Source organism: Molothrus aeneus, unplaced genomic scaffold, assembly GCF_037042795.1.
Source record: "Molothrus aeneus isolate 106 unplaced genomic scaffold, BPBGC_Maene_1.0 scaffold_271, whole genome shotgun sequence".
In the NCBI taxonomy this organism is placed as follows: Eukaryota; Metazoa; Chordata; class Aves; order Passeriformes; family Icteridae; genus Molothrus; species Molothrus aeneus.
In genome coordinates, this window is record NW_027098935.1 from 76,603 (window position 1) to 134,716 (window position 58,114).

The 58,114-nt window shown below is 49.4% G+C and overlaps 2 protein-coding genes across 7 annotated transcripts; both read right to left on the reverse strand.

Moving 5' to 3' along the window:
• Positions 1-5,105: 5,105 nt before the first annotated feature.
• LOC136569840 (serine/threonine-protein phosphatase 4 catalytic subunit-like) lies at positions 5,106-21,990 on the reverse strand. The gene is made up of 6 exons (XM_066570204.1): positions 21,072-21,990; positions 17,439-17,490; positions 13,702-13,752; positions 12,093-12,194; positions 8,923-9,096; positions 5,106-5,399 (listed from the first exon to the last, which is right to left on the reverse strand). The coding sequence occupies exons 1-6, from the start codon at positions 21,167-21,169 to the stop codon at positions 5,106-5,108; spliced, it is 771 nt and encodes a 256-aa protein (XP_066426301.1). The 5' UTR covers positions 21,170-21,990.
• A 5,969-nt stretch (positions 21,991-27,959) lies between these two features.
• ALDOA (aldolase, fructose-bisphosphate A) lies at positions 27,960-52,358 on the reverse strand. Of its 6 annotated transcripts, none has more exons than XM_066570198.1 (10): positions 52,334-52,358; positions 49,254-49,457; positions 45,972-46,099; positions 43,706-43,917; positions 41,967-42,021; positions 39,742-39,902; positions 36,401-36,484; positions 34,910-35,084; positions 32,167-32,366; positions 27,960-30,280 (listed from the first exon to the last, which is right to left on the reverse strand). In XM_066570198.1, exons 3-10 carry the CDS (start codon positions 46,081-46,083, stop codon positions 30,185-30,187), a joined length of 1,095 nt encoding a protein of 364 aa, XP_066426295.1. In that variant the 5' UTR covers positions 46,084-46,099; positions 49,254-49,457; positions 52,334-52,358; the 3' UTR covers positions 27,960-30,184. The 6 variants fall into 6 exon arrangements, with proteins under 6 accessions (XP_066426295.1, XP_066426297.1, XP_066426296.1 ...); XM_066570200.1 differs by lacking the exon at positions 52,334-52,358 and adding an exon at positions 52,092-52,248; XM_066570199.1 differs by lacking the exon at positions 52,334-52,358 and adding an exon at positions 51,186-52,248.
• Positions 52,359-58,114: the final 5,756 nt, after the last annotated feature.

Here is a 58,114-nt window from a genome sequence, read left to right on the forward strand (position 1 = left end):
GATTTTTTTAGGATTTTTTTGGGATTTTTGTCTCCCTCACTGGGACCAATTCAGTGAATTTTTAGGTGAATTTTGCTGATTTTTGGGGTTCAATTCAGTGAATTTTGGGGTCAAATCTTTGGGAATTTTGGGGTAAAAATCTTCACAATTTTGGGGATTTTTTTTCGATTTTTTTGGGGTTTTTGGTGTCCCTCACTGGGCCCATTCAGTGAATTTTTAAGTTGAATTTTTGGGGTCAATTTAATGAAATTTGGGTAAAATCTTTGGGATTTTGGGGATTTTATTTGGGATTTTTTGGGATTTTTTGTCTCCCTCACTGGGATCCATTTTGTGAATTTTTGAGTGGATTTCAGTGAATTTTGGGGTAAAATCTTCCAAATTTTAGGGATTTTTTAGGATTTTTTTTGGGTTTTTTGTCTCCCTCACTGGGACCAATTCAGTGAATTTTTGGGTGAATTTTGCTGATTTTTGGGGTCAATTCAGTGAATTTTGGGGTCAAATCTTTGGGATTTTGGGGTCAAATCTTCACAATTTTGGGATTTTTTAGGATTTTTTGGGTTTTTGGTGTCTCTCACTGGGACCAATTCAGTGAATTTTTAAGTGAATTTTTGGGGTCAATTTAATGAATTTTGGGTTAAAATCTTTGGGATTTGGGGGATTTTATTTGGGATTTTTTTGGGTTTTTTTTGTCTCCCTCACTGGGATCCATTTTGTGAATTTTTGAGTGGATTTCTGGGATTTTGGGGGTAAAATCTTCCAAATTTTAGGGATTTTTTTAGGATTTTTTTGGGATTTTTGGTGTCCCTCACTGGGACCAATTCAGTGAATTTTAAAGTGAATTTTGCTGATTTTTGGGGTCAATTCAGTGAATTTTGGGGTCAAATCTTTGGGATTTGGGGTTTTTTTTAGGATTTTTTGGGGTTTTTTTGTCTCCCTCACTGGGCCCAATTCAGTGAATTTTTGGGTGAATTTTGCTGATTTTTGGGGTCAATTTAATGAATTTTGGGGTCAAATCTTTGGGATTTTGGGGATTTTTTAGGATTTTTTTGGGATTTTGGTGTCCCTCACTGTGACCAATTCAGTGAATTTTTGGGGTCAATTCTGTGAATTTTGGGTTAAAATCTTTGGGATTTTGGGGATTTTTTTTAGGATTTTTTGGGGTTTTTTGTCTCCCTCACTGGGATCCATTTTGTGAATTTTTGAGTGGATTTCTGGGATTTTTTGGGGTAAAATCTTCCAAATTTTGGGGATTTTTTTAGGATTTTTTTGGGGTTTTTGGTGTCCCTCACTGGGACCAATTCAGGGAATTTTTGGGTGAATTTTGCTGATTTTTGGGTTCAAATCTTTGGGATTTTGGGGATTTTTTTAGGATTTTGTGGGGGTTTTGTGTCCCTCACTCTGAATAATTTAAGGATTTTTGGAGCAGATTCAGGAAACTTTTGGGGCCAATTCAGTGAAATTTGGGGTAAAATCTTTGGGGTTTTTTAGGATTTTTTGGTGTCCCTCACTGGGATCAAATTCAGTGAATTTCGGGGTAAAATCTTTGGGATTTTGGGGTCAAATCTTTGGGATTTTGGGGATTTTTTTTAGGATTTTTTTGGAGGTTTTTGGTGTCCCTCACTTTGACCAATTCAGTGAATTTTTAAGTGAATTTTGCTGATTTTGGGGTCAATTTAGTGAATTTTGGGGTAAAATCTTTGGGATTTTTGGGGTAAAATCTTCCAAATTTTGGGGATTTTTTTAGGATTTTTTTGGGGTTTTTGCGTCCCTCACTGAATAATTTAAGGATTTTTTGAGCAGATTCAGGAAACTTTTGGGGTCAGTTCAGTGAATTTTGGGGTAAAATCTTTGGGATTTTGGGGTAAAATCTTTGGGATTTTGGGGGATTTTTTAGGATTTTTTGGGGTTTTTGGTGTCCCTCACTGTGACCAATTCAGTGAATTTTTAAGTGAATTTTTGGGGTCAATTCTGTGAATTTTGGGTTAAAATCTTTGGGATTTTGGGGATTTTATTTGGGATTTTTTGGGGTTTTTTGTCTCCCTCACTGGGATCCATTTTGTGAATTTTTGAGTGGATTTCGGGGATTTTTGGGGTAAAATCTTCCAAATTTTGGGGATTTTTTTAGGATTTTTTTGGGATTTTTTGTCTCCCTCACTGGGACCAATTCAGTGAATTTTAAAGTGAATTTTGCTGATTTTTGGGGTCAATTCAGTGAATTTTGGGGTCAAATCTTTGGGATTTTGGGGTTTTTTTTAGGATTTTTTGGGGTTTTTTTGTCTCCCTCACTGGGCCCAATTCAGTGAATTTTTGGGTGAATTTTGCTGATTTTTGGGGTCAATTTAATGAATTTTGGGGTCAAATCTTTGGGATTTTGGGGATTTTTTTTAGGATTTTTTTGGGTTTTTGGTGTCCCTCACTGTGACCAATTCAGTGAATTTTTAAGTGAATTTTTGGGGTCAATTCTGTGAATTTTGGGTTAAAATCTTTGGGATTTTGGGGATTTTTTTTAGGATTTTTTGGGGTTTTTTTGTCTCCCTCACTGGGATCCATTTTGTGAATTTTTGAGTGGATTTCTGGGATATTTTGGGGGTAAAATCTTCCAAATTTTGGGGATTTTTTAGGATTTTTTGGGGTTTTTTGTCTCCCTCACTGGGACCAATTCAGTGAATTTTTGGGTGAATTTCGCTGATTTTTGGGGTCAAATCTTTGGGATTTTTTAAGATTTTTTTGTGTCCCTCACTGGGATCAACTCATTGAATTTTGGGGTAAAATCTTTGGGATTTTGGGGATTTTTTTAGGATTTTTTGGTGTCCCTCACTGTGAATAATTTAAGGAGTTTTTGATCAGATTCAGGAAACTTTTGGGGTCAATTTTGGGGTCAAATCTTTGGGGTTTTGGGGTAAAATCTTCACAATTTTGGGGTTTTTTTTAGGATTTTTTGGGGTTTTTTTGTCTCCCTCACTGGGCCCAATTCAGTGAATTTTTGGGTGAATTTTGCTGATTTTTGGGGTCAATTTAATGAATTTTGGGGTAAAATCTTTGGGATTTTGGGGATTTTTTAGGATTTTTTTGGGTTTTTGGTGTCCCTCACTGTGACCAATTCAGTGAATTTTTGGGGTCAATTTAATGAATTTTGGGGTAAAATCTTTGGGATTTTGGGGATTTTATTTGGGATTTTTTTGGGGTTTTTTGTCTCCCTCACTGGGATCCATTTTGTGAATTTTTGAGTGGATTTCGGGGATTTTTTGGGGTAAAATCTTCAGAATTTTGGGGATTTTTTTAGGATTTTTTTGGGATTTTTGGTGTCCCTCACTGGGACCAATTCAGTGAATTTTTGGGTGAATTTTGCTGATTTTTGGGGTCAATTTCATGAATTTTGGGTTAAAATCTTTGGGATTTTGGGGATTTTTTTAGGATTTTTTGCTGTCCCTCACTGTGAATAATTTAAGGATTTTTTGAGCAGATTCAGGAAACTTTTGGGGTCAATTTTGGGGTAAAATCTTTGGGATTTTTTTAGGATTTTTTTGGGGTTTTTGGTGTCCCTCACTGTGACCAATTCAGTGAATTTTTAAATGAATTTTTGGGGTCAATTTAATGAATTTTGGGGTAAAATCTTTGGGATTTGGGGGATTTTATTTGGGATTTTTTGGGTTTTTTTGTCTCCCTCACTGGGATCCATTTTGTGAATTTTTGAGTGGATTTCTGGGATTTTTGGGGTAAAATCTTCCAAATTTTGGGGGTTTTTTTAGGATTTTTTGGGGTTTTTTGTCTCCCTCACTGTGACCAATTCAGTGAATTTTGGGGTAAAATCTTTGGGATTTTGGGGATTTTTTTAGGATTTTTTTGGGGTTTTTGGTGTCCCTCACTGGGATCAATTCAGGGAATTTTTGGGTGAATTTTGCTGATTTTTGGGGTCAAATCTTTGGGATTTTGGGGATTTTTTTAGGATTTTTTGGGGTTTTTGGTGTCCCTCACTGTGAATAATTTAAGGATTTTTTGAGCAGATTCAGGAAACTTTTGGGGTCAATTTTGGGGTCAAATCTTTGGGATTTTGGGGTCAAATCTTCACAATTTTGGGATTTTTTTAGGATTTTTTGGGGGTTTTGGTGTCCCTCACTGTGACCAATTCAGGGAATTTTTAAGAGAATTTTGCTCTTTTTTGGGGCCAATTTAATGAAATTTGGGTTAAAATCTTTGGGATTTTTGGGATTTTTTTAGGATTTTTTGGTGTCCCTCACTGTGAATAATTTAAGGATTTTTTGAGCAGATTCAGGAAACTTTTGGGGCCAATTCAGTGAAATTTGGGGTCAAATCTTTGGGGTTTTTTAGGATTTTTTGGTGTCCCTCACTGGGATCAATTCAGTGAATTTTGGGGTAAAATCTTTGGGATTTTGGGGATTTTTTTTTTAGTATTTTTTGGAGGTTTTTGGTGTCCCTCACTTTGACCAATTCAGTGAATTTTTAAGTGAATTTTGCTGATTTTTGGGGTCAATTTAGTGAATTTTGGGGCAGAATCTTTGGGATTTTGGGATTTTTTGGGGGTTTTGGTGTCCCTCACTGTGAATAATTTAAGGATTTTTTGAGCAGATTCAGGAAACTTTTGGGGTCAGTTCAGTGAATTTTGGGGTCAAATCTTTGAGATTTTTTAAGATTTTTTTGTGTCCCTCACTGGGATCAATTCAGTGAATTTTGGGGTAAAATCTTGGGGATTTTGGGGCAGAATCTTTGGGATTTGGGGGATTTTTTAGGATTTTTTGGTGTCCCTCACTGTGAATAATTTAAGGATTTTTGGAGTAGATTCAGGAAACTTTTGGGGTCAATTTAGTGAATTTTGGGGTAAAATCTTCACAATTTTGGGGATTTTTTGGGGGATTTTTTAGGATTTTTTGGTGTCCGTCACTGTGAATAATTTAAGGATTTTTTTGAGCAGATTCAGGAAACTTTTGGGGTCAATTTTGGGGTCAAATCTTTGGGATTTTGAGGTAAAATCTTTGGGATTTTGGGGTAAAATCTTCCAAATTTTAGGCATTTTTTTTAGCATTTTTTTGGGGGTTTTTGCTGTCCCTCACTGTGAACAATTTCAGAGCTTTTTGACCGAGTTCCGCTCATTTTCGGGGCCAATTTCGTGAATTTTGGCCTAAAACCTTCGGGTTTTTTTCCATTTCCTCGGGGATTTTTGCCCTCCCCGGTGTCCCCCGGTGTCCCCCGGTGTCCCCAGGTGTGCCCAGGTGTCCCCAGGTGTCCCCAGGTGTGCCCAGGTGTCCCCGGGTACCTTCGGGGTCGGACCAGAGCAGGTCACACATGGGGCCGTCGTGCGGCACCTCCTGCTTGCGGTCGATGGTGCGGATCTGGTCCAGGGTCTGGATGGACGGCGAGAGGCCCCCGTGGACGCAGAAAATCTGAAAATTCGGGATATTTTGGGTCATTTTAGGGTGTTTTGGGGCATTTTGGGATATTTGGGATTTTTGGGACATTTGGGATATTTAAAATATTTGGGGTATTTGGGATATTTTGGGGTATTTTGGGGTGTTTGGGGTCATTGTGGATGGACACCGAGTGCCCCCGTGGACACAGAAAATCGGAAAATTTGGGACGTTTTGGGTCATTTTAGGGCATTTTGGGACATTTGGGATTTTTGGGACATTTGGGATATTTAAAATATTTGGGGTGTTTGGGATATTTTGGGGTATTTTGGGTCATTTTGGGGTGTTTGGGGTCATTGTGGATGGACGGCGAGAGGCCCCCGTGGACGCAGAAAATCTGAAAATTTGGGGCATTTTGGGTCACTTTGGGGCGTTTTGGGACATTTGGGGTCATTGGGACATTTGGGGTATTCAGAATATTTGGGATATTTGGGGTATTTGGGGTGCTTGGGGTCATTGTGGATGGACGGCGAGAGGCCCCCGTGGACGCAGAAAATCTGAAAATTTGGGGCGTTTTGGGGCATTTGGGATATTTAAAATATTTGGGGTATTTGGTGATATTTGGGATATTTTGGGATATTTTGGATATTTTGGATATTTTGGGATGTTTTGGGATGTTTGGGGCATTTTGGGATATTTGGGATATTTGGGATATTTTGGGATATTTTGGATATTTGGGATATTTTGGATATTTTGGGTCATTTTGGGGTGTTTGGGGTCATTGTGGATGGACACCGAGTGCCCCCGTGGACGCAGAAAATCTGAAAATTTGGGGCGTTTTGGGTCACTTTGGGGCGTTTTGGGACATTTGGGGCATTTGGGACATTTGGGGTCATTGGGGGATTTGGGGTATTCAGAATATTTGGGACATTTTGGGATATTTTGGGATATTTTGGGGTATTTTGGGATATTTTGGGGTATTTGCATATTTTGGGATATTTGGGGTATTTGGGGATATTTGGGATATTTGGGATATTTGGGATATTTTGGGATATTTTGGGATATTTGGGGTATTTGGGGTATTTGGGATATTTTGCGATATTTTGGATATTTTGGATATTTTGGGATGTTTTGGGATGTTTGGGACATTTGGGATATTTTGGGTTATTTGGGATATTTGGGGATATTTTGGGGTATTTTGGGTCATTTTGGGGTATTTGGGGTCATTGTGGATGGACAGCGAGAGGCCCCCGTGGACGCAGAAAATCGGAAAATTTGGGATATTTTGGGTCAGTTTGGGGCGTTTTGGGACATTTGGGGTCATTGGGACATTTGGGGTATTCAGAATATTTGGGATATTTGGGGTATTTGGGGTGCTTGGGGTCATTGGGGATGGACGGCGAGAGGCCCCCGTGGACGCAGAAAATCGGAAAATTTGGGACGTTTTGGGTCATTTTAGGGCATTTTGGGACATTTGGGATTTTTGGGACATTTGGGATATTTAAAATATTTGGGGTATTTCGGATATTTTGGGATATTTTGGGGTATTTGGGGTATTCAGAATATTTGGGATATTTTGGGATATTTTGGTACATTTTGGGACATTTTGGGATATTTTGGGATATTTTAGGGCATTTTGAGATATTTTGGGATATTTTGGATATTTGGGATATTTTGGATATTTTGGGTCATTTTGGGGTGTTTGGGGTCATTGTGGATGGACGGCGAGAGGCCCCCGTGGACGCAGAAAATCGGAAAATTTGGGGCGTTTTGGGTCAGTTTGGGGCATTTTGGGACATTTGGGGTCATTGGGGGATTTGAGACATTTTAAATATTTGGGATTTTTGGGACATTTGGGATATTTGGGATATTTTGGATATTTGGGATATTTGGGATATTTTGGGTATTTGGGGCATTTTGGGACATTTGGGGTCATTGGGGGATTTGGGGGATTTGGGATATTTGGGGGATTTGGGGTATTCAGAATATTTAGGATAATTTGGGGTATTTTGGATATTTGGGGTATTTTGGATATTTTGGGACATTTTGGGGTGTTTGGGGTCATTGTGGATGGACGGCGAGAGGCCCCCGTGGACGCAGAAAATCTGAAAATTTGGGGCGTTTTGGGTCAGTTTGGGGCATTTTGGGACATTTGGGATTTTTGGGGTGTTTGGTGCACCCCAGCTGTGCCCAGGTGTCCCTAAAAACCCCAATTTTCACCGATTTCCCCCCAATTTTCACCAGTTTTCCCCCCCAGGTGTATCCCCAGGTGTGTCCCCATCCCCAGGTGTCCCCAGGTGTCCCTGAACCCACAATTTTCACCCATTTCCCCCCAATTTTCACCAGTTCTCCCCCCCAGGTGTGTCCCCTGTCCCCAGGTGTGTCCCCTGTCCCCAGGTGTGTCCCCAGGTGTCCCCAGCCGTGTCCCCAGGTGTCCCCAAAACCCCCAATTTTCACGGATTTCCCCCCAATTTTCACCTTTTTTTCCCCCCAGGTGTGTCACCGCCCCCAGGTGTGTCCCCAGGTGTGTCCCCAGGTGTGTCCCCAGTCCCCAGGTGTGTCCCCAAACCCCCAATTTTCACCAATTTCCCCCCAGTTTTCGCCGGTTCTCCCCCCCAGGTGTGTCCCCTGTCCCCAGGTGTATCCCCAGGTGTCCCCAGGTGTGTCCCCAGCTCCCAGGTGTCCCCAGGTGTCCCTGAACCCACAATTTTCACCGATTTCCCCCCAATTTTCACCAGTTTTCCCCCCCAGGTGTATCCCCAGGTGTGTCCCCATCCCCAGGTATCCCCAGGTGTCCCCAAACCCCCAATTTTCACCGATTTCCCCCCAATTTTCACCATTTTTTCCCCCCATGTGTGCCCGTGGGTGTCCCCAGGTGTGTCCCCAGGTGTCCCCAGAACCCCCAATTTTCACCAATTTCCCCCCAATTTTCGCTGGTTCTCCCCCCCAGGTGTGTCCCCAGGTGTGTCACCGCCCCCAGGTGTCCCCAGGTGTATCCCCAGGTGTGTCCCCAGGTGTGTCCCCGCCCCCAGGTGTGTCCCCAAACCCCCAATTTTCACCAATTTCCCCCCAATTTTCGCCGGTTCTCCCCCCCAGGTGTGTCCCCTGTCCCCAGGTGTGTCACCGCCCCCAGGTGTCCCCAGGTGTCCCCGAACCCCCAATTTTCACCGATTTCCCCCCAATTTTCACCATTTTTTCCCCCCAGGTGTGTCCCCAGGTGTGTCCCCTGTCCCCAGGTGTGTCACCGCCCCCAGGTGTGGTGTCCCCAGGTGTGTCCTCAGGTGTCCCTGAAGCCCCAATTTTCACCAATTTCCCCCCAATTTTCACCATTTTTTCCCCCCAGGTGTGTCCCCAGGTGTGTCACTGCCCCCAGGTGTCCCCAGGTGTATCCCCAGGTGTGTCCCCAGGTGTGTCACTGCCCCCAGGTGTCCCCAGAACCCCCAATTTTCACCAATTTCCCCCCAATTTTCACCATTTTCCCCCCCAGGTGTGTCCCCGCCCCCAGGTGTGTCCCCCCCAGGTGTGTCCCCGCCCCCAGGTGTGTCCCCAGGTGTGTCACCTTGCCGTCGATGATGGCCGACAGGCTCAGGTAGTCGAAGATCTCGGTGCAGTAGCGCCACACGGTGACCGAGCCGTACTTGCGCAGGCACTCGTCGTAGAAGCCGTACACCTGCGTGATCTGCCGGGACTCGTGGTTACCTCTGATCAGCGTGATCCGGTCCGGGTACCTCACCTGGACAGGTGAGACACACCTGAGTCAGGTACAGCACACCTGTGTCATGTGTGACACACCTAGGGCATCACCTGTGCCATGTACAGCACACCTGTGCCACACCTGCGTGATCTGACGGGACTCGTGATTACCCCTGATCAGCGTGATCCGGTCCGGGTACCTCACCTGGGCACAGGTGTGACACACCTGAGTTACACACAGCACACCTGTGTCATGTGTGACACACCTATAGCATCACCTGTGCTATGTACAGCACACCTGTGCCACACCTGCGTGATCTGCCGGGACTCGTGATTGCCCCTGATCAGCGTGATCCGGTCCGGGTACCTCACCTGGGCACAGGTGACACACCTGAGACAGGTACAGCACACCTGTGTCATGTGTGACACACCTAGGGCATCACCTGTGCTATGTACAGCACACCTGTGCCACACCTGTGTGATCGGCCGCGACTCGTGGTTACCTCTGATCAGCGTGATCCGGTCTGGGTACCTCACCTGGACAGGTACAGCACACCTGGGTCAGGTACAGCACACCTGAGACATGTATGACACACCTGTGCCATGTAAAGCACACCTATGGCATCACCTGTGCCACACCTGCGTGATCTGCCGGGACTCGTGGTTACCCCTGATCAGCGTGATCCGGTCCGGGTACCTCACCTGGACAGGTGTGACACACCTGAGTCAGGTACAGCACACCTGTGTCATGTATGACACACCTATGGCATCACCTGTGCTATGTACAGCACACCTGTGCCACACCTGCGTGATCTGCCGGGACTCGTGGTTACCTCTGATCAGCGTGATCCGGTCCGGGTACCTCACCTGGACAGGTGTGACACACCTGAGTCAGGTACAGCACACCTGTGTCATGTATGACACACCTATGGCATCACCTGTGCCACACCTGCGTGATCTGCCGGGACTCGTGGTTACCCCTGATCAGCGTGATCCGGTCCGGGTACCTCACCTGGACAGGTGTGACACACCTGAGTCAGGTACAGCACACCTGTGTCATGTATGACACACCTATGGCATCACCTGTGCCACACCTGTGTGATCTGCCGGGACTCGTGGTTACCTCTGATCAGCGTGATCCGGTCTGGGTACCTCACCTGGACAGGTGTGACACACCTGAGTTACATACAGCACACCTGAGACAGGTACAGCACAGCTATGGCATCACCTGTGCCACACCTGCGTGATCTGCCGGGACTCGTGGTTACCCCTGATCAGCGTGATCCGGTCCGGGTACCTCACCTGGGCACAGGTGTGACACACCTGAGTCACACCTGTGCCATTTATAACACACCTGTGCCATGTATGACACACCTGTGCCAGGTACAACCTATCCATGGCACACCTGTGCCACACCTGCGTGATCTGACGGGACTCGTGATTATCTCTGATCAGTGTGATCCAGTCCGGGTACCTCACCTGGGCACAGGTGTGACACACCTGAGTTACACACAGCACACCTGAGACATGTATGACACACCTATGGCATCACCTGTGCTATGTACAGCACACCTGTGCCACACCTGCGTGATCGGCCGCGACTCGTGGTTACCCCTGATCAGCGTGATCCGGTCTGGGTACCTCACCTGGACAGGTACAGCACACCTGGGTCACACCTGGGTCACACCTGGGTCACACCTGGGTCACACCTGGGTCACACCTGTCACACCTGTGTCACACCTGTGTCACACCTCTATCACACCTGTGTCACACCTGTGTCACACCTGTCACACCTGTCACACCTGTCACACCTGTGTCACACCTGTGTCACACCTGTGTCACACCTGTCACACCTGTGTCACACCTGTGTCACACCTGTGTCACACCTGTGTCACACCTGTGTCACACGTGTACCTGTCTCACCTTTAGCGCCAGCAGCAGCAGGAAGGTCTCACACCTGTCACACCTGTCACACCTGTGTCACACCTGTCACACCTGTCACACCTGTGTCACACCTGTGTCACACCTGTCCAGGTGAGCTCACCTTTAGCGCCAGCAGCAGCAGGAAGGTCTCACACCTGTCACACCTGTGTCACACCTGTCACACCTGTCACACCTGTGTCACACCTGTGTCACACCTGTGTCACACCTGTCACACCTGTCACACCTGTGTCACACCTGTCCAGGTGTATCACACCTGTCACACCTGTGTCACACCTGTCTCACCTGTGTCACACCTGTCTCACCTTTAAGGCCAGCAGCAGCAGGAAGGTCTCACACCTGTCACACCTGTGTCACACCTGTCACACCTGTCACACCTGTGTCACACCTGTGTCACACCTGTGTCACACCTGTGTCACACCTGTCACACCTGTGTCACACCTGTGTCACACCTGTGTCACACCTGTGTCTCACCTGTCACACCTGTGTCACACCTGTGTCACACCTGTCCAGGTGTATCACACCTGTCACACCTGTCACACCTGTGTCACACCTGTGTCACACCTGTCACACCTGTGTCACACCTGTCCAGGTGAGCTCACCTTCAGCGCCAGCAGCAGCAGGAAGGTCTCACACCTGTCACACCTGTCACACCTGTGTCACACCTGTGTCACACCTGTCACACCTGTGTCACACCTGTGTCTCACCTGTCACACCTGTGTCACACCTGTGTCACACCTGTCACACCTGTGTCACACCTGTGTCACACCTGTCACACCTGTGTCACACCTGTCACACCTGTGTCACACCTGTCACACCTGTCACACCTGTCACACCTGTCACACCTGTGTCACACCTGTCACACCTGTGTCACACCTGTGTCACACCTGTCTCACCTTCAGCGCCAGCAGCAGCAGGAAGGTCTCACACCTGTCACACCTGTCACACCTGTCACACCTGTGTCACACCTGTCACACCTGTCACACCTGTGTCACACCTGTCACACCTGTGTCACACCTGTCACACCTGTCACACCTGTCTCACACCTGTCACACCTGTGTCACACCTGTCACACCTGTGTCACACCTGTCTCACCTTCAGCGCCAGCAGCAGCAGGAAGGTCTCCACGCTGTAGAAGCCGCGGTCGACGAAGTCGCCCATGAACAGGTAATTGGTCTCTGGGACATCCCCGCCCACCTGCGCAGGTGACACACGGACAGGTGAGGGACAGGGGAGGGTGGCAAAAAAATCCCCAAAAAATCCCCCAAAAAATGCCCCAAAAAATGCCCCCAAAAATCCCCCAAAAATCCCCAAAAAATCCCCCAAAAATCGCAAAAAATTGCAAAAAAATCTCAAAAATCCCCCCAAAAATCCCCCAAAAAATAAAAAAAAAATCCCCCAAAAATCTCAAAAAATCCCCCAAAAATCGCAAAAAAAATCCCCAAAAAATCCCCCCAAAATGTCCCCCAAAAATCCCCCAAAAAATCTCTAAAAAATCCCAAAAAAATCCCAAAAAATCCCCCAAAAATCTCAAACAAAACCGAACCCCCCCCCCAAAAAACCTCAAAAAATAAAAAAAAATCCCAAAAAGTCTCCCAAAAAAATCCCCAAAAAATCCCCAAAAACTCCCCAAAAAATCTCAAAAAATCCCAAAAAATCCCCAAAAAATCCCAAAAAATCCTCAAAAAATCCCCAAAAATCCCAAAAAAATCTCAAAAAAATCCCCCAAAAAATCTCCCAAAAAATCCACAAAAAATCCATAAAACATCCCAAAAAATCCCCAAAAAATCCCCCAAAAATCTCAAAAAATCCCAAAAAATACCCCAAAATCTAAAAAAAATCACCAAAAATCCCCCAAAAATCCCCAAAAAATCCAAAAAAATCCCCCAAAAATCCCCAAAAAATCCCAAAAAAACCCAAAGATTTGACCCCAAAATTCACGGAATTGACCCCAAAAATCAGCGAAATTCACTCAAAAATTCCCTGAATTGGTCACTCAGGGTCACTCATTGGTCACTCTGTGGTCACTCTGTGGTCACTCATTGGTCACTCAATGGTCACTCATTGGTCACTCATTGGTCACTCATTGGTCACTCAATGGTCACTCTGTGGTCACTCATTGGTCACTCATTGGTCACTCATTGGTCACTCTGTGGTCACTCTGTGGTCACTCATTGGTCACTCATTGGTCACTGATTGGTCACTCTGTGGTCACTCATTGGTCACTCATTGGTCACTCATTGGTCACTCATTGGTCACTCATTGGTCACTCTGTGGTCACTCTGTGGTCACTCCAGTGGTCACTCTGTGGTCACTCAAGTGGTCACTCATTGGTCACTCATTGGTCACTCATTGGTCACTCTGTGGTCACTCAGTGGTCACTCTGTGGTCACTCATTGGTCACTCATTGGTCACTCTGTGGTCACTCATTGGTCACTCTGTGGTCACTCATTGGTCACTCATTGGTCACTCATTGGTCACTCTGTGGTCACTCAATGGTCACTCTTTGGTCACTCATTGGTCACTCTGTGGTCACTCAGGGTCACTCAGGGTCACTCGGGGTCACTCTGTGGTCACTCAATGGTCACTCAAGGTCACTCAGGGTCACTCAGGGTCACTCAGGTTCACTCCGGGGTCACTCGGGGTCACTCGGGGTCACTCAGGTTCACTCGGGGTCACTCTGGGGTCACTCGGGGTCACTGACCCGGAACAGCTCCTTGAGGTCGTAGAATTGCCCGTGGATGTCCCCGCACACCTGGGGGGGACAGGGAGACCCAAAATCACCCAAAATTCACCCCAAAATCAGCCAAAATCAGCCAAAATATCCAAAATAATTCACCCAAAAATCACCCAAAATCAGCCAAAATTCACCCAAAATTCACCCAAAATCCACCCAAAAATCACCCAAAATTCACCCAAAATTCACCCAAAATCACCCAAAATAACCCAAAAATCACCCAAAAGATCCAAATTATGGACATCCCAAAATGTCCCAAAATTCACCCAGAATATCCAAATCACCCAAAATTCACCCAAAAATCACCCAAAAATTCACCCAAAAATTCACCCAAAATTCACCCAAAATTCACCCAAAATCACCCAAAATTCACCCAAAAATCACCCAAAAATTCACCCAAAAATTCACCCAAAATTCACCCAAAATTCACCCAAAATCACCCAAAATTCACCCAAAATTCACTGAAAATCACCCAAAAAATCACCCAAAAATTCACCCAAAAATTCACCCAAAATTCACCCAAAAATCACCCAAAAATCACCCAAAATAATTCACCTAAAATTCACCCAAAATCACCCAAAATCCACCCAAAAATCACCCAAAATAATTCACCCAAAATATCCAAAATAATTCACCCAAAAATCACCCAAAATTCACCCAAAAATCACCAAAATCAGCCAAAATTCACCCAAAATCACCCAAAATAATTCACCTAAAATTCACCCAAAATTCACCCAAAATCCACCCAAAATTCACCCAAAATCACCCAAAATTCACCCAAAATATCCAAAATAATTCACCCAAAAATCACCCAAAATTCACCCAAAAATCACTAAAATCAGCCAAAATTCACCCAAAATCACCCAAAAGATCCCAATGATGGACATCCCAAAATGTCCAAAAATCACCCAAAATTCACCCAAAATTCACCCAAAATTCATCCAGAATATCCAAAATAGCCCAAAATTCACCCAAAATATCCAAAATTCACCCAAAATTCACCCAAAATTCATCCAAAAATTCACCCAAAATTCACCCGAAATTCACCCAAAATCACCCAAAATTCACCCAAAATCACCCAAAAGATCGACATTATGGAAATCCCAAAATGTCCCAAAATTCACCCAAAATTGACCCAGAATATCCAAAATAGCCCAAAATTCACCCAAAATTCACCCAAAATATCCAAATCAGCCAAAATTGCCCAAAATTCACCCAAAATTGCCCAAAATTCACCCGAAATTCACCCAAAAATCTCCCAAAATTACTCAAAATTCACCCAAAAATTCACCCAAAAATTCACCCAAAAATTCACCCAAAATCACCCAAAAATTCACCCAAAAATTCACCCAAAAATTCACCCAAAATCATCCCAAAATTCATCCAAAACCACCCAAAATTCACCCAAAATAGACCCAAAATAACCCAAAATTCATCCAAAAATCACCCAAAATTGCCCAAAATTCACCCAAAATTCACCCAAAAATTCACCCAAAAATCACCCAAAAGATCCAAATTATGGAAATCCCAAAATGTCCCAAAATTGACCCAAAATATCCCAAAATTGACCCAAAATATCCTCAAATATCCCCAAAATTCACCCAAAATCACCCAGAATATCCAAATTATGGACATCCCAAAATGTCCCAAAATCACCCAAAATTCACCCCAAAATTCCCGAATTTTCCCAAATTTTTCCCCCCAAAATTTCCCCCAAAATTTCCGCAAATTCTCCCCAAAATATTCAGAAAATTCTGATTTTTTTTGGCAAAAATTCTCGAATTTGCCCCAAAATTTCCTCAAAAAATTCCGGATTTTTGCCCAAATTTTTCCCCAAATTTTCCCCAAAAATTCCAGAATTTGTCCCAAATTTTCCCCAAATTATTCCCAGAAAATTCCGATTTTTTTTGGCAAAAAATTTCCCAAATTTGTCCCAAATTTTTCCCAAAAATTGCCCCAAATTTCCCCCAAATTCTCCCCAAAACATTCAGAAAATTCCGATTTTTTTGGGCAAAAATTCTCGAATTTGCCCCAAATTTCCTCAAAAAATTCCGGATTTTTTCCCAAATTTTTCCCCAAATTTCCCCCAAATTTTTGCCAAAAATTCCAGAATTTGTCCCAAATTTTTCCCACAAAATTCCGATTTTTTTTTGGCAAAAAATTCCCCAAACTTCCCCAAAATTCCCCCAAAATTCCCCCAAATTCTCCCCAAAACATTCAGAAAATTCCGATTTTTTGGGGGCAAAAATTCTCGAATTTGCCCCAATTTTACCCCAAAATTTCCTCCCAAACTCGCGGATTTGGGCTCCAACTTTGCCCCCAATTCCCCGAATCCCCGAATTTTGGGATTTTGCCCAATTTTGCCCAATTTTGCCCAATTTTGCCCAATTTTGCCCAAATTCCCCGAATCCCCGAATTTTGGGATTTTGCCCAAATTCCCCCAAATTTTCCCAAATTCCCCAAATTCCCCGAATTTTGGGATTTTGCCCAATTTTGCCCAAATTCCCCCAAATTTCCCCAATTCCCCGAATCCTGGAATTTTGGGATTTTGCCCAATTTTGCCCAAATTCCCCCAAATTTCCCCAATTCCCCGAATCCCGGAATTTTGGGATTTTGCCCAATTTTGCCCAAATTCCCCCAAATTCCCCCAATCCCCGAATCCCCGAATTTTGGGATTTTGCCCAAATTCCCCCCAATTCCCCCAAATTCCCCCAATTCCCCGAATCCCCGAATTTTGGGATTTTGCCCAAATTCCCCCAAATTCCCCCCAATTCCCCGAATCCCCGAATTTGGGGATTTTGCCCAAATTTGCCCAAATTCCCCCAAATTCCCCGAATCCCCGAATGTTGGGATTTTGCCCAAATTCCCCCAAATTCCCCAAATTCCCGAATGTTGGGATTTTGCCCAAATTCCCCCAATTTTGCCCCAATTCCCCGAATCCCCGAATTTTGGGATTTTGCCCAATTTTGCCCAAATTTTCCCAAATTCCCCGAATTCCCGAATTTTGGGATTTTGCCCAAATTCCCCCAAATTCCCCAATTCCCCGAATCCCCGAATGTTGGGATTTTGCCCAATTTTGCCCAAATTCCCCCAAATTCCCCAAATTCCCGAATGTTGGGATTTTGCCCAATTTTGCCCAAATTTTCCCAAATTCCCCAAATCCCCAAATTTTGGGATTTTGCCCAAATTCCCCCAAATTCCCCGAATCCCCGAATGTTGGGATTTTGCCCAATTTTGCCCAATTTTGCCCAAATTTGCCCCAATTCCCCCAAATTCCCCGAATCCTGGAATTTTGGGATTTTGCCCAAATTCCCCCCAATTCCCCGAATCCCGGAATTTTGGGATTTTGCCCAAATTCCCCCAAATTCCCCCAAATTCCCCGAATCCCCGAATTTTGGGATTTTGCCCAAATTCCCCCAATTTTGCCCCAATTCCCCGAATCCCGGAATTTTGGGATTTTGCCCAAATTTGCCCAAATTCCCCAAATCCCCGAATGTTGGGATTTTGCCCAAATTCCCCCCAATTCCCTGAATCCTGGAATTTTGGGATTTTGCCCAAATTTTCCCAAATTCCCCGAATCCCGGAATTTTGGGATTTTGCCCAATTTTGCCCAAATTCCCCCCAATTCCCCGAATCCCCGAATTTTGGGATTTTGCCCGAATTCCCCCAATTTTGCCCCAAAGTCGGCGCTGCTGTCGGCTCACGGTGACGGGCGAGTCCACGCGCTGCACGTTGCTCTCCTCCACCAGGATCTCCCTGCCGACACGGGGCGCCGTTAATTAGTCATTAATTAATTAATTAATTAGCTCCTTCATTAGCCCTTCCTTCATTAGCCCTTCCTTCATTAGCCATTCATTAATTCATTCATTCGTTAATTAGCCCTTCGTTAATTAGGCATTCATTAATTCATTCATTCATTAGCCCTTCGTTAATTAGGCATTCATTAATTCATTCATTTGTTAATTAGCCCTTCATTCATTAGCCCTTCCTTCATTAGGCATTCATTAATTCATTCATTTGTTAATTAGCCCTTCCTTCATTAGGCATTCATTAATTCATTCATTCGTTAATTAGCCCTTCGTTAATTAGGCATTCGTTAATTCATTCATTTGTTAATTAGCCCTTCGTTAATTAGCCCTTCATTAATTCATTCATTTGTTAATTAGCCCTTCCTTCATTAGCCATTCATTAATTCATTCATTTGTTAATTAGCCCTTCCTTCATTAGCCATTCATTAATTCATTCATTCATTCATTAGCCCTTCCTTCATTAGCCCTTCGTTAATTAGCCCTTCATTAATTCATTCATTTGTTAATTAGCCCTTCGTTAATTAGCCATTCATTAATTCATTAATTCATTCATTCGTTAATTAGCCCTTCCTTCATTAGCCATTCGTTAATTCATTCATTTGTTAATTAGCCCTTCCTTCATTAGCCCTTCGTTAATGAATTAGCCCTGCGTTAATTAGCCCTTCATTAATTAATTAGCCCTTCATTAATTAATTAGCCCTTCATTCATCAGCCCTTCATTCATTAGCCCTTCGTTAATTAGGCCTTCATTAATCAGCCCTTCATTAATTAGACCTTCGTTAATTAGCCCTTCATTAATTAGCCCTTCGTTAATTAGTCATTCATTAATTAGCCCGTCATTAATTAGTCATTCATTAATTAGCCCTTCATTCATTCATTAATTACCCCTTCATTAATTAGCCCTTCATTAATTAATTAGCCCTTCATTAATTAGCCCTTCATTCATTAATTATGTCTTCAATAAATAGTCATTCATTCGTTAATTAGCCCTTCATTAATTAGGCCTTCATTCATTAGCCCTTCATTAATTAGTCATTCATTAATTAGTCATTCATTAATTAGCCCTTCATTCATTCATTAATTACCCCTTCATTAATTAGCCCTTCATTAATTAATTAGCCCTTCATTAATTAGCCCTTCATTAATTAGCCCTTCATTCATTAATTAGGTCTTCAATAATTAGTCATTCATTCATTAATTAGCCCTTCATTAATTAGCCCTTCATTAATTAGGCCTTCATTCATTAGCCCTTCATTAATTAGTCATTAATTAGTCATTCATTAATTAGCCCTTCATTAATTAGTCATTCATTAATTAGCCCTTCATTAATTAGCCCTTCGTTAATTAGCCCTTCATTAATTAATTAGCCCTTCATTAATTAGCCCGTCATTCATTAATTAGCCCTTCAATAATTAGTCATTCATTCATTAATTACCCCTTCGTTCATTAGCCCTTCATTAATTAGCCCTTTGTTAATTAGCCATTCATTCATTAATTAGCCCTTCATTAATTAGTCATTCATTAATTAATTAGCCCTTCGTTAATTAGCCCTTCATTAATTAGCCCTTCATTAATTAGCCCTTCATTAATTAGCCCTTCATTAATTAATTAGTCATTCATTAATTAGCCCCTCATTAATTAGCCCTTCATTCATTAGCCCTTCATTCATTAGCCCTTCATTAATTAGTCATTCATTAAATAGTCATTCATTAATTAGTCATTCATTAAATAGTCATTCATTAAATAGTCATTCATTAATTAGTCATTCATTAATTAGTCATTCATTAAATAGTCATTCATTAAATAGTCATTCATTAATTAGTCATTCATTAATTAGTCATTCATTAATTAGCCCTTCATTAATTAGCCATTCATTAATTAGTCATTCATTAAATAGTCATTCATTAAATAGTCATTCATTAATTAGTCATTCATTAAATAGTCATTCATTAATTAGTATTCATTAATTAGTCATTCATTAACTAGTCATTAATTCAGGCATTAATTAAGTCAGTCGTTAATTGATGCAGGCATTAGTTAGTTATTCATTTATTAATTATTCATTACTTCAGGCATTAATTGAGTCAGTCATTAATTGATTCGGTCATTAGTTAATTATTTGTTAATTAATTAGTCATTAATTAAGGCATTAATTAAGTCAGTCGTTATTTGATGCAGGCATTAGTTAATTATTCATTTGTTAATTAGTCATTCATTAATTATTCATTAATTCAGGCATTAATTAAGTCAGTCGTTAATTGATCCAGTCATTAGTTAATTAGTCATTAATTCAGGCATTAATTAAGTCAGTCGTTACTAAATTCAGGCGTTAATTAACTCAGTCGTTAATTAATTCACTCATTAATTGATTCAGTCATTAGTTAATTATTCATTAATTCAGTCGTTATTTAATTCAGGCATTAATTAATTCAGTCGATAGTTAATTCAGTTGATAATTAATTCAGTCGTTAATTAATCCAGTTATTAATTAATGCAGACATTAATTAATTAAGTCGTTAATTAATCCAGTCATTACTTCATTCAGTCGTTAATTAATCCAGTTGTTAATTAATTCAGGCATTAATTAATTCAGTCATTAATTAATCCAGTCGTTAATTAATTATTCATTAATTCAGTCGTTAATTAATTCAGTCGTTAATTAATCCAGTCGTTAATTAATTATTCATTAATTCAGTCGTTAATTAATTCAGTTGTTAATTAATCCAGTCGTTAATTAATTCAGGCGTTAATTAATTCAGTCATTAATTAATTCAGTCGTTAATTAATTATTCATTAATTCAGTCGTTAATTAATCCAGTCGTTAATTAATCCAGTTGTTAATTAATTCAGGCATTAATTAATTCAGTCATTAATTAATTCAGTCGTTATTAATTCAGTCGTTAATTAATCCAGTCATTAATTAATTCAGGCATTAATTCAGTCATTAATTAATTCAGTCGTTAATTAATTATTCATTAATTCAGTCGTTAATTAATTCAGTTGTTAATTAATCCAGTCGTTAATTAATTCAGGCGTTAATTAATTCAGTCGTTAATTAATTCAGTCGTTAATTCAGTCATTAATTAATTCAGTCGTTAATTAATTCAGGCGTTAATTAATCCAGTCGTTAATTAATCCAGTCATTACTTCATTCAGTCGTTAATTAATCCAGTCATTACTTCATTCAGTCGTTAATTAATCCAGTCGTTAATTAATCCAGTCGTTAATTAATCCAGTCGTTAATGAATTCAGATATTTCACTCTGATGCCCACTAATTACCATTAATTAAGCTTGAAATGCCTCCACATCCACCAAAGGAGGCCTAATTAGCATCGATGAATATTAATTAGCGTTAATTAGCGTTAATTACCACGCTTTGGAACACAGCTATTTCACTCTGATGCCCATTAATCACCATTAATGACCATTAATTAAGCTTGAAATGCCACTAAAGGTGGTCTGATTAGGAGCGGTGAATATTCATTAGCGCTCATTAGCGTTAATTAGCGTTAATTAGCGTTAATTACCGGGCTTTGGCGCACAGGGCCTTGACCTCGCTCTCCTTAATGAGCTCGCAGCGCCTCAGTTGCTCAATCTGCCGGTCCAGGTCGCTCAGCTCCCCCATGGCCAATTAACACCTGGGTAATTAATGCATTCATTAATGAAGGCCGTTAATTAGCTCCTGATTGGCCTTTCGGAGGGGGCGGAGAGGGAATGGAGTCAAAAATTAATTAAAATCGTTCATTAATAAAGGGGGGAAAGGGGGCTTGGGAAGGGTTGGAAGTGGAGATTTGGGGTTTGTTAATTAACCCTGTGATTAATTAATTAATTAATGAATGAATGAGCGGCAGCGGTGATGGATGCGGCCACTCCTGGCAGCAAAATGGCCCCAAAAGGGCCCCAAAAATGGCCCCAAATCCACCCAAAAATGGCCCCAAAAGGGCCCCAAAAATGGCCCCAAAATTCACCAGAAATGGCCCCAAAATGGCCCCAAAATTCACCAGAAATGGCCCCAAAATTCACCCAAAAATGGCCCCAAAATGGCCCCAAAATGGACCCAAAATGGCCCCAAAATTCACCAGAAATGGCCCCAAAATGGCCCCAAAAATGGACCCAAAATGGCCCCAAAATTCACCAGAAATGGCCCCAAAAATGGCCCCAAAATCACCCAAAAGTGGCCCCAAAACGGCCCCAAAAGGGCCCCAAAAATGCCCCCAAATCCACCAAAAAAAGGCCCCAAAAATTCCTCTAAAAATGACCCCAAATCCCCCCAAAAATGGCCCCAAAATTCTCCAAAATTCCTCTAAAAATGGCCCCAAAATGGCCCCAAATCCACCCAAAAATGGCCCCAAAATTGGACCCAAAATGCCCCAAAATGGCCCAAAAATTACCCAGGTATGGCCCCAAATCCACCCAAAAATGGCCCCAAAATACTCCAAAATTCCTCTAAAAATGGCCCCAAAAAGACCCCAAATTCCCCCGAAAATAGCCCCAAAATTCCCTCAAAATTCCTCTAAAAATGGCCCCAAATCCACCCAAAAATGGCCCCAAAATGGCCCCAAACATCGCCCCAAATCTGCCCAAAAATGGCCCCAAAATGCCCCAAAATGGCCCAAAAATTCACCAGAAATGGCCCCAAATCCACCCAAAAATGGCCCCAAAATGGCCCCAAATCCGCCCCAAAATGGCCCCAAAATGGCCCAAAAAATTGGCCCCAAATTTCCCCGGAAATGGCCCCAAAATCCACCAAAATTCCTCCAAAAAACCCAGAAATTCCCCCAAATGGCCCCAAAATCCACCCAAAAATGACTCCAAAATTCCCTCAAAATTCCTCTAAAAATGGCCCCAAAAATGGCCCCAAATCCACCCAAAAATGGCCCAAATCTGCCCAAAAATGGCCCCAAAATTCTCCAAAATTCCTCTAAAACTGGCCCCAAAAATGGCCCCAAATCCACCCAAAAATGGCCCAAATCTGCCCAAAAATGGCCCCAAAATTCTCCAAAATTCCTCTAAAAATGGCCCCAAAATGGCCCAAATCCACCCAAAAATGGCCCCAAAATGGCCCCAAAACTCCCCAAAAATGGCCCCAAAAATTCGCCTAAAATGGCCCCAAATTCACCCAAAATGGCCCCAAAATTGCCCCAAAAATGGCCCAAAATGCCCTAAAAATGCAGCCAAAATGCCCAAAAAATGGCCCCATAAATGACCCCAAATTCACCCCAAATCCACCCAAAAAATGGCCCCAAAAATGGACCCAAAATGGCCCCAAATTGGCCCCAAATCCACCAAAAAAGGCCCCAAAATTCCCTCAAAATTCCTCTAAAAATGGCCCCAAATCCACCCCAAAATGGCCCAAAATGGCCCCAAACATCGCCCCAAATCTGCCCAAAAATGGCCTCAAAAATTCCCCAGAAATGGCCCCAAATCCTCCCCAAAATGCCCCCAAAATGGCCCCAAAATGGCCCAAAAATTCACCAGAAATGGCCTCAAAATCACCCAAAAATGGCCCCAAAATGGCCCCAAATCCACCCAAAAATGGCCCCAAAATGGCCCCAAATCCGCCCCAAAATGGCCCCAAAATGGCCCCAAAATGGCCCAAAAAATTGGCCCCAAATTTCCCTGGAAACGGCCCCAAAATCCACCCAAATTCCTCCAAAAAACCCAGAAATTCCCCCAAATGGCCCCAAAATCCACCCAAAAATGACTCCAAAATTCCCTCAAAATTCCTCTAAAAATGGCCCCAAAAATGGCCCCAAATCCACCCAAAAATGGCCCCAAAATTCTCCAAAATTCCTCTAAAAATGGCCCCAAAATGGCCCCAAATCCGCCCAAAAATGGCCCCAAATGCGCCCAAAAATGGCCCCAAAATTGGACCCAAAATGCCCCAAAATGGCCCAAAAATTACCCAGATATGGCCCCAAATCCACCCAAAAATGGCCCCAAAATTCTCCAAAATTCCTCTAAAAATGGCCCCAAAAAGACCCCAAATCAACCCAAAAATGGCCCCAAAATGGCCCCAAAAAGGCCCCAAAATTCACCAGAAATGGCCCCAAAATCACCCAAAAATGGCCCCAAAATGCCCCTAAATCCACCCAAAAATGGCCCCAAAAATGGCCCCAAAATTCCCTCCAAATTCCTCTAAAAATGGCCCCAAATCCACCCGAAAATGGCCCCAAAATTCCCTTAAAATTCCCCTAAAAATGGCCCAAAATGGCCCCAAATCCACCCAAAAATGGCCCCAAAATTCTCCAAAATTCCTCTAAAAAAATGGCCCCAAATCCACCCAAAAATGGCCCAAATCTGCCCAAAAATGGCCCCAAAAATTCCCCAGAAATGGCCCCAAATCCACCAAAAAATGGCCCCAAAATTCCTCTAAAAATGGCTCCAAATCCACCCAAAATTGCCCCAAAATGGGCCCAAAACTCCCCAAAAATGGCCCCAAAATGCCTCAAAAATTCACCAGAAATGGCCCCAAATTCCTCTAAAAATGGCCCCAAAATGGCCCCAAATTCCCCCCCAAAATGGACCTAAAATGCCCCAAAATTGGCCCCAAAAATGGCCCCAAAAGTTCCCAAAAACTCCCCAAAAATGGCCCCAAAATTTGCCCCAAATTCACCCCAAAATGCCCCCAAATTCCTCCAAAAATGCCCAGAAATTCCCTCAAATGGCCCCAAAATCCACCAAAAATGGCCCCAAAAATGCCCCAAATGCACCCAAAAATGGCCCCAAAATGCCCCAAAAATTCCCCAAAAATGGCCCCAAAATTTGCCCCAAATTTCCCCGAAAATGGCCCAAAAATGGTCTCAAAATTGCCCCAAATCCACCAAAAAATGGCCCCAAAATCTCCCCAAAAATGGCCCCAAAAATGCCCCAAATCCACCCAAAAATGGCCCCAAATTTGCCCCAAATCCACCCAAAACTGCCCCAAAATTTGCCCCAAATTCCTCTAAAAATGGCCCCAAAATTGCCCCAAAAATTCCCCAAAATGGCCCCAAAAATTCCCCAAAATGGCCCCAAAATTCCTCCAAAAATGCCACCAAAAATGGCCCCAAAAATCCCAAAAATGGCCCCAAAAGTCCCTGAAATTCTCCCAAAAATGGCTCCAAAATTTGCCCCAAATCCACCCAAAAGTGGCCCCAAAATGCCCCAAAAATGGCCCCAAATTCTCTCAAAATTTCCCAAAAATGGCCCAAAAAATGGCCCTAAATGGCCCCAAAATTCCTCTAAATATGGACCCAAAATGCCCAAAAATTCCCCCAAAATGGCCCCAAAATGCCCAAAAAATTCCCCAAAAATGGCCCCAAAAATTCCCCCAAATGACCCCAAAATGGCCCCAAAAATGCCCCAAATCCACCCAAAATGGCCCCAAAAATGGCCCTAAATGGCCCCAAAATTCCTCTAAAATTGGCCCCAAATCCCCCCAAAAATGGGCCCAAAATTTGCCCCAAAACCTCCAAAAATGGCCCCAAAAATTCCCCTAAAATGGCCCCAAATTGCCCCAAAATTCCCCCAAATTCACCCAAAAATCCTCCCAAAATCTCTAAAATGGCCCCAAAATTGCCCAAAACTTGCCCTGAAATCTCCCAAAAAATGCTCCAAGATTTGCCCCAAATCCACCCAAAAATATCCCCAAAATTTGCCCAAAATCCCCCCAAAATTCCCTCAAAATTCCCTCAAAATTCCCCTAAAAATGGCCCCAAAATTGCCCCAAATCCGCCCAAAATGCCCCAAAATCTCCCCAAAATGGCCCCAAAAATTCCCCCAAATCGCCCCAAAATGCCCCAAATCCTCCCAAACCCCCCAGAGTGGCCCCAAAAATGCCCCAAATCCGCCCAAAATGCCCCAAAATCTCCCAAAAATTCCCCCAAATCCCCCCAAAATCCTCAAAATTCCCCAAATGGCCCCAAAAGGCCCCAAAATCCCACCCGGGACCCCCTAAACCCCCTCGGGACCACCCGGGATCCCCCAAACCGCCCCAGAGCCCTCCGGGAACCTTCGAGAAACCCCAAAAAACCCCAAAAATTCCTCAAAAGTCCCCAAAAATCCCAAAATTGACGAAATTTGCCCCAAAAATCCCGGCCCGGACCCACCGCCGCCGCCGTCTGCGTCACTTCCGGCCACGCCCACCCCGGAAGTGCCGGACCGGAAGTGGAGGGGAAGGAGGAGCTAAAATGGCGGCCGGGAGGCGCCAAAAAAGTCCCGAAAATGGCGGCGACGAAAAACGCGCGAAAAAAGTCGCGGGATTTAAAGGGAAAGGCGGAAAAAACCCAAAATGTCAAAAATTTGTGAGGAAAAGGGACCAAAAATCCCGAAATTTGTGGGGAAAAGGCACCAAAAATTCCAAATTTTGTGGAGAAAAGGACAAAAAATCCCGAAATTGCAAATTTTCTGAGGAAAAGGGGCCCAAAATCCCGAAATTTGTGGGGAAAAGGCACCAAAAATCCCGAAATTTGTGAGGAAAAGGGGCCAAAATCACCCAAAATTCCAAATTTTGGGGGAAAAGGGACCAAAAATCCCGAATTTGTGCGGAAAAGGGGCTAAAATCACCCGAATTTGCAAATTTTGTGGGGGAAAGGGACCAAAAATCTCGAAATTTGGGGGAAAAATGAGCCAATACCACCCAAAATTCCAAATTTTGTGGGGAAATGGCACCAAAAATCCCGAAATTTTAAGGGAAAAGGGGCCAAAATCAGCCGAAATTCCAAATTTTGGGGGGATAAAGGGACCCAAAAATCCCGAAATTTGTGGGAAAAAAGCACCAAAAATTCCAAATTTTGTGGGGAAAAAAGGAGAAAAATCCCAAAATTCCAATTTTGGGGGAAAAGGGACCAAAAATCCCGAAATTTGTGGGGGAAAAGGACAAAAAATCTCAAAATTCCAAATTTTGTGAGGAAAAGGGTCCCAAAATCCCGAAATTTGTGAGGAAAAGGCACCAAAATTTCCAAATTTTGCGGAGGAAAAGGACAAAAAAAATCACAAAATTCCAAATTTTGGGAGGAAAAGGGACCCAAAATCCCGAAATTTGTGAGGAAAAGGCACCAAAAATCCCGAAATTCCAAATTTTGGGGGAAAAAGGCACCAAAAAATCCCAAAATTTGAGGGGAAAGGGACCCAAAAATCCCCAAAATCCCAAAATTTGAGGGGAAAAGGGCCCAAAAATCCCCAAAATCCCAAAATTTGGGGGGAAAGGGACCCCAAAATCCCAAAATTTGAGGGGAAAAGGTCCCAAAATCCCCAAAATTTGAGGAGAAAAGGGCCCAAAAATCCCCAAAATCCCAAAATTTATGAGGAAAGGGACCCAAAAATCCCCAAAATTTGAGGGTAAAGGGTCCCAAAAATCCCCAAAATCCCCAAATTTGAGGGGAAAAGGGCCCAAAAATCCCCAAAATCCCAAAATTTGAGGGGAAAAGGTCCCAAAATCCCCAAAATTTGAGGGGAAAAGGGACCCAAAAATCCCAAAATTCCAAAATTTGAGGGGAAAAGGTCCCAAAATCCCCAAAATTTGAGGGGAAAAGGGACCCAAAAATCCCAAAATTCCAAAATTTGAGGGGAAAGGGTCCCAAAAATCCCCAAAATCCCAAAATTTATGAGGAAAGGGGCCCAAAAATCCCCAAAATCCCAAAATTTATGTGAAAAGGGACCCCAAAACCTCCTGGGAGCCCCAAATTTGGGATCAAACTCCCCCAGAACCTCCAAATTTTGGGGTCAAACATCAAAAATCCCCAAAATTCGGAATCAGGTGCCCCAAAACCACCCCAGAACCCCCAAATTTGGGGATAAAATGTCCCAAATCTCTCCCAAAAACTTTAAATTTGAGATAAAATCCCCCCAAATTCGCCCCAAAACTCCCAAAATTTGGGACCAAACCACCCCAAAACCCCAAATTTGGGCTCAAATCCCCCCAAATTACAACAAACACCCCAAAATTTGGGCTAAAATGTCACAAATTTGGGGTAAAACCCCCCCAAAATAAAACCAAAACCCCCAAATTTTGGGGTCAAACCACCCCAAAATTCAAAATTTGGGACCAAACCACCCCAAAACCCCAAATTTGGGACCAAACCACCCCAAAATTCAAAATTTTGGATCAAACCACCCCAAAACCCCAAATTTGGGGCCAAACCACCCCAAAATTCAAAATTTGGGACCAAACCACCCCAAAATTCCAAAATTTGGGGTCAAACCACCCCAAAATTCCAAAATTTGGGGCCAAACCACCCCAAAAATCAAAATTTGTGCTCAAACCACCCCAAAATTCCCAAATTTGGGACCAAACCACCCCAAAACCCCAAATTTTGGGGCCAAACCACCTCAAAATTCCCAAATTTGGGATAAAACCACCCCAAAATTCAAAATTTGGGACCAAACCACCCCAAAATCCCCAAATTTGGGGTCAAATAAAAACTCCTGGAGCGTTTTGGGTTCATCCGAGACCTTTATTGGTGTGGGCAGGGACAGAGGGGACACAGAGTGACCACAGAGTGACCAGAGAGTGACCACAGAGTGACCACAGGGTGACCAATGAGTGACCAGAGAGTGACCACAGAGTGACCAATGAGTGACCAATGAGTGACCAATGAGTGACCACTGAGTGACCACTGAGTGACCACAGGGTGACCACAGAGTGACCACAGAGTGACCACAGAGTGACCACAGAGTGACCAGAGAGTGACCACAGAGTGACCAATGAGTGACCAATGAGTGACCAATGAGTGACCACAGAGTGACCAATGAGTGACCATGAGTGACCACTGAGTGACCACTGAGTGACCACAGAGTGACCACTGAGTGACCATGAGTGACCACAGAGTGACCAATGAGTGACCATGAGTGACCAATGAGTGACCACTGAGTGACCACAGAGTGACCACTGAGTGACCATGAGTGACCACAGAGTGACCAGAGAGTGACCACAGAGTGACCAATGAGTGACCACAGAGTGACCCTGAGTGACCACAGAGTGACCAATGAGTGACCACAGAGTGACCACAGAGTGACCACAGAGTGACCACAGAGTGACCAATGAGTGACCACAGAGTGACCAGAGAGTGACCACAGAGTGACCAATGAGTGACCACAGAGTGACCCTGAGTGACCACAGAGTGACCAGAGAGTGGTCAGTGGTCAGCAGGTGTCCATGGGTGTCCATGGGTGTCCATGGGTGTCCATGGGTGGTCACTGGATGGTCAGTGGTGTCCGTGCATGGTCAGTGGGCGTGGTTTCAATGGGCGTGGTCTCAGTGGGCGTGGTCTCAGTGAGTGTGGTCTCAGTGGGCGTGGTCTCAGTGGGTGTGGTTTCAGTGGGCGTGGTCTCAGTGGGTGTGGTTGGAGGGGGTGGTCAGTGGTGTCCATCAGTGTCCATGGTGGTCAGTGATGGTCAGTGATGGTCAGTGATGGTCAGTGGTGTCCATGGGTGTCCATGGGTGTCCATGATGGTCAGTGATGTCCATCAGTGTCCATCGATGTCCATGGGTGTCCATGGGTGTCCACTGGTGTCCATGGATGGTCAGTGATGTCCATCAGTGTCCATGGGTGTCCATTGGTGTCCATTGGTGTCCATCGGTGTCCATGGATGGTCACTGATGGTCAGTGGTGTCCATGCATGGTCAGTGATGGTCAGTGATGGTCAGTGGTGTCCATGGCTGGTCAGTGATGGTCAGTGATGGTCAGTGATGGTCAGTGATGGTCAGTGATGTCCATGGCTGGTCAGTGATGGTCAGTGATGGTCAGTGATGGTCAGTGATGTCCATGGCTGGTCAGTGATGGTCAGTGATGGTCAGTGATGGTCAGTGGTGTCCATGGCTGGTCAGTGATGGTCACTGATGGTCAGTGATGGTCAGTGATGGTCAGTGATGGTCAGTGATGGTCAGTGATGGTCAGTGGTGTCCATGGCTGGTCAGTGATGGTCACTGATGGTCAGTGGTGTCCATGCATGGTCAGTGATGGTCAGTGATGGTCAGTGATGGTCAGTGATGTCCATGGATGGTCAGTGATGTCCATCGGTGTCCATGGGTGTCCATGGATGGTCAGTGGAGGCCATGGATGGTCACTGATGGTCAGTGGTGTCCATGGCTGGTCAGTGATGGTCAGTGATGGTCAGTGATGGTCAGTGATGGTCAGTGATGTCCATGGCTGGTCAGTGATGGTCAGTGATGGTCAGTGATGGTCAGTGGTGTCCATGGCTGGTCAGTGATGGTCAGTGATGGTCAGTGATGGTCAGTGGTGTCCATTGGTGTCCATGGCTGGTCAGTGATGGTCAGTGATGGTCAGTGATGGTCAGTGGTGTCCATGGCTGGTCAGTGATGGTCAGTGATGGTCAGTGATGGTCAGTGATGGTCAGTGATGTCCATGGCTGGTCAGTGATGGTCAGTGATGGTCAGTGATGGTCAGTGGTGTCCATGGCTGGTCAGTGATGGTCAGTGATGGTCAGTGATGGTCAGTGATGGTCAGTGATGGTCAGTGGTGTCCATGGCTGGTCAGTGATGGTCAGTGATGGTCAGTGATGGTCAGTGGTGTCCATCGGTGTCCATGGGTGATCAGTGGGCGTGGTTTCGATGGGCGTGGTTTCAGTGGGCGTGGTTTAAGTGAGTGTGGTTTCAGTGGGCGTGGTCTCGGCGGGCGCGGTCTCGGTGGGCGTGGCCTCAGTAGGCGTGGTTGGACACGAACAGGGACTCGCTGGCCGCCGCCCCCGCGGTGCCACTGGGGGTGTACTTACCCTGGCACGCCAGGGAGTTGGCCTGGGGACACCACAGGGGACATCAGGGGACAACAGGGGACATCGGGGACATCAGGGGACAACAGGGGACATTGGGGACATTGGGGACATCGGGGACATTGGGGGGTGTTGGGGACATTGGGGGGTGTTGGGGACATTGGGGACATTGGGGACATCAGGGGGTGTTGGGGACATTGGGGACATTGGGGACATCAGGGACATTGGGGGGTGTTGGGGACATTGGGGACATTGGGGACATTGGGGACATTGGGGACATTGGGGACATCAGGGACATTGGGGGGTGTTGGGGACATTGGGGACATTGGGGACACCACAGGGGACATCAGGGGGCGTTGGGGACATCAGGGGACATCAGGGGGTGTTGGGGACATTGGGGGGTGTTGGGGACCTCGGGGACATTGGGAACATTGGGGACATCGGGGACATTGGGGGGTGTTGGGGACATTCGGGGGTGCTGGGGACATTGGGGACATTGGGGACATTGGGGACATTGGGGGGTATTGGGGACATCAGGGGGCGTTGGGGACATCGGGGACATTGGGGACATCAGGGGTGTTGGGGACACTGAGGGTGTTGGGGACGTTGAGGACACTCAGGGACATTGGGGACATTGGGGACGTTGAGGACACTGGGGACATTGGGGACATTTGGGGGACACTGAGGGTGTTGGGGACATTGGGGACACTGGGGACGTTGAGGACACTGGGGACATTGGGGACATTGGGGACATTTGGGGGACACTGAGGGTGTTGGGGACGTTGGGGACACTCAGGGACATTGGGGACACTCAGGGACATTGGGGACACTGGGGACATTGGGGACACTGAGGACATTTGGGGACATCAGGGGGTGTTGGGGACATTGAGGACATTTGGGGGACACTGAGGGTGTTGGGGACGTTGGGGACACTCAGGGACATTGGGGACACTCAGGGACATTGGGGACACTGGGGACACTGGGGACACTGGGGACATTGGGGACATTGCCGGCGCTGCTGTCCCCAAGGTCCCCGGTGACCTCCTGGGCCTCCCTGTCCCTGTCCCTGTGTCCCCACGAGGTGTCACCCCCCAAACGTCCTCCTGCCCACCCCCCCACCATTCCCCCCCGAGCCCCAATGTCCCCGAGGTGTCCCCGAGGTGTCCCCGAGGTGTCCCCAGGGTGTCCCCAAGGTCCTCAAGACCCCAAACGTCCCTGAACTGTCCCCACCTCACCCTCCGAACCCACCCCAGATGTGGCTCCTCTGCTCCCACCTCCCCATGGTCAACCCAATCCAACCAACGCCCCCAAATCCCCAAGGTGTCCCCAAGTCCCTGAGGTGTCCCCAAGGCGTCCCCAACATCCTGAAGACCCCAAATGTCCCCAAACGTCCCCACCTCAGATGTGGCTCCCACCTCCCCACGGTTGACCCAACTCGAGGAACGCCCAACGCCCTCAACATCCCCAAGTCCCCTCAATGTCCCCGAGGTGTCCCCAAGGTGTCCCCGAGGTGTCCCCAATGTCCCCAAGGTGTCCCCAAGGTGTCCCCAATGTCCTCAAGACCCCAAACATCCCCACCTCACCCTCTGAACCCACCTCAGATGTGGCTCCTCTGCTCCCACCTCCCCATGGTCAACCCAATCCAACCAACGCCCCCAAATCCCCACGACCCCAATGGGTGTCCCCGAGTCGTCCCCAGAGTGTCCCCAAGGTGTCCCCAACATCCTCAAGACCCCAAACGTCCCTGAACTGTCCCCACCTCACCCTCCGAACCCACCTCAGATGTGGCTCCCACCTCCCCATGCTTGAGCCACCCCAACCAACGCCCGACGTCCCCAAATCCCCACGACCCCAGTGGTGTCCCCGAGGTGTCCCCGAGGTGTCCCCGAGGTGTCCCCAGGTGCCACCTACCAGGGCTCTCTTGACGTACTCCTCCTGGGCCGCCTTGGTGTTGTCCTTCTTGCCACCCCAGGCCTTGAGGGCCGAGGCCTGGAGGGCGCGGCCGTAGGAGAAGGTCAGGGCCCAGGGCCGGGGCAGGGGACAGCGATTGATGGCGTTGAGGTTGATGGAGGCCTCCTCCTCGCTCTGACCCCCCGACAGGAACGTGATCCCTGAGGGGACACCGAGGGGACATTGGGGACATCAGCCTGGGGACAGTGACACGGCCCAGAGACAGCTCAGGGACATTGGGGACATTGGGGACATTGGGGACAGCGATTGATGGCGTTGAGGTTGATGGAGGCTCCTCCTCGCTCTGACCCCCCGACAGGAACGTGATCCCTGAGGGGACACCGAGGGGACATTGGGGACATCAGCCTGGGGACAGTGACACGGCCCAGACATGGCTCAGGGACATTGGGGACATTGGGGACAGCGATTGGTGGCATTGAGTTCAGGGAGGCTCCTCCTCGCTCTGACCCCCCGACAGGAACGTGATCCCTGAGGGGACATTGGGGACATTGGGGACATTGAGGTGACACCATGGGAACGTTGGGATAGAGCAGGAATGGCTCAGGGACAGCTCAGGGACATTGGGGACATTGGGGACAGCGATTGATGGCGTTGAGGTTGATGGAGGCTCCTCCTCGCTCTGACCCCCCGACAGGAACGTGATCCCTGAGGGGACACCGAGGGGACATTGGGGACATCAGCCTGGGGACAGTGACACGGCCCAGAGACAGCTCAGGGACATTGGGGACATTGGGGACATTGGGGACAGCGATTGATGGCGTTGAGGTTGATGGAGGCTCCTCCTTGCTCTGACCCCCCGACAGGAACGTGATCCCTGAGGGGACATCGAGGGGACATTGGGGACATTGAGGTGACACCATGGGAACGTTGGGATAGAGCAGGAATGGCTCAGGGACAGCTCAGGGACATTGGGGACATTGGGGACATTGGGGACATTGGGGACATTGGGGACATTGGGGACAGCGATTGGTGGCGTTGAGGTTGATGGAGGCCTCCTCCTCGCTCTGACCCCCCAACAGGAACATCGAGGGGACATTGGGGACATTGAGGTGACACCATGGGAACGTTGGGATAGAGCAGGAATGGCTCAGGGACATTGGGGACATTGGGGACATTGGGGACAGCGATTGGTGGCATTGAGTTCAGGGAGGCTCCTCCTCGCTCTGACCCCCCGACAGGAACGTGATCCCTGAGGGGACATTGGGGACATTGGGGACATCAGCCTGGGGACAGTGACACGGCCCAGACACGGCTCAGGGACATTGGGGACATTGGGGACATTGGGGACAGCGATTGATGGCGTTGAGGTTGATGGAGGCTCCTCCTCGCTCTGACCCCTGACAGGAACGTGATCCCTGAGGGGACACCGAGGGGACATTGAGGTGACACCATGGGAACGTTGGGATAGAGCAGGAATGGCACAGAAACATCACAAGGACATTGGGGACATTGGGGACATTGGGGACATTGAGGACATTGAGGTGACACCATGGGAATGTTGGGATAGAGCACGAATGGCACAGGGACAGCTCAGGGACATTGGGGACATTGGGGACATTGAGGTGACACCACGGGAATGTTGGGATAGAGCAGGAATGGCTCAGGGACAGCTCAGGGACATTGGGGACATTGGGGACATTGAGGTGACACCATGGGAATGTTGGGATAGAGCAGGAATGGCACAGGGACAGCTCAGGGACATTGGGGACATTGGGGACATTGAGGTGACACCATGGGAATGTTGGGATAGAGCAGGAATGGCACAGGGACAGCTCAGGGACATTGGGGACATTGGGGACATTGAGGTGACACCATGGGAACGTTGGGATAGAGCAGGGATGGCACAGGGACAGCTCAGGGACATCTCAGGGACATTGGGGACATTGAGGTGACACCATGGGAACGTTGGGATAGAGCAGGGATGGCTCAGGGACAGCTCAGGGACATTGGGGACATTGGGGACATTGGGGACATGTGGTGGTCACTGAGGGACAGTGACGGCTCCTCCTCGCGCTGAGCCCTGGGGACACCACGGGGACACTGAGTGACAAAGTGACACCATCCAGGGACACACACAGGTGACACACACAGGTGACAATGGTGACAATGGTGACACACACAGGTGACACACACACAGGTGACAATGGTGACAATGGTGACACACAGGTGACACTGACCTGGCACGGCGGGTGGCACCGTCCTGCGCAGCGCTGTCACCGTTGCCATGGCACACACAGTGACACACACAGTGACACACACAGGTGACAATGGTGACACACAGGTGACACTGACCTGGCACGGCGGGTGGCACCGTCCTGCGCAGCGCTGTCACCGTTGCCATGGCACACACAGGTGACACACACAGGTGACACACACAGGTGACAATGGTGACACACAGGTGACACTGACCTGGCACGGCGGGTGGCACCGTCCTGCGCAGCGCTGTCACCGTTGCCATGGCACACACAGTGACACACACAGTGACACACACAGGTGACACACACAGGTGACAATGGTGACAATGGTGACACACAGGTGACACTGACCTGGCACGGCGGGTGGCACCGTCCTGCGCAGCGCTGTCACCGTGGCCATGGCACACACAGGTGACACACACAGTGACACACACAGTGACACACACAGGTGACAATGGTGACAATGGTGACACACAGGTGACACTGACCTGGCACGGCGGGTGGCACCGTCCTGCGCAGCGCTGTCACCGTTGCCATGGCGATCTCCTCGGGGCTGTACTTGGTGGCACAGGCGTGTCCGGCTGTCACCATGTTGGGCTTCAGCAGCGTCCCCTCCAGGTACACGTGGTGGTCACTGAGCGCCTTGTACACGGCTGCCAGGACCTGGGGACACATTGGGGACATCATTGGGGACATCAATGGGGACATTGGGGACACTGAGCACCTTGTACACGGCTGCCAGGACCTGGGGACATCAATGGGGACATCATTGGGGACATCAATGGGGACACCAATGGGGACATTGGGGTCATTGAGCGCCTTGTACACGGCTGCCAGGACCTGGGGACATCAATGGGGACATTGGGGACATCAATGGGGACATTGAGGGCCTTGTACACGGCTGCCAGGACCTGGGGACATCAATGGGGACATTGGGGACATCAATGGGGACATTGAGGGCCTTGTACACGGCTGCCAGGACCTGGGGACATCAATGGGGACATTGGGGACATCAATGGGGACATTGGGGACACTGAGCGCCTTGTACACGGCTGCCAGGACCTGGGGACACATTGGGGACACATTGGGGACATCAATGGGGACATTGGGGACATCATTGGGGTCACTGAGCGCCTTGTACACGGCTGCCAGGACCTGGGGACACCAATGGGGACATCAATGGGGACACCTTGGGGACATTGGGGACATGTTGGGGACATTGGGGTCACTGAGCGCCTTGTACACGGCTGCCAGGACCTGGGGACACATTGGGGACATTGGGGACACGTTGGGGACATTGGGGACATCATTGGGGACATTGGGGACACCTTGGGGACATCAATGGGGACATTGGGGACACCTTGGGGACATTGGAATCACTGAGCGCCTTGTACACGGCTGCCAGGACCTGGGGACATCATTGGGGACATTGGGGACATTGGGGACATCAATGGGGACATTGGGGTCATTGAGCGCCTTGTACACGGCTGCCAGGACCTGTGGACAGTGGGGACATCATTGGGGACACATTGGGGACATTGGGGACACTGAGCGCCTTGTACACCGCGGCCAGGACCTGGGGACACCATTGGGGACACATTGGGGACATCAATGGGGACATTGAGAGCCTTGTACACGGCTGCCAGGACCTGGGGACACCAATGGGGACATTGGGGACATCACTGGGGACAGTCCAGGGACATTGGGGACACACCAGGTGCCACCACCTCCTGTCCAGGTGCCACCTGGAGGTGTCACCCTGTCCCACCAAACCCCGTGGGACACCTGGAGGTGACACCGGGACAGGTTGGGGACACCTGGAGGGGACTCAAACCCCCTCAGATGCCACCAAACCCCACCCAGATGCCACCAAACCCCCTCAGATGCCACCTCCTGGTGTCACCGGGTGCAGCGAGGGCTCAGGACCCCCCCCCCGGGGACACTTTGGGGACATTTGGGGACACGGGGGTGGCTCTGACCTTCTCGGTGACGTACTGGCACGTCTTGAGGTCGTGGTCACCGTCCGGGAGGATCTCGGGCTCCACGATGGGGACGATGCCGTTCTGGGGACATTGGGGACAACAGGGACATGTCAGACATGGGGGACACTGGGGACATTGGGGGACATTGGGGACAATGGGGACAGTGGGGACACATCAGACATGGGGGACATTGGGGACATGGGGGGACATGGGGGACAATGGGGACAGGTCAGACATGGGGGACACTGGGGACAATGGGGACAATGGGGACATGTCAGACATGGGGGACATTGGGGACATTGGGGACATTGGGGGACAATGGGGACACGTCAGACATGGGGGACAATGGGGACAATGGGGACATTGGGGACATGTCAGACATTGGGGACAGTGGGGACACGTCAGACATTGGGGACATTGGGGACATGGGGGACAATGGGGACATGTCAGACATGGGGGACATTGGGGACATTGGGGACATTGGGGGACAATGGGGACACGTCAGACATGGGGGACAATGGGGACAATGGGGACATTGGGGACATGTCAGACATTGGGGACAGTGGGGACACGTCAGACATTGGGGACATTGGGGACATGGGGGACAATGGGGACACGTCAGACATGGGGACATGGGGGACAATGGGGACATTGGGGACATGTCAGACATGGGGGACATGTCAGACATGGGGGACATTGGGGACATGTCAGACATGGGGGACATGTCAGACATGGGGGACATTGGGGACATGTCAGACATGGGGGACATGTCAGACATGGGGGACATTGGGGACAATGGGGACATGGGGGACACGTCAGACATGGGGGACATTGGGGACATGTCAGACACGTCAGACATTGGGGACAATGGGGACAATGGGGACACGTCAGACATGGGGGACAATGGAGACATTGGGGACATTGGGGACACGTCAGACATGGGGACATGGGGGACATGGGGGACAATGGGGACACGTCAGACATTGGGGACATGGGGGACAATGGGGACATGTCAGACATGGGGGACATTGGGGACAATGGGGACACGTCAGACATGGGGGACACTGGGGACATTGGGGGACATTGGGGACACGTCAGACATGGGGGACAATGGGGACAACGGGGACAATGGGGACACGTCAGACATGGGGGACATTGGGGACATGGGGACATTGGGGACAATGGGGACAACAGGGACACATCAGACATGGGGGACACTGGGGACATGGGGACATTGGGGACAATGGGGACAATGGGGACAACGGGGACATTGGGGACATTGGGGACAACAGGGACATGTCAGACATGGGGGACATTGGGGACAATGGGGACATTGGGGACACGTCAGACATGGGGACATTGGGGACAACAGGGACATGTCAGACATGGGGGACAATGGGGGACATTGGGGACAATGGGGACATGGGGGACACTGGGGACATGGGGACATTGGGGACAATGGGGACACGTCAGACATGGGGACATGGGGGACAATGGGGACATTGGGGACACGGGGAGGGGACAAGGTGGGGACAGCAGGAGGGGAGCCAAGGGCGCTCAGGTGCCACCAAACCCCCTCTAAGTGTCACCAAACCCCCTCCAGGTGGACCAAACCCAGCCTAGATGCCACCAAACCTGGTCTAGATGCCATCAAACCCGCTCCAGATGTCACCAAACCCCTTCCAGATGCCACCAAACCACCATTAAGTGCCACCAAACCCCCCCAGATGCCACCAAACCCCCTCCAGATGGACTAAACCCAGCCTAGATGCCACCAAACCTTCTCCAAGTGCCACCAAAGCCTCTCTAGGTGCCACCAAATCCCATCCAGGTGCCACCAAACCCTGTCCAGGTGCCACAGTACCCAATCTAGATGCCACCAAACCCGGTCTAGATGTCATCAAACCCCCTCCAGATGCCACCAAACCTGGTCTAGATCCATTAAAACCTCTCCAGATGCCACCAAACCATCCTTAACTGCCACCAAAACCCCTCCAGATGCCCCCAAACCCCTCCAGGTGGACTAAACCCAGCCTAGATGCCACCAAACCTTCTGCATGCTCTAATAAACCCCCTCCAGGTGCCCCCAAACCCCCTCCAGGTGCCACCAAACCTTCTCCAAGTGCCACCAAACCATCCTTAATGGCCACCAAACCCCTCCAGGTGGACCAAACCCAGCCTAGATGCCACCAAACCCGGCCTAGATGCCATCAAACCCCCTCCAGATGTCACCAAAGCCTCTGCAAGTGACACCAAACCCCTTCCAGATGCCCCCAAACCCTCACCAGATGGACTAAACCCAGGCTTAGTGCCACCAAACCTGGTCTAGATGCCACCAAACCTGGTCTAGATGCCATCAACCCCCTCCAGATGGACTAAACCCAGCCTAAATGCCACCAAACCCCTTCCAGATGCCCCCAAACCTTCTGCATGTTCTAACAAACCCCCTTCAGATGCCACCAAACCCCCCCAGATGTCCCCAAACCCCCTCCAGATGGACTAAACCCAGCCTAGATGCCACCAAACCCGCTGCAAGTGACACCAAACCTGCTCCAGATGTCACCAAACCCTCTGCAAGTGCCACCAAACCACCATTAAGTGTCACTAAAACCCCCTCCAGGTGCCACCAAACCCTCTCCAGCTGCCCCCAAACCCTCTCTAGATCCATTAAAACCTCTCTAGATGCCACCAAACCATCCTTACCTGCCACCAAAGTCCTTCCAAGTGCCACCAAAGCCCCTCTAGATGGAACAAACCCAGCCTAGATGCCACCAAACCTTCTCCAAGTGCCACCAAACCCTCTCTAGATCCATTAAAACCTCTCTAGATGCCACCAAACCCCCTCCAGATGTCCCCAAACCCCCTCCAGATGCCACCAAACCTTCTCCAAGTGCCACCAAAACCCCTCCAAGTGACACCAAACCCTCTGCAAGTGACACCAAACCCTCTACAGCTGTCACCAAACCCGGTCTAGATCCCACTAAACCTCCCCCAATGCCACCAAACCCCCTCCAGATGGACTAAACCCAGCCTAGATGTCCCCAAACCCCCTTTAGATGCCACCAAACCCTCTCCAGATTGACTAAACCCAGCCTAGATGTCCCCAAACCCCCTCCAGATGGACCAAACCCAGCCTAGATGTCCCCAAACCCCCTCCAGATGCCCCCAAACCCCCTCCAGATGCCACCAAACCCCCTCCAGATGGACCAAACCCAGCCTAGATGTCCCCAAACCCCCTCTAGATGCCACCAAACCCCCACCCAGCCACCACCCTTGGATGGCGCCATCCCCAGCCCGGGTTGGGGACGCCTGCGGGACACTCGGGGACGGTTGGGGACCTGCTGGCAGATGCTGGCGTAGCGCGCCAGGACGTTGGCGTTCTCCATGACGGCGAGGCGCGTGGGCGTGTGCGGCGTGATCTTCAGCACGCAGCGCCACTTGGCAAAGTCAGCGCCGTCCTTCTTGTACTGGGCACAGCGCTCCATGAGGCCGTCCAGCCCTGGGGACAGCACGGGGACATTGGGGACACTGGGGACATTGGGGGCAATGGGGACGTTGGGGACATTGGGGACACTGGGGACATTGGGGACGTTGGGGATGTTTGGGACATTGGGGACACTGAGGATGTTGCAGTCATGGAGGTGCTGGGGACACTGGGGGCAATGGGGACACTGGGGGCAATTGGGGGAATGGAGACACTGGGGACAACGGGGACATTGGGGACATTGTGGTCATGGAGGACCTGGTGAGTGTTGGGGACACTGGGGACATTGGGGGCAATTGGGGGAATGGAGACATTGGGGACATTGGGGACATTGGGGATGTTGGGGTCAATGGGGTCAATGGGGACACTGAGGACGTTGGGGACACTGGAGGTGCTGGGGACACTGGGGGACATTGGGGACACTGGGGACATTGGGGATGTTGGGGTCAATGGGGTCAATGGGGACACTGAGGACGTTGGGGACACTGGAGGTGCTGGGGACACTGGGGGACACTGGGGACACTGGGGACATTGGGGATGCTGGGGGCAATGGGGACATTTGGGTCAATGGGGTCAATGGGGACATTGGGGACACTTGGCAAAGTCAGCGCCGTCCTTCTTGTACTGGGCACAGCGCTCCATGAGCCCGTCCAGCCCTGGGGACAGCACGGGGACATTGGGGACACTGGGGGCAATGGGGACATTGGGGTCAATGGGGTCAATGGGGACACTGAGGACGTTGCAGTCATGGAGGTGCTGGGGACATTGTGGGCAATGGAGACATTGGGGGCAATGGGGACATTGTGGTCATGGAGGACCTGGTGAGTGTTGGGGACACTGGGGACGCTGGGGACATTGGGGGCAATGGGGACATTGGGGACATTATGGTCATGGAGGACCTGGAGAGTGTTGGGGACACTGGGGACACTGAGGACGTTGCAGTCATGGAGGTGCTGGGGACACTGGGGACAACGGGGACATTGGGGACATTATGGTCATGAAGGACCTGGTGAGTGTTGGGGACACTGGGGACATTGGGGACATTGGGGATGTTGGGGTCAATGGGGTCAATGGGGACGTTGAGGACGTTGCGGTCATGGAGGACCTGGAGAGTGTTGGGGACATTGGGGGCAATGGGGACAATGGGGACACTGGGGGACACTGGGGGACATTGGGGATACTGGGGACAATGGGGACAATGGGGACACTGGGGACATTGTGGTCATGCAGGACCTGGAGAGTTTTGGGGACATTGGAGGTGCTGGGGACACTGGGGACATTGGGGACGTTGGGGACGTTGGGGACACTGGGGACACTGGGGATGATTGGGACATTGGGGATGTTTGGGGCAATGGGGACAACTGAGGATGTTTGGGACACTGAGGATGTTTGGGACACTGGGGACGTTGGAGACATTGGGGACACTGGGGACGTTGGGGACATTGAGGAGGTTGTGGTCATGGAAGACCTGGAGAGTGTTGAGGACACTGAGGACCTCGGGGGACATGGGGGACATTGGGGACACTGGACACTGTGGGGACACTGGGGGCAATGGGGACATTGGGACATCAGGGCACATTGGGGACATTGGGGACATTGGGGGGACAGGGGACACAGGGCACTGAGGGAGCTCCAAGAGCCTGTCCAGCCCTGGGGACACTGGGGACATTGGGGACACTGGGGACACTGGGGACATGGAGGACCTGGTGAGTGTTGGGGACATTGGGGACATTGGGGACACTGGGGACATTGTGGTCATGGAGGACCTGGTGAGTGTTGGGGACATTGGGGACATTGGGGACATGGAGCATTGCAGGGGCTCCATGAGGCCACTGAGTCCTGGGGACATCAGGGGACATTGGGGACATCAGGGGACACTGCGGACCCTGTGGTGGCACGGGCTGGGCTGGGCTGGGAGGGTGACACAGGGATGGGGACACCGTGGTGGCATCGGGGACACCATGGTGACAGGGATGGGGACAGAGCGGTGGCCTTGGGGACAGGGCTGTGACAGGGACAGGGACACGGTGGTGGCCTTGGGGACACCGTGGTGGCCTTGGGGACGTTGCTGTCACTCACCCTGGGTCGTGGTCTCGCCGTTGGTGCCAGCCAGGGGCACCACGCCCTTGTCCACCTGGGGGACAGTGACACCGTCACGGGGACACCGGGGACACCTGCAGGGCCCCAAGGTGTCCCCGATGTCCCCGAAGTGTCCCCGATGTCCCCACGTCACTCCCTAAAGCCACCTCAGATGTGCTTGGCTTGGACCCACCATGGCCATGGTCAACCCAACTCAAGGAACGTCCAACACCGCCAATGTCCCCAAGGTGTCCCCAAGGTGTCCCCAAGGTGTCCCCATTATCTCCAAGGTGTCCCCAATGCCCTAAAGACCCCAAATGTCCCTGAACTGTCCCCACCTCACCCTCTGAACCCACCTCAGATGTGGCTCCCACCTCTCCATGGTCAACCCAACTCAAGGAACTCCCAATGTCCCCAAATCCCTGAGACCCCAAGGTTGTCCCCAAGGTGTCCCCAAGGTGTCCCCAATGCCCTCAAGACCCCAAATGTCCCCGAACTGTCCCCACCTCACCCTCTGAACCCACCTCAGATGTGGCTCCCACCTCCCCACGTTCAACCCAACTCAAGGAACACCCAATGTCCCCAAGACCCCTCAAGGTCCCCAAATCTCCAAAGTGTCCCCAAGGTGTCCCCATTATCTCCAAGGTGTCCCCAATGCCCTCAAGACCCCAAATGTCCCCACCTCACCCTCTGAACTCATCCTGGCCTGGTCTCACCACGGCCATGGTCAACCCAACTCAAGGAACACCCGACACCCCTCAATGTCCCTGACATCCCCGATGTCCCCAAGGTGTCGCCAAGGTGTCCCCAATGCCCTAAAGACCCCAAATGTCCCTGAACTGTCCCCACCTCACCCTCTGAACCCACCTCAGATGTGGCTCCTCTGCTCCCACCTCTCCATGGTCGACCCAACTCAAGGAACGCCCAACACCCCCAATGTCCCCAAGGTGTCCCCAAGGTGTCCCCAAGGTGTCCCCAATGCCCTCAAGACCCCAAATGTCCCTCAACTGTCCCCACCTCACCCTCTGAACCCACCTCAGATTTGGCTCCCACCTCTCCATGGTCGACCCAACTCAAGGAACACCCAACACCCCCAAATCCCTGAGACCCCAGCGACATCCCCAGTGATGTCCCCAAGGTGTCCCCAAGGTGTTTCCATTATCTCCAAGGTGTCCCCAATGCCCTCAAGACCTCAAACGTCCCTGAACTGTCCCCACCTCACCCTCTGAACCCACCTCAGATGTGGCTCCCACCTCTCCATGGTCGACCCAACTCAAGGAACACCCAACACCCCCAAATCCCTGAGTCCCCAAGGTGTCCCCAAGGTGTCCCCAAGGTGTCCCCAATGCCCTCAAGACCCCAAACATCCCCACCTCACCCTCTGAACCCACCTCAGATGTGGCTCCTCTGCTCCCACCTCCCCATGGTCAACTGAACTCAAGGAACGCCCAACACCCTCAAATCCCCGAGACCAGACCCCAGCGACATCCCCAAGGTTGTCCCCAAGGTGTCCCCAAGGTGTCCCCATTATCTCCAAGGTGTCCCCAATGCCCTCAAGACCCCAAAGTTCCCACCTCACCCTCTGAACCCACCTCAGATGTGGCTCCCACCTCTCCATGGTCGACCCAACTCAAGGAACGCCCAACACCCCAAACCCCCGAGACCCCAGCGACGTCCCCGTGGTTGTCCCCAAGGTGTCCCCGTGGTTGTCCCCGCGGCTGTCCCCGCGGTTGTCCCACCTTGATGCCCACCAGGGCGCCCTTGTCCCGGATGACCTGCGGGAAGGGGCGCCCGTCGTCGGCTTTCTGGTACATGGTCTCGTGGAACAGGATGACGCCGCCGATGCACGGCTCCACGCGCTTGTCGGCCGTGAACAGCAGCTGCCGGTACCAGCGCCGGTTCTCCTCCGTGTTCTCGGCGCCCACCGAGCTCAGCCGCTTGGCGATGCTGCCTGAAGGGGGCAGAGACCAGTAGAAACCAGTTAGAACCAGTTAGAACCAGTATGGACCAGTTAGAACCAGTATAAACCAGTATGGACCCCTATGAACCAGTATAAACCAGTCCGGCTCAGCTGCTTGGCGATGGTGCCTAAAGGGAGCACGGACCAGTTAGAACCAGTATGGACCAGTCAGAAGCAGTATGGACCAGTATGGACCAGTTAGAACCAGTAGGAACCAGTATGGATCAGTATGGACCAGTAAGAACCAGTACGGACCAATTAGAACCACTAATGTCCCCTATGGACCAGTATGGACCAGTGTAAACCAGCATGGCTCACACACTTGGCGATGCTGCCTGAGGGAGGAGAGACCAGTATAAACCAGTATGGACCAGTCAGAACCAGTATAAACCACTATGGACCCCTATGAACCAGTATGGACTGGTATGGACCAGCATGGCTCAGCCACTTGGCAATGCTGCCTAATGGGAGCATGGACCAGTCAGGACCAGTATGGACCAGTCAGGACCAGTATGGATGAGTATGGGCCACTATAAACCAGTATGAACCAGTATGAACCAGTATGAACCAGTATAAATCAGTACGGTCCAATTAGAACCACTAATGTCCCCTATGAACCAGTACGGACCAGTATAAACCAGTCTGGTTCAGGCTGCTTGGCAATGGTGCCTGTGGGGGCATGGACCAGTTAGAACCACTTAGAACCAGTATAAACCAGTATGGACCAGTTAGAACCAGTATGGATGAGTATGGGCCACTATAAACCAGTTAAAACCAGTATGGACCAGTATGGACCCCTATGAACCAGTATAAACCAGTATGGCTCAGCTGCTTGGCAATGCTGCCTGAGGGGGGCATGGACTGGTTAGAACCAGTATAAACCAGTATGGACCAGTTAGAACCAGTACGGACCAGTTAGAACCAGTATGGACCACTATGGATCCCTATGAACCAGTATAAACCAGTATGGCTCAGCTGCTTGGCAATGCTGCCTGAGGGGGGCATGGACCGGTTAGAACCAGTATAAACCAGTATGGACCAGTTAGAACCAGTACGGACCATATGGACCCCCATGAACCAGTATAAACCAGTCTGGCTCAGCTGCTTGGCAATGCTGCCTGTGGGGGCATGGACCGGTTAGAACCAGTACAAACCGGTTAGAACCAGTATAAACCAGTCTGTTCCAGCCCATTCCCAGCCCATTGCCAGTATAACCCAGTGTGTCCCAGCCCATTCCCAGTATAACCCAGTATAACCCAGTGTGTCCCAGTCCATTCCCAGTATAAACCAGTATAACCCAGTGTGTCCCAGCCCATTCCCAGTATAAACCAGTATAAACCAGTCGGTACCAGTGGACTCATCGGCAGCCAGGATGCCCTTGCCGGGTGCCACGATGCGCTGGGCGATGGCCCCAGTGTGTCCCAGTCCATCCCAGTATAACCCAGTATAACCCAGTATAACCCAGTGTGTCCCAGCCCATTCCCAGTATAAACCAGTATAAACCAGTCGGTACCAGTGGACTCATCGGCAGCCAGGATGCCCTTGCCGGGTGCCACGATGCGCTGGGCGATGGCCCCAGTGTGTCCCAGTCCATCCCAGTATAACCCAGTATAACCCAGTATAACCCAGTGTGTTCCAGCGTGTCCCAGCCCATTCCCAGTATAAACCAGTATAAACCAGTCGGTACCAGTGGACTCATCGGCAGCCAGGATGCCCTTGCCGGGTGCCACGATGCGCTGGGCGATGGCCCCAGTGTGTCCCAGTCCATCCCAGTATAACCCAGTATAACCCAGTATAACCCAGTGTGTTCCAGCGTGTCCCAGCCCATTCCCAGTATAAACCAGTATAAACCAGTATAAACCAGTCGGTACCAGTGGACTCATCGGCAGCCAGGATGCCCTTGCCGGGTGCCACGATGCGCTGGGCGATGGCCCCAGTGTGTCCCAGTCCATCCCAGTATAATCCAGTATAACCCAGTATAACCCAGTGTGTCCCAGCCCATTCCCAGTATAAACCAGTATAAACCAGTATAAACCAGTCGGTACCAGTGGACTCATCGGCAGCCAGGATGCCCTTGCCGGGTGCCACGATGCGCTGGGCGATGGCCGCCAGCTCCTTCTTCTGCTCGGGGGTGAGGGCGGGCACGGGAGGGGACATCCTGACACGGCTGGCACTGAGGGGACAACGGTGACGTCACCGGGGGTGGCAGTGACGTCATCGGGGCTGGGGGAGGGGCAGGGACACGGCCACAAACGGGGGGGGGGGAGGGGGGGGTCCCCAGAAAGGGAGGGAGGGAACTGGGGGGACTGGGAGGGACTGGGACAGACTGGGACAGACTGGGAGAGACTGAGGGGCACTGGGAGGGAACTGGGGGGACTGGGAGGGACTGGGAGCACTCGGAGGGCACTGGGAGCACTGGGGGGGAACTGGGGGCACTGGGAGGGACTGGGAGCACTGGGAGGGACTGGGGGCACTGGGAGGGCACTGGGAGAACTGGGGGCACTGGGAGAACTGGGAAGTGACTGGGAGGGCACTGGGAGGGGACTGAGAGCACTGGGGGCACTGGGAGCACTGGGAGTGAACTGGGAGCATTGGGGGCACTGGGAGCACTGGGAGCACTGGGAGTGAACTGGGAGCATTGGGGGCACTGGGAGCACTGGGAGCACTGGGAGTGAACTGGGAGCACTGGGAGGGCACTGGGAGAGCACTGGGAGCACTGGGGGCACTGGGAGGGCACTGGGGGCACTGGGAGGGGACTGGGAGCACTGGGGGGGAACTGGGGGCACTGGGAGGGACTGGGAGTGAACTGGGAGGGACTGGGAGGGCACTGGGAGCACTGGGAGGGCACTGGGAGCACTGGGAGGGGACTGGGAGCACTGGGAGAACTGGGGGCACTGGGGGCACTGGGAGGGCACTGGGAGCACTGGGAGAGCACTGGGAGCACTGGGGGCACTGGGAGGGCACTGGGAGAGCACTGGGAGAGCACTGGGAGTGAACTGGGAGCACTGGGAGGGCACTGGGAGGGACTGGGAGGGCACTGGGAGCACTGGGAGGGACTGGGAGAGCACTGGGAGGGACTGGGAGGGCACTGGGAGGGACTGGGGGCACTGGGAGTGAACTGGGAATTAACTGGGAGGGACTGGGAGTGAACTGGGAGGGACTGGGAACAGATCGAGGGTGACTGGGAGTGACTGGTAAAGGTCAGAGGGCACTGGGAGGACACTGGGAGGGCACTGGGAGGACACTGGGAGGACACTGGGAGGACACTGGGAGGACACTGGGGGCACTGGGAGTGAACTGGGAGTGAACTGGGAGTGAACTGGGAGGGACTGGGAGGGACTGGGAAGGACTGGGAACAGATCGAGGGTGACTGGGAGTGACTGGGAAAGGTCAGAGGGCACTGGGAAGGGACTGGGGGCACTGGGAGTGAACTGGGAGGGACTGGGAGGGCACTGGGAGCACTGGGAGCACTGGGAGGGCACTGGGAGGGCACTGGGAGGGCACTGGGAGCACTGGGAGGGCACTGGGAGGGACTGGGGGCACTGGGAGGGCACTGGGAGCACTGGGAGGGCACTGGGAGGGACTGGTAAAGGTCAGAGAGCACTGGGGGCACTGGGAGCACTGGGAGGGCACTGGGAGGGCACTGGGAGGGCACTGGGAAGGGACTGGGGACACTGGGAGTGAACTGGGAGGGACTGGGAGGGCACTGGGGGGGAAGAACCCCGGGATTTGGAGGGGAAAACCCCAAGATTTTTAGGGAAAACCCCAAAATTTTGAAGGGAAAATCCCCAAGATTTTGAGGGAAAATCCCCAAGATTTTGAGAGGAAAACCCCAAAATTTTGAGGTAAAATCCTGAGGATTTTGAGGGGAAAACCCCAAAAATTAGAGGGAAAATCCCCAAGACTTTGAGGGGGAAATCCCAAGATTTTGAGGAGAAAACCCCAAGATTTTGGGAGAAAAACCCCAAGAGTTGGAGGGGAAACCTCCAGGATTTTGAGGTAAAACCCCCAAATTTTTGAGGGAAAATCCCCAGGATTTGGAGAGGAAAACCCCAAAATTTTGAAGGGAAAATCCAAAAATTTTGAAGGGAAAATCCCAAAATTTTGAAGGGAAAATCCCAAAATTTTGAGGGAAAATCCCCAAGACTTTGAGGGGGAAATCCCAAGATTTTGAGTAGAAAACCCCAAGATTTTGGGAGAAAAACCCCAAGATTTGGAGGGGAAACCCCCAGGATTTTGAGGAGAAAACCCCAAAATTTTGAAGGGAAAATCCCAAGATTTTGAGGGGGAAATCCCAAGATTTTGAGGAGAAAACCCCAAGATTTTGAGGAGAAAACCCCAAAATTTTGAGGGAAAACCCCCAGGGTTTTGAGGAGAAAACCCCAAAATTTTGAGGTAAAATCCCCAGGATTTGGAGGTAAAACCCCAAGGATTTTAAGGAGAAAACCCCAAGTTTTGTAGGGGAAAACTCCAAAGTTTTAGGAGAAATCCCCAAGATTTTTAGGGGAAAAAACATCCCAGGATTTGAAAGGGAAAAACTCCAGAATTTGAAGGGGAAAGCCCCAAAACTTTTAGGGGAAAAACCCCAAACTTTTTAGGGGAAAACCTCAAGATTTTGAGGAGAAAACCCCAAGATTTTGAGGAGAAAACCCCAAGATTTTGAGGGGAAAACCCCCCAGGATTTGGAGAGGAAAATCCCAAGATTTTGAGAGGAAAACCCTCGAATTTTGAGGAAAAACCCAAAATTAAGGGGAAAAACCCCAAACTTTTTAGGGGAAAACCGCAGGATTTTGAAGGGAAAAATCCCAAGATCTGAAAGGGAAAACCCCAAGACTTTGAGGGGCAGACCCCAAGATTTTGAGGGAAAATCCCCAGGATTTTGAGGTAAAACCACCAAAATTTTGAAGGAAAATCCCTGAAATTTTGAGGGGAAAACCCCCAGGATTTTGAGGTAAAACCACCAAAATTTTGAAGGGAAATCCCCGAAATTTTGAGGGGAAAAGCCCCAGGATTTTAAGGGTAAAACCCCAAAATTTTGAGGTGAAAACCCCAACAGTTTTAGGGAAAACCCTCAAGATTTTGATGGGAAATCCCAAAGATTTTGAAGGGAAATCCCAAAAATCTTGGGGGAAAAGCCTCAAATTTCGAGAATTTTGAGGTGAGAACCACAACATTTAAACCCAAAACCCCAAGATTTGAAGAGGGAACCGCCAGGATTTTGAAGGGAAATCCCCGAAATTTGGAGGTGAAACCTGCACAGATTTATGGGACAAGAAAACCCCAAAGTGGAGAAAAAAGCCCGGGATGTTCTCAGGGGGGGCACCCACCGAGTGTCCGGAGAGGTTCGGGAGTGTCCGGAGAGGTTCGGGAGTGTCCGGAAGTGTCCGGAGAGGTTCGGGAGTGTCCGGAGAGGTTCGGGAGTGTCCGGAGGTGTCCGGAGAGGTTCGGGAGTGTCCGGAGAGGTTCGGGAGTGTCCGGAGGTGTCCGGAGAGGTTCGGGAGTGTCCGGAGAGGTTCGGGAGTGTCCGGGAGCTGCGGGAGCCGATCCGGGAATGGCCGAGGGAGCCCCGAAGCCGGGAAGGGCCCCGGGGCAGCCCCGCCCCCGCCAAGGGCGTTTCAAGGGGAGGAGGAGGAGGAGGAGGAGGAGGAAGGAGGAGAAACGGGGAAAGCACCGGGGAGGGGCCGCTCCCCCCTCCCGCCCCGCCGCCGGGGGAACCCCAAATCCGCGTTTGGAAACCCCAAATCCGCCTGTGGAGCCCCAAATCCGCCTGTGGAACCCCAAATCCGAACTTTGGAACCCCAAATCCGCGTTTGGAAACCCCAAATCCGCCTGTGGAGCCCCAAATCCGCCTGTGGAACCCCAAATCCGAACTTTGGAACCCCAAATCCGAACTTTGGAATCATCAAATCCGCCTGTGGAACCCCAAATCCGAACTTTGGAACCCCAAATCCGCCTGTGGAGCCCCAAATCCGCCTGTGGAACCCCAAATCCGCCTGTGGAGCCCCAAATCCGAACTTTGGAACCCCAAATCCGCCTGTGGAACCCCAAATCCGAACTTTGGAATCATCAAATCCACCTGTGGAGCCCCAAATCCGAAATTTGGAACCCCAAATCTGCATCTGGAATCATCAAATCCGCACTTTGCACCCCAAATCCACCTTTGGAACCCCAAATCCGCCTGTGGAGCCCCAAATCCGAAATTTGGAACCCCAAATCTGCATCTGGAATCATCAAATCCGCACTTTGCACCCCAAATCCACCTTTGGAACCCCAAATCCGCCTGTGAAGCCCCAAATCCGCCTGTGGAACCCCAAATCCGCCTGTGGAGCCCCAAATCCGAACTTTGGAACCCCAAATCTGCATCTGGAATCATCAAATCCGCCCTTTGCACCCCAAATCCACCTTTGGAATCATCAAATCCGCCCGTGGAGCCCCAAATCCGCCTGTGGAGCCCCAAATCCGCCCTTTGGAATCATCAAATCCGCACTTTGCACCCCAAATCCGCCCTTTGGAACCCATAAATTCGGCTTTTGCGTCTCAATTTCTGCCTTTTGAACGCCACATTTGAGTTTTCACTCCCAAATTCAACTTTTGCACCCTGAAATCTGCCTTTTGAGCACCCCCAAATTCGACTTTTGCACCCCAAATTCGACTTTTTTCACCCCAAAATCCACCTTCAGAACCCCCAAATTCGACTTTTTCGCCCACAAATCTGCATTTTTACCCCCAAAATCTGCAGTTTCCACCTCAGAATTTCCTCCCGCACCACTAAATTTGGGCTTTTTTTACCCCAAAATCCACCCCAGAGCCCAAAATTTGCACTTTTCACCTCAAAATCTGCACTTTTTACCTCAAAATCGCCACTTTTTACCTCAGGATTTCCTCCCAAACCGCAAAATTTGCCTTTTTCACCCCAAAATCTCCTTTTTTACCTCAAAACCAGCACTTTTTCCCTCAAAATCTCCCTTTTTTACCTCACGATTTCCTCTCCCACCACAAAATCTGCCCCGGTTCCCAAAATCTGCACTTTTCACCTCAAAATCTGCACTTTTTACCTCAAAATCTGCACTTTTTTCCTTCAGGATTGCCCTCCGCCCCCAAAATCTGCTATTTCCACTCCAAAATCTTCATTTTTACCTCAAAATCTGCTTTTTTATCTCAATATCTCCACTTTTTACCTCACGATTTCCTCACCCACCACAAAATCTGCCCCAGCTCCCAAACCCTGCACTTTTCACCTTAAAATCTGCACTTTTTACCTCAAAATCTGCACTTTTTAAACTTCAGGATTTCCTCCAGATCCCCAAAATCTGCCTTTTTCACCCCAAAATCTCCTTTTTTACCTCAAAATCTACACTTTTCCCCTCAAAATCTCCCTTTTTTACCTCACGATTTCCTCTCCCACCACAAAATCTGCCCCGGTTCCCAAAATCTGCACTTTTCACCTCAAAATCTGCACTTTTTACCTCAAAATCTGCACTTTTTTCCTTCAGGATTGCCCTCCGCCCCCAAAATCTGCTATTTCCACTCCAAAATCTTCATTTTTACCTCAAAATCTGCTTTTTTATCTCAATATCTCCACTTTTTACCTCACGATTTCCTCACCCACCACAAAATCTGCCCCAGCTCCCAAACCCTGCACTTTTCACCTTAAAATCTGCACTTTTTACCTCAAAATCTGCACTTTTTAAACTTCAGGATTTCCTCCAGATCCCCAAAATCTGCCTTTTTCACCCCAAAATCTCCTTTTTTACCTCAAAATCTACACTTTTCCCCTCAAAATCTCCCTTTTTTACCTCACGATTTCCTCTCCCACCACAAAATCTGCCCCGGTTCCCAAAATCTGCACTTTTCACCTCAAAATCTGCACTTTTTACCTCAAAATCTGCACTTTTTTCCTTCAGGATTGCCCTCCGCCCCCAAAATCTGCTATTTCCACTCCAAAATCTTCATTTTTACCTCAAAATCTGCTTTTTTATCTCAATATCTCCACTTTTTACCTCACGATTTCCTCACCCACCACAAAATCTGCCCCAGCTCCCAAAATCTGCACTTTTCACCTCAAAATCACCACTTTTAAAACTTCAGGATTTCCTCCCGCACTCCAAAATCTGCCTTTTTCACCCCAAAATCCGCCTTTTTCACCCCAAAATCCACTTTTTTACCTCAAACCCGGCACTTTTCCCCTCAAAACCTGCGCGTTTTTTCCTCACGACTTCCTCCAACCGCCCAAAACGTTTCCCCGGACGCCCAAAATTCGCCTTTTTCCCCTCAAATTCCGCCTTTTCACCCCAAATTCCGCCTTTTCCACCCCAAATTCAGCCCCTTTTCCCTCACAGCTCCACGCCCTGCCCCGAATTCTCCCTTTTTCACCCCAAAATTCGGCCCCGCCCCCCCCCGACCCCACCTGGGCTCTGCAGCGGCGCTCGCGGGGCGTGGGCGGAGCTTAAAGTGGTGACGTCACCGCGCGCCCGCCCCGAGTGGGCGGAGCCTTAAAAGGGCAACGCCGCGAGCTGAGTCACGGTGGGGCCCACCGGGGGTTTTGGGGTCCCGGGGGGGATTTTGGGGGGTCCCGAGGGGATTTTGGGGTTCCCGAGCGAATTTTGGGTTTTTTAGGGGTGGCGGTGCGAATTTTAGGGTGCCTCAGGTGTTTTGGGGTTCAGGGGGGGTCGTTTTGGGGGTACGGGGGGGGAAGATTTTGGGGGTTCGTGGTCAATTTGGGGGCGTCACTTTTGGGGTTCGGGGACTCCATTTTGTGGTTTTGGGGGGATTTTGGGGTTTCTGCGGGGATTTTGGGACAATTCCGGGGGATTTTGGGGTCCTGAGGGGATTTCGGGGTCCCAGAGGGGATTTTGGGGTCCGGGCAGGATTTGGGGTCAATCCCGGGGGATTTTGGGGTCCCAGAGGGGATTTGGGGTCAATCCCGGGGGATTTTGGGGTCCTGAGGGGATTTTGGGGTCAATCCCGGGGGATTTTGGGGTCCTGAGGGGATTTGGGGACAATCCCGGGGGATTTTGGGGTCCCTGAGGGGATTTTGGGGTCAATCCCGGGGGATTTTGGGGTCCTGAGGGGATTTGGGGACAATCCCGGGGGATTTTGGGGTCCTGAGGGGATTTTGGGGTCCCTGAGGGGATTTAGGAACAATTCCGGGGGATTTTGGGGTCCGGGCAGGATTTGGGGTCAATCCCGGGGGATTTTGGGGTCCTAGAGGGGATTTTGGGGTCCGGGCAGGATTTGGGGACAATCCCGGGGGATTTTGGGGTCCTGAGGGGATTTGGGGACAATCCCGGGGGATTTTGGGGTCCTGAGGGGATTTTGGGGTCCCAGAGGAGATTTTGGGGTCCCTGAGGGGATTTTGGGGACAATCCCGGGGGATTTTGGGGTCCCTGAGGGGATTTTGGGGTCCTGAGGGATTTGGGGACAATCCCGGGGGGGATTTTGGGGAATTTTGGGGAATTTTAGGGGATTTTGGGGTTTCTCTCCCTCCCCGACCAATTTTGGGGTTTTTTTTCGGATTATTTTGGGTTCCCCCCCCCCCCCCCGAACAATTTGGGGTCTTTTTTAGGGTCTCCCTCCCTCTCAGACCGATTTTGGGATTTTTTAGGATTTTTTGGGATTTTTTAGGATTTTTTGGGATTTTTTAGGATTTTTTTGGGTTTCTCTTTCCCTCCCCAATCCCATTTTGGGATTTTCTCACATTATTTGGGGTTTTTTTAGGATTTTTTGGTGTCTCCCTCTCCCCCAATCCCATTTTAGGATTTTTTTTAGGATTTTTCGGTGCCTCCCTCTCCCCCAATCCCATTTTAGGATTTTTCGGTGCCTCCCTCTCCCCCAATCCCATTTTAGGATTTTTTTAGGATTTTTTGGTGCCTCCAATCCCATTTTAGGATTTTTTTAGGATTTTTCGGTGCCTCCCTCCCCCCCAAATCCCATTTCGGGATTTTTTAGGATTTTTTACCGTCTCCCTCTCCCCCAATCCCATTTTAGGATTTTTTTAGGATTTTTTGGTGCCTCCAATCCCATTTTAGGATTTTTTTAGGATTTTTCGGTGCCTCCCTCCCCCCCAATCCCATTTTAGGATTTTTTTAGGATTTTTTTTAGGATTTTTTGGTGCCTCCCTCTCCCCCAATCCCATTTTAGGATTTTTTTAGGATTTTTTGGTGCCTCCCTCTCCCCCACTCCCATTTTAGGATTTTTCGGTGCCTCCACTCCCATTTTAGGATTTTTTGGTGCCTCCAATCCCATTTTGGGCTCTTTTAGGATTTTTCGGTGCCTCCCTCTCCCCCAAATCCCATTTTAGGATTTTTTTTTAGGATTTTTCGGTGCCTCCCTCCCCCCCACTCCCCTTTTAGGATTTTTCGGTGCCTCCAATCCCATTTTAGGATTTTTTTAGGATATTTGGTGTCCCCAATCCCATTTTAGGATTTTTCGGTGCCTCCCTCCCATTTTAGGATTTTTTGGTGCCTCCAATCCCATTTTAGGATTTTTTTAGGATTTTTTTTTAGGATTTTTTGGTGCCTCCCTCCCCCCCAATCCCATTTTAGGATTTTTCGGTGCCTCCACTCCCATTTTAGGATTTTTTTAGGATTTTTCGGTGCCTCCCTCTCCCCCAAATCCCATTTTAGGATTTTTCGGTGCCTCCACTCCCATTTTAGGATTTTTTTAGGATATTTTGGTGTCCCCAATCCCCTTTTAGGATTTTTCGGTGCCTCCACTCCCATTTTAGGATTTTTTTAGGATTTTTTTAGGATTTTTCGGTGCCTCCCTCCCCCCCACTCCCCTTTTAGGATTTTTCGGTGCCTCCACTCCCATTTTAGGATTTTTTTAGGATATTTTGGTGTCCCCAATCCCCTTTTAGGATTTTTTGGTGCCTCCACTCCCATTTTAGGATTTTTTTTAGGATTTTTCGGTGCCTCCCTCCCCCCCAATCCCATTTTAGGATTTTTCGGTACCTCCAATCCCATTTTAGGATTTTTTTAGGATTTTTTTAGGATTTTTCGGTGCCTCCCTCCCCCCCAATCCCATTTTAGGATTTTTCGGTGCCTCCACTCCCATTTTAGGATTTTTTTAGGATATTTTGGTGTCCCCAATCCCCTTTTAGGATTTTTCGGTGCCTCCACTCCCATTTTAGGATTTTTTTAGGATATTTTGGTGTCCCCAATCCCATTTTAGGATTTTTTTAGGATTTTTCGGTGCCTCCACTCCCATTTTAGGATTTTTTTTAGGATTTTTTCCCTCCTCCCCACCTCCCCCCCCCCCCCGGCTCCAATTTCGGGTTCATTTTTGGGGCTGGGTTTTTTTTTTCGGGGTTCACTCACCCTGGGGTGTCCGGGGGGGCGGCTCGGGGGGCTCTGGGGGCTCCCCCCCTTTATATGGACCCGAAATGGGGGGGACCCCCCCTCCCCCTCCCCCTCCTCCCCTCCCCCCCCTCGTGACCTTCTCGGGTCCCCTTTGCCCTTTCGGGAGCCCAAAATAGCCCCGCCCCTCCCCCACCCCCGCGCGCGCGCCCCCGGGGGGGGGGGGGGGGAAGGGGTGAGCCCGCCCCTCCCCCACCCTTGGCCATTTTTGGGGTGAGCCCCCCCCCCCCTTTTTTTTGTTATTATTTAACCCCCGATTTTGGGGTTTTTCCCTCTCTCATTTTTGGGGTCCCCCCTTTGTTTAACCCCCGATTTTTGGGGATCCCCCCTTTTATTTAAGCCCCGATTTTTGGGATCCCCCCTTTTATTTAACCCCCGAATTTTGGGGTTTTCTCTCATTTTTGGGGTCCCCCCATTTTATTTAACCCCCGATTTTTGGGGTTTTCCCCTCATTTTTGGGGTCCCCCCTTTTATTTAACCCCCGATTTTTGGGGATCCCCCCTTTTATTTAACCCCCGATTTTTGGGGTCCCCCCTTCTATTTACCCTCCCATTTTTGGGGTTCCTCGTTTTATTTAACCCCCGATTTTTGGGGTTTTCCCCTCATTTTTGGGGTCCCCATTTTATTAAAACCCCGATTTTTGGGATCCCCCTTTATTTAACCCCCGGATTTTTGGGGTTTTCCCCCTCATTTTTGGGGTCCCCCCTTTTATTTAACCTCCGATTTTTGGGGTTTTCCCCTTTATTTAAGCCCCGATTTTCGGGTCCCCCCGTTTATTTAAACCCCGATTTTTTGGGGTCCCCCCCTTTATTTAACCTCCGATTTTTTGGGTTTCCCCCTCATTTTTGGGGTGCCCCCTTTTATTTAACCCCCGATTTTTGGGATTTTTCCTCCTTTTTGGGGTCTCCCCTTCATTTAACCCCGATTTTTGGGGATCCCCCCTTTTATTTAAACCCCGATTTTTGGGGTTTTTCCCCTCATTTTTGGGGTCCCCATTTTATTAAAACCCCGATTTTTTGGGGTTTTCCCCCTCATTTTTGGGGTCCCCCCTTCTATTTACCCTCCCATTTTTGGGGTTCCTCCTTTTATTTAACCCCCGATTTTTGGGGTCCCCCCTTTATTTAATCCCGATTTTTGGGGTTTTTCCCCTCATTTTTGGGGTCCCCCCTTTGTTTAACCCCCGATTTTTGGGATTTTCCCCCATTTTGGGGTCCCCACTTTTATTTAACCCCCGATTTTTTGGGGTTTTCCCCCTCATTTTTGGGGTCCCCATTTTATTAAAACCCCGATTTTTGGGGTCCCCCCTTTTATTTAAACCCCGATTTTTGGGGTCCCCCCTTCTATTTACCCTCCCATTTTTGGGGTTCCTCCTTTTATTTAACCCCCGATTTTTTGGGGTTTTCCCCTCATTTTTGGGGTCCCCATTTTATTAAAACCCCGATTTTTGGGGTCCCCCCCGTTTATTTAAACCCCCATTTTTGGGGTCCCCCCTTTTATTTAACCTCCGATTTTTTGGATTTTCCCCCATTTTGGGGTCCCCACTTTTATTTACCCTCCCATTTTTGGGGTTCCTCGTTTTATTTAACCCCGATTTTTGGGGTCCCCCCTTTTATTTAACCCCCGATTTTTGGGATTTTCCCCCATTTTGGGGTCCCCACTTTTATTTACCCCCCGAATTTTGGGGTTTTTCTCTCTCATTTTTGGGGTCCCCCCTTTTATTTAACCCCCGATTTTTGGGGTCCCCCCTTTTATTTAACCCCCGATTTTTTGGGGTTTTTCCCCTCATTTTGGGGTCCCCCCCTTTTATTTAACCCCCGATTTTTTGGGTTTTCCCCTCATTTTTGGGTTCCCCCTTTTATTTACCCTCCCATTTTTGGGGTCCCCCTTTTATTTAAGCCCCGATTTTTGGGGTGTCCCCCCCTTTATTTACCCCCCCAATTTTTGGGATTTTCCCCCATTTTGGGGTCCCCCCCATTTTATTAAAACCCCGATTTTTGGGATCCCCCCTTTATTTACCCCCCGATTTTTGGGATTTTCCCTCATTTTTGGGGATCCCCCCCTTTTATTTAACCCCCGATTTTTGGGGTTCCCCCTTTTATTTAACTCCCGATTTTTGAGGTTTTCCCCCATTTTTGGGGTCCCTCGTTTTATTTAAACCCCGATTTTTAGGGACCCCCCTCTATTTTTGGGACCCCCCCACCCCAAATTCCCCAATTTTGGGGGCCCCTCCCCCCTTTTACCCCTCCCCCTTTTTGGGGTGAGGTCCCCCCCGCCCCTCCCCCCTCATTTTGGGGCCCACCTCCAAATTTTTGGGACCCCAAATTTGGCCCCTCCCCCTTTTTTTAACGTCCATTTTGGCCCCTCCCCCAAACATGGAACCCCAAATTTGACCCCGCCCTTTTTGGGGACCTCCCCAATTTTGGCTCCTCCCCCTTCATGGAAACCCAAATTTGGCCCCGCCCCTTCTGGAGGGGTCTTAATGAGGGGGCGTGGCCTCAGTGCCGCGAGGGGCGGAGCCGCCTCCCCTTTCCTTTAGGTCATCATTAAAATCTCATTAATATTCATGAGCCCTAGGACTTAAACAATAAAATTCATTAATATTCATAAGCAGAGCCTACTTAGCCATTAAAATTCATTAATATTCATGGGCGCACCCTGGTTAATCGGCATTATGCTAATCACCACCTCGTAACCACGCCCACCTAATAAATATTCAACAAATCCTTCACCGTCGCCATGGCAACGCCTCCCCGCCCGCTCCCATTGGCCGCCCGCCCCTCAAACCCCGCCCTCCTCCTCTCAGCCAATCAGCGCCGCCCGCACCGCCCCCC

Coding starts and splice junctions, on each gene's coding strand:
- LOC136569840 (XM_066570204.1), bottom strand. CDS start 21,169: ATGGGGGAGCTGAGCGACCTGGACCGGCAGATTGAGCAACTGAGGCGC. Junction 13,753..17,438: donor GCGTGGACTCGCCCGTCACC/GTGAGCCGACAG, acceptor TGTCCCCCCCAG/GTGTGCGGGGACATCCACGG. Junction 12,195..13,701: donor ACCTCAAGGAGCTGTTCCGG/GTCAGTGACCCC, acceptor TCACCTGCGCAG/GTGGGCGGGGATGTCCCAGA.
- ALDOA (XM_066570198.1), bottom strand. CDS start 46,083: ATGTCCCCTCCCGTGCCCGCCCTCACCCCCGAGCAGAAGAAGGAGCTG. Junction 35,085..36,400: donor GCCAGTACGTCACCGAGAAG/GTCAGAGCCACC, acceptor ATGTGTCCCCAG/GTCCTGGCAGCCGTGTACAA. Junction 30,281..32,166: donor AGTACGTCAAGAGAGCCCTG/GTAGGTGGCACC, acceptor TGGTGTCCCCAG/GCCAACTCCCTGGCGTGCCA.